The sequence below is a fragment of the Chelon labrosus genome (genome assembly GCF_963514085.1).
Source record: "Chelon labrosus genome assembly, chromosome: 9".
Classification (NCBI taxonomy): domain Eukaryota; kingdom Metazoa; phylum Chordata; class Actinopteri; order Mugiliformes; family Mugilidae; genus Chelon; species Chelon labrosus.
The window spans coordinates 2,423,256-2,495,344 of record NC_140359.1 but is presented as its reverse complement, the minus strand read 5'-3'; the positions used below and the strand labels follow the sequence as shown (position 1 = coordinate 2,495,344).

The following is a 72,089-nucleotide window of genomic DNA, read 5'->3' as shown; positions in this document are numbered from 1 at the left end:
TGAGGGAGATTACATCAACAGGAAATCCTTCCACAGCATCAATGTTCAGGTAAGAGTGATTTGTGGTTATGGCCTACAAAAATTAATTCTGTGCATTTAATGACCTTAATACGTTACAACTTAACATTTCAGATGATCTGTGATGCTGACTGCCTTGTGAGCAATTTAGAGGCAAAGTGGCCTGGCTCAGTACACGACTCCAGAGTCTTTCGGGCTAGTCCAAATTATGAGCCGCTTTCACAAGGTAAGCCACACATTTTTTTTTATTTGTACTGTAAGCACCTTGGACATTGTGTGTGTAACTCTGCTGTGTTTTCTAAATGATATCTTGTATTGTCAGGCGAATTCTCTGGTGTGCTGCTGGGAGACAAAGGATACGCCTGCGAGTCATTCCTCTTGACTCCCCTTGCAGACCCCCAAACCCCACCACAGTAGGCCTACAACCATGCACACAATAAAACAAGGGCTCGAATTGAGATGACATTCGGCCTTCTGAAATCTCGGTTTCAGTGCCTGCACTACCTGAGGGTTCCCCCGGACACGGCCTGTGACGTTATGGCTGCATGTGTAGTACTGCATAACATTGCAGCCCCCCCCCCCCCCCCCGAGTGGCTGTTGATGTTGACTGGGAAAATGCTCCCATCTTCCCAGACAACACTAATGGCAGATTCGTGAGGGAGCAATATATTGCAAGTTTTTTCACTTAATTTTTGGATTTAGCCTCTCTTCAGTTAATAAAAGATCTTAAATGTCACTTTTTGTTGTGTGCATTTTGCTTAGCATTGGTGGCTCCTACTTTACATTCATGAAAGAGGGAGGACACCACAATGTTTTCTAGTTTTTCAAAAAAAAATAAAAAATTATTGATTGATTTATTGATTTGATTGTGTTCCATGTGCAGTAGTGCTACAATATGTACCTTGTATGAAGCGGACAGCTTCTGTGGCTGGGACAGAGTCGGTTACTGTCCCTCCCTGATCCCCTCCATCACTGGCCTCCCTTTATTTAAAGTCACTTACCAGCCTGCAAAATGTTCTTATATTTAATTTAAACTTGCTGCCAGGCCCTTTTATGGCCAGACAAGTTTGTTCTTTATTAAAGATAGAAAGATAAAATAGATAAAAACGTAACATGAGAAAAATAGATTAAACACACACATTGTGGATACTTGTTTGCACTTAATCATACTCTACATTTCCTGAGTAACTTGAAAAGTAACTCCTTTAGTCCTTTTTAATTGTAGCCTAATTATGACGGTTCCAATGGAGCACTGTTTATTAATTGTACAGTTTTGGACTACTTACGCATTAAGCCGGTCCGCTATTGTCTGCCAGGCTTTCTCGCGTTGTTTAATTATGGCAATAGTATTGCCTTTTTTCATATTGAATCTTTCACCTCTTCGTAAAACTGCATCAGGAGCTGTTGTTCCGCGGCCGTGAAATATGACGCGCGACTTTTATCTATGTTCTCATCAGTGATTCTGTGAACGATCGCGAGGTCTGTTTAAGTATCCCGTGAACGCGCATTTATCCCAGCTATCTTCATCTGGTTTAACATAGCCGCGCCTTTTAATCCTGGCTCGGCAAACGTGCAACCAAATAAGCCAGGATGTGCCGAGCAGGCTAAGTCAAGCCGCGCTTGCTCAATTATCCTGGATTTCTTTATTCTAGTTTTGTGCAATACCCCTCAGGTTTGCCCGGCAGGATAAGTTACCATGGTTACTTGGCTGGCATTCACATTAGCCACCTTGGTGGAACAGGGTTGAGGCTCAGATTGATGGAATGGAAACCTGAGCCACAGTTCTGGCTTAGCCATGGTTGAGGCTTAGCCGGAGTCATAGTTTCCATGGTTACTGAGTTGGGGCTAATCTCAGCCTCTTTGATGGAACCGAACTCTCACTCATATTAGCCAGACTTGGCCATTTAAGCTTGGCTTTGCCTTTAGCCTGCTTGATGGAATACCCCCCAGATTTCTATCCATTGTAGTGCCTCACAAACCAGTGCTCTCTGAACTGGCTTATATATGTTCCCTCACATCATTAGCCACAGGTGTGATCAGTTTTGAGTCGTTGTGTTCAACCGATGACACCAGTGTTTTAATTGTGTTTGACTTTTGCCACCTGTGCTCACCATTATGCAACACAGGTGCATCACAATGAAAATGTGTTGGCAAGTTGTGTCTAAACAGGTGAAAAGTGCTTATGGTTTTACCAAAGGAGTGACTGATTCAATCAGTGGGTTCAGGCAACTGAGCATTTGGTTCAGACAATAGGGTTTAGTGTTTTAGCAATTGAGAAAAACTGTAATGTAGTTTGGAGAGGGTAGCTCATACCTTGGCTCCAGAAAACCTGTGTTCTCTACTCCAGAAATGTTCTGGTCATCCAACACCATAAACTCCCTAACCCTCTCTGGAATATTTTTCTACCTTGATGTTGTCACCAGGCAACCTTTCTTTTAAAACCTTTTTTTCAAAAACTTTTTGTAGGTTTTGAATCAAGCTGATAATACTGAATGACAATCTAAGAAGAAGTTTTGATGCTACAGGGATGTGGTTTTGGCTTATGGCTGACTTAAAACAAATAACTACAACAGACTGGACTTAGCTGAAGCCTGATCTGATCATTTTAAAAATGCCTGGATTGGCCCCAATACCAATTTGAGGACCACACTGATATCGGTAGCATTAGTAATCTTACTTGTTATGTCTAATTTAACTTAATTTTGTTGGAATAGGTTTACATTACTACACTTAGACCCTAGTTAACCACTATTATCCTAATAGTTAATACGTCATTATGCACTGGGGTGAATAAAAATGTATTTAACAACATACTGGAGCTCAGATGATCCAGATTGCCTTCTTTAAAGGGTATATTTATGTTTAAGACAAAATATAACAGAGGAAATGAGCAAATCAACATGTTTGACAACCTGCAAGCACTTGTTACTTAATATATTACTTATTATGACGCATGTTGATAATATTATCAGATAAAGTAAATATACATTATGGCTTTGCTGAAATCCAAACTCTTTTGAAACAAGGTGCATATCCATAAAAGTATTATTTTAAACATAAGTTTTAAAAAAAATTGAATAGAATAGAATATCACTTTACAAACAAGTGAACAGATTTTCATTTATTACCTCATGTTCATTTCTCAATACACATCTGATAAATAAGCGTTTGAACATCAGAGAACTCAACAGTGAGTTTTGCTTTCATGCCAACAGACACCTCATTTGTCAGCTCTCACGTTGGAAATGATGGTGTGTGGTTTGAAGTGAGCCGAGCTGGACGGTTCCAAGCTAAATACATAAAGTCTCAGCCAACTCTCCACTCCCTTCTGCTCTCAGTCGCAGTCCAAATTTGGCACTGATGCCTCTGTGAAAGAAAGGTCATTTCCTCTTGGGGATAACTCCTGACTGTGGTCCGAGTCCAACGGCATCACAATTTTCCCACAGGAAAATAAAAACATAAGCTCTGACATAACATGTTTGTGAATCAGGGGATCAAAGCTATGAGAAGGGAGGCTTTCGTGGGATCTATGCACACCAGAAACCCTACGTGAAGGGGGAAATGGCCTCCAGCAGTTTTTGGAAACTTCTTAGAAATACAATCAACCTCACGGCTTAAAGTCAGAGAAATATCGGACTGTTGATTCTTCACTAGTCAACCAGGGGGGTATTCCATCAAGCAGGCTAAAGGCAAAGTCAAGCTTAAATGGCCAAGTCTGGCTAATATGAGTGAGAGTTCGGTTCCATCAAAGAGGCTGAGATTAGCCCCAACTCAGTAACCATGGAAACTATGACTCCGGCTAAGCCTCAACCATGGCTAAACCAGAACTGTGGCTCAGGATTCCGTTCCATCAATCTGAGCCTCAACCCTGTTCCACCAAGGTGGCTAATGTGAATGCCAGCCAAGTAACCATGGTAACTTATCCTGCCGGGCAAACCTGGTCTGTAGCAGGCTAAAAGTGAAGCTTAGTACCATCTATGATCAAAGAATGTCCAATAGACAGAAACAGAGACACACAACTGTCATGGAATGATAAAATAATATGTAAAACATAAAATATATAATAAAATGTATTAAAGAAATTATTTATACTAATAATTATATATATATTATCTATAAGTACATTAAAGAACATTATCATGAAAATAAAATATAAAAAATAAGACACAAATAAATTAATTAATAAAATTAAACTAATTAGCCAAAAAATATAATAAAAGGAAACTGAGGCATTGAAAATAAAAGACTGAATATGTACACCAAACCACAATTAGATGTAAATGTGTAAAACCACCACCAGCACCAAGGGTCTTCCAGGACAGGACCAACCCGTTGACCCACACAGATGCGTACCTGTGGGAGAGGTACCGCCGGTTCAGCAGGCAAAGCACTGTGTATTTATGCAGTTTGCTTGAACCACACATTATGAGGGTCACTCGCCGCAGCCAGTCTCTGACCACTGTGCAGTCAGTCTGTATTGCACTGCGGTTCTTTGCCAGTGGTACATTTCTCTACAGTGTTGGTGATGCTGAGAAGTTAAGCAAGGCAACTGTTTGCAGAGAGGTAATAATTATATGTCCTCTATTCATTTGTGATTATTTCCAGCATCGCCACATATTATGCAAAGGAGTTGAGATGATCACATGGGGGTGTCCATGATGTCATATTGTCATAGGCCATGACTAATTGGAAGCAGAGACAGACGGCAATGAAGTAATATATTTATTTGAATAAAGGAATTTCCATAGTTATCTTTCATATTTATACATTAAACATGACACAGAGCAAACACATTACAGGTAAGAGCAGTCTACCTGGCCCTGAAGCAGTTCCTTAATATCTACATCACCTTCCCTGGCCATCATGACCCACAGCGGATCAAGGAGACATTCTATGCAATTGCAGGTTTGTGACAGTCATGTAAAATACTTTGATTAAATGTAGCCTATCATTATCAAAAATGTAGGCAAGGCAACTTTATATAGCACATTTTAGCACAAGGTGATTCAAAGTGCTTTACATAAAATAAAATGAAAATACAACAATTCAACATATAGCATCTGGGACAAAATACAGAAGTAGCACAAATACAGCATCTAAAAATGACAGGCTTAAATGAAAATGATATAAATTCTATACAATTAAACAGAGCAATTGGCCATGCAGGAAATAAATTAAAGCTATCCCATCGATTTGCATAACAATCAGTTGATAAATGTGATGAATATCACTTTCTAACATTACTACTAGGGCTGCCAAATGATAAAATAAGGGCTGTCTTTTTGTTCTTTAGGGATTTTCCTTTTAATTTTAGGGATTTGGTTGCATTAATAGGTCCACATAATTGATTAGTTTAAAACAAAAACCATCAAGAAATCAATTGGTAGATTATTGTCTACATATATTTTGTCCCTTTGATGGGGGATTTATATAACATGATGATGCTGAAATACTTAATTTTCTTTGTCACTTACGCATTCAGCCTGTCGGCAATATTCTGCCACGCCACATCCCTCGCTTTATTGATTGCCGCGGTATTGCCCTTCTTTCGGATTAAGTGGCTGTAATCCTCATATACCTCCATGAGGAGGGTTTGCTCCGCTGCAGAGAATATTCCTGCGCGCTTTCCCTTGCTTTTCGGCATTTTTGACAGTGTTCGGCACTCGACTATAATGGGCTTTTTAGTTTCCCTGTGGGCGTGCACAAGTTGAGACTTAACAGGTGAGGCTTGACTAAGCGTCAGGTGGAGCTAGCTGATTTCACTTGATGGAACGACTTGGAGCTAGATTGGGAAGTGGAGCTTAGTCAAGCTTCAAGTTTACACCTAAGTCTGGCAATTCTTAGCTACGTTGATGGAATACCCCCCAGGTGCTCAAGTAACAAGACAATCAATAACATCTAAAAAGCAAAGTGCAGACAAAGCTAGCTGGACTTGCAGTAGTTTTCTTGAAGATGTGTCATCCAAGTCCTCAGTTCTACATGACTGTTGAGGAGTTGAGGTTTTTATTAGGAACATCTTTTGGTAGTGGACTCCTGACTCTCACCTGACTAGGGTCTGGTAACGCCCTAATAATCTATATTCAGAGGCGGATTTAGCCATGGTTGCAACATGGCAGCACTTTGTGGATTGAAGTGGGCACCCTCCAACTTTCTAATGAGTAGATAGCTGACCAGAAGATCTCAGTCGCAGACATGGGAGATGCGGACGGGGCCAGGTTGATGTCAGGTCGCCCCAGTGGAGTTGGGGAGCAGAGGAACCCATCCAATAATTCATAATTTCACAGACAGCTAGTGTTGTATAATTACTTTAATATAAAAGCCATGTTGACACCATGGTTAAGTCCTGGCTCTTGACTCCATGAATGCTTCCAATTCTTTTGATTAGGTCCTGAGTTCATTAAACTAACTCATAAGATGCATACATTACACACATATTTAGTATCTTTTGTGACACACTGAACATTTTGGGAGTGTCTTAGCATTAGCCACTAGCCCAGGAAGTTGTAAATATTAAATATTTTATATTTATATACTGTTCTTGTTCCCAGACCCAGACTAATTCCATCTCATGCCAACAAAAACTCTGGTGTGTATAAACATACGAGGAAATGGATCTGATTCTGCTTCAGAAAGTTTGATAATGTGCACAATGACACACACATATCTATCTATCTATCTATCTATCTATCTATCTCTATATATATCTATATATATAAATGTACAAAAATGCAGTCTGTACTTCATAGTCAAATTTGTCAATTCCAAACTACCAGTTACACATGTCTAAATTCATGTACTTGGTACTGATAAACATCCTTTGAGTTTGGCGCTGCTGGCTATTGATAGGTCGTTAGGGTACAGCCTGAACTCCCCATCTGTCATTTAGGACTGAAGAATCTACTTGGATTAAACATCTTCAGAAAAACTAAAAGTGCTGATATGAGAAAGTCTTCACATTTGAGTGGGAATACAGTGGCAGATAATGAAGATCAGTAAGGCTACAATGGTTTAATCAAATAGTGCAGCTAATGTACTGTAATAACAATATCATATATCAATATTCTAACAGTGAATAATTGCATTTGGTCTAGCCTGATGTAACACGCCATTTGGATTTTATTATGGGGCGTCTTTCAGCCTAAACATAAAAACATACCTCTACATCAATTGGACCGTCTTCCAACCAATCAGAGCCACTTGGTTGTAAATAAGCTTTAAAATATTACCCCCTTCAGCTTTGGAGTTCTCCTCTGTGGCGTTCCTCAGGGATTTATCCTGGGGCCTGTTTAATTCTCTATTACTTTCTCTATTGCTTCCTTCAGGGCTTTTCATTTATCAGTCTGGCCTGTTGATTGCACTTAAAGTTGGACATAACATCTCCATGGAAGTGGAGCCACAATATGGTCATCTTGTTCCGATGACATCATTAACAACCATAGTGTGTGCAACTGCTAGCAACTCCACGGCACTGATGACATGACTACATCACTATTACTCCTCTGCCCATCACCACATACAACTTGCCCAAATTACCTCCTCCATTTTATTGACCCAGCAGATCTTTGCTGGAGCATGATTGGTTCCCAACAGAGAGACTCTATGTATCCTTAAAGCATTAATGTAGTTAATTTTTATTATCAAATGTCCTAAATTAAGACAGTTACACAAATTACACCCATTTGCCAAAACATTAGGTACACTCCTGAAAATGTATTACTATCTGATACCATTTCAGTGAATCAAGAGTTCTGAATAAAAACCTTTTTGAAGTTAAAATCTCCTGGTACCTCCAGACATTTTGTTGTTTTCTATGAAGGACAACAACAGCCCTGTTTTGTTACTTTATTCAACCATTGTGACAGAATTATTCCAGGAGGTAGCAACACAATATAAATTCTAGACAAAACAAATATCAAGCTGAAATGGTTTTACACTCACTTGCCAGTTCATTAGTTACACTCATTAAAATATTCCAATATTAACAGTCCTACACTAAATCTTATCTCCATGAAGTATCCGGTATTCAGCTTTAGTTTCAAACAACTGAGCGAGCTGTTGATTCATTTTCATCTGTTGAAATGTGTTGTACCAACACATGTTCCTTTTATTTTGACATTGTAGTCAGTGGCTAAATAACAGAAACACTTTTTCTTCAATCCAGTTTAACAGCACCACAACTACATCCTCCAAAATGATTATACATTTGAATTACCACTTTTCTGACTTCAACATAAACTTGACATTAGAAAAGTCATGAAGCTAAGATTAACTGCAGGGCTGTTATATTAGAATGCATTTGTTTTGTATTTGTAATGTACAAAACGAAGTGGCAGGTCATTGTATAAATCCACAGTAAAGAAACTGCAACCCAACTCAGCCCAAAAATATTACAGTACTGGCTCTTTGAAAGGGTCACTGAACAAACCAGAGTTGTTTTCTTTAAAGTTTGCTCCAACACAAATCAACATTTTTCCACAATTTGCAAAATTTCCCAATTTGCGTGATGTCCACTGTACTCTCTCCTGATCAATAACTTTCATGTGAGCCTAATCAGGTACATTGAACATAAACAGTGGCATTATGTGAGAGCAACAGGGATGGTCACTTGGCTTTGCAACAGAACAGTCATGTGAGACAAACAGAGCCAGAGGACTGTCTACTGAGGAGTTACACAGTGGACAAATTCAAGTCATGATTTTACAAAAAAAAAAAAAACGTCTGGATCATACGACCAATCACACGGCAGCATTAAAAACTTGTTGGTTGCCATAAAAATCATCCAAGATAAAGCAAATTTGAAGTAATGTACAGTTATATTACAAATTATATTACACACACACACACACACACACTAAAACACAGGAAAATGCCACAATAGCCAGTTCCGAGTTACTCAACTAATTGCCCAACATGGGAAACCAATACCAGATGGTAACTTCACAAAAAGTGTCTCACCAAAGTCGCAGGATTAATGTGCCTGTAAAAAAAGGCATCCATTCAATAACCTCAGCACTACCAGAAACACAGTTGATGCAAATTGAAGACTTGACGATTGTATGTGATGACGATTGTAATAACTAGTTTCATGATGCATTGTGAGGTTTTGTGGTATCAAATCAATCCAAAACACAGTAAACAGAAACATTTCATTTTAATCAGACAGGTGTACCTCTCTATATACAGTAATGTAGAGCAAAGATTCAGAGTTCATATCACATGCTGTATAGCAAACTGCTCAGCTAGAGTTATAATAATAAAAGCCCTTTATTTTAGGTCATTGTTGTAGTTTGAGGGAAAGATATATATATATATATTGCCATGTTGTGATTTATTGCACCAGTGCCCGCAGTTGATGAGCTCAAGGAAAAATAAGATAACAAAACTCCAAGGTCATCCATGTTTATACAGATTTGCATGATAATGTTCCGACAACATCAGGAGGAGCTGATCGTTTTCCTGGCATAAACCCTAGCAGGAACCCTCATAAAAATAAAAATAAAAATGGTAAACCATCTGAGCTACAGTAGTAGGATACTAAAACCAGGAAGTACAGTCAATAAACTGCTCTCAATAGCATCTTGAAATAGACAGACACAGTGAATCAAAACGTGTAAAAATTTAGCAGGAAATTACATTTTCATAGCCGATTCTGTATACGTAACACATACCGTCACATAGACGTGAGGTTTGATCATCCATGTCTGAACTGTAACGTAGTGAAAATGCACGTGTTGTATGCGTTCCAATAGGGAAACCAAAAATATAACAGTTCCTTACAACAACTTTTCAAGTCACAACTAAATAAAAACTACATATGTAACCAATCAAATTGTATACACTGTGTGAGCATATTTTGCTAAATAATACTAAACTGAGCAAACGTCTAAAGCATAAAGATTAAATGTCTGGATGTTTTCATGCCTTTTTAAACTTTAAATTACGCCGAACAAACAAGCAAATATAAATTACCAGCAACCTTTTCATTCAGTGGTTCTTCTTTATTGTTATTATTTCAATTCAGCTGCTGTACTAATCCATATTAAGGCAAGAACTACTCAACTAAGTAAAGAAAGTAAAGTAAAGAAATCTTTACTTTAAAACATGAAGGTTAATCAATCTGAAAGACCACATAAATGTTTCACAGAGTTCCAGTTGCAGACACATCTTAACATCAAATGTCCAAGGGAGAGCGCATTAACTGCTGCAAAGAATCTGTTACAGAGCAAGAACAACAAGAAGGGAAACCCAAGGATTGGAACTTAGACAAGTGGAAATTTGGACTGTGGTCTGAAGAGATCTTTGGTTCCACCCGCCACGTCTTTGTGAGAAAAGGTGAGTGGATGGTTTCTAAATGTGAGGTTTCCACTGTGAAGCATGGTGAATGAAGTCCTAGGAGGAGGAGGTGTGATCTTTAGGTGTGCTTTGCTGGTTGGTGATTAATTTAAAATTCACTCATTTAAAAGGCACTCTTAACCAGAATGGCTACCACAGCATTCTGCAGAGACATGCCGTCCCATCTGGTCTGAGCTTAGTGGGGCCTTCAGTTGTTTTTCATCAGGACAATGACCCCAAACACACCTCCAGGTTATATAAGGGCCATTTAATCAAGAAGGAGAGTGATGGAGTGCTGCGTCAGATAACGTGGCCTCCACAATCAACCTAACCTAGACCCAAATGAGATTGTTTGGGATAAGATGGACCACAGAGTGAAGACAAAGTAACCAACAAGTGCTCAACATCTTCAGGAACTCCTTTAGGAAAACCATTCCAGGTGGCTACCTCATAAGGCTAATTGAAACAACACCAATAGTGTGCAAAGATATCAAAGAATCTAAAATCTAAGCTATATTATGGTTTGTTCAACACTTTTTTGTTTACTACATAATTCCATATGTGTTGCTTCATAGATTCGATATTTTTTAGTATAATGAATGTTTTCTATTGCAATGAAGAAAATAATACAAATAAAGAAAAACCATTGACTGAGGAGGTGTAATTTTGACTGGTATTGTACGTCCTCCTTTAGCTTTTAATTCTCTATTCAAACCAACTCAATAAAATAACGTACTTTTTAAATACAATTTTAACACATCTAAAAGAGTCATTTGAAAGTAGCTTGACCACAACAAACCAAGCATAGCTAGGTGCGCCAACTAGCCTACTAGCAGATGTCACTTATTCTTCATCAATGCTAAATTTAGCCACTGACTCTGTTATGTTATAAATATATTATTATAAATACCATTTTAATACATTTAGTCGCATTGAGTCATTTGAAAGTAGCTTGACCATAATAACTCCAGCAGTGCTTGCTAGGTGCGTGAACTAGCCTAACCTAGCTCAAGATGTCACTATTCTTTTTCACAGTTTAATTTTACCACTGACTTTTTTATGCAAGACAACAAAGTAATATAATCAAGAATTGTCTGAATTATTAAAGGAAGGTTTATTTAGCTAAAAAGTGTAGCTTTTGCCAAGGCTAACTGAAGCTAGCTTGTCTGAGCGCTCTTTTGCGTAGCAGCTTCTATAGCCTTGTGGTTAATTCTGGCCCATTCACAGCACATTCAAGTTAATTAATGGGAACTTTCCCTGTTATATATAATAAATAAAACAAACAGTTCATTGGACTGGACTTTAGTTTTTGCATGCTGTTTTTATGGAAAATACACATTTCTATGCCATAATGTCTTGAAATATTTAAATGAATTATACAAAATTCAGATTTTTACCAAATATCATTGTATGTTTTTGCATTAAAATGAACACCAGATCAGTAGTAGTTGCTGTTTTTTCTCTGTACATGGTTTATTTTTCAGGAGCAAGACGCTCTCAGAGATGCAATTTCATTGTGACTTTAAAACCAAACTCTCAAATTGACACTTCTTTAACAACTGGAAATAAACAGTCTTGGAGGCAGCTCATTTGTTTTTTTAGAAATCTACTATAAATTGGGGCTGCCAAAAATCCCCCAAAGGGCCCAGTCTGCCAATGCTAAATTATTAATACTTTAAGTGTATTTACATGAAGCCAAAAAGCCACATGCTCTCATTGGCTCTTCAACTCTTGAGGCTAGGCTTGTGAAGCACGGCCATAACCCTTCTTTAAAGAAGAAACCAGTTGCTAGAGGCATTAAAGGATAATTAATCTGCTGTCTGCCAGGATCAACGTTTACTACACTACTAGTCATGAGTTGTTTATCTTGCGTTGCGCTGCGTAGCTTGTGATTCAGGAGCGGAGGACTGTTTCAGCTGAGATCAAAGGCAAATAGCCCAGAGGCTTAACAAAGAACTGCTGATAAACCTGAGGACAAAGCACAAGAATAACTTTCTGCAAATAAATACAACTTACTGTCTCTCTGACAAGAACACACCACTGTCTGCTTGCAGACGAAGAATCCCAGGTCAGTGACCATCTTATAAAATAGAACTAATTCTTAAATCAACATTTTCGCGTAGAACCCAAGACTGTGTAAACATAGTTGGAGGCTCTGACTTAACGCCCAACTTCAAAGGAGAGGAATCAGTCTTTCAATAAAACACACAAGCTTCCAAATAAACCCACATCTTCTCTTTGGGAAATGAGCTTCAAGTGAATTTTTACATTACAGTTTCTTGGCAAATCATTAGGTGTTTTGTATTTGTTTTGTAACACACAATTCTACCCTGCAGATTTTTCAGTCAGGCTTCAAAATACTTTTTTGCATCTCAGTTGATCGAATAGCACAGGTTGCGCTGTGCTTCTTTTTTTGCATCTGGGAGTTCTTAAAATAAGTGTTCATGTGAAATCCTCCAAACCAACACTAAAGGGTCTGCTTTTTTCACAGTCCATACTCTTCATCTACTCCGAGTCGTCAGCCATGAAAGAGCAGCATCACACGTGAGCATTCAAGAAGGTCCCAAAAGGAACTTCCTCCTTTTCCCACAAAATCGGCCGTTTGAAACAACCGACCGGTATCTGCACGGGCACCTCTCCGTGCTCCGTGCAGGGGGATCCATGCTATGCAGCTGAGCGCAAAGCACACACAGAGTGCAGATGCCTCCAAAAAAGATTGAGACTGAATCCACCCAATGAGTTCTCACACTTGGCATCGAGGATCTGGAGCCTTTTTGCCGTCTGTGCAGCCGAGACAGGAAGGAAACAATGGGCTAAAGAGGCGGCCGAGACCTTTCCGGAAGACACTGTTAGAGAGGCTGTAGATGAGACAGTTGCAGAAACTGTTGCTGATTGCCAGCCATGTTGTGAGGAAGGATGCCACCTTGTGGTCATACAGCCTGGCGCTCTCCAGGAGGAAGTAGAGGATGTACGGCATCCACAGCACGTAGAAGACACTGGTGATGCGGAACAGCACCATTGCATAGCGTTTGTCGGGGCAGCCCTCGCCGCGCTCACTGCGCTCGCCTTTATCGCCCTCCATCTGTGAGCTGAAGCGAGCGTGGCGCTGGGTGATCTCCTTCGTGTGTTGCCGACAGATTCTGAATATACTCCCATAGGTGAAGCAGACTATGAGCGCAGCCGGTGCATAGAGCATCACCACAATGAAGGTGCTGAACCTCGGGTTGGTTTTCCAGGAGTATGCACACCACTTAAATATGTCCCCGTGATAGCCAGGCTTCCCCCAGCCGAAAAAGGACGGCAGAAAAATCAAAGCAGAATAAACCCAGATGAGGACGATGCATACCCTCAGCCGGCACGGTGTTACTAGCGTGGCGTAGGACAGTGGCCGGGTGATGGCGATGTAGCGGTCCACGCTGATGCACGCCAGCGAGGCCATTGAGACGCTCTTCAGGACAGAAACCATGTAGCCGAACACCTTGCAGGTAAGCTCCTCGTTCAAGCCTCGGAGGTAGTGGAGGAGGGACAGTGAGGGCATCAGGCAGGTGACGCCCACGAGCAGATCGGCGTAGGCCATGGTCTGGATAAAGTGGCTGGTGGTGTGGTGGTGCAGCAGTGGGGCACAGTGGAAAACAAAGATTACCACCAGGTTGCCGGCTATGATGAGCACAGTGAGGAAGAGAATGACGACCACCTCCAGTACGCAGGTATCCAGGCTGTGGGAGTAACCCATGGCGCAGAAAGGGGCAGAGATGCTTTGGTTAGCATCATAGGAATTGTTCATGTTTGGACTCGAGGGGGAGGAATGGGAGGAAAAGGGGACGGAGTTCAGGTCGACGCAGCTGTCATCCGGGCACCAAAGTCTCTTTTATTTATTTTTTAATTAATCCTGAAGTTTCTACTTTTTAAAACACAAAGCTTACCCCTGTGTTCTTCCTATATCAGCATCTTATCTCCCTCAGTGGGAGTCGGTACTTAAAGTAGCGATTATCCATTGATGCGTGAAAAAAAAATGCTGCTAGGCTCTGCTGCTTCTGCTTCTGGCTGGTGAAAATGTGTATGTGGGCAACCTCGAGAGGCAACATAGAACAAGAGAAGCCAGCCTGATGCTGCAGTGCAACCCGTTCTCTCCTCTTGCAGCTGTTTATCACACACACCCCTCTTCACATCCCCACCCCAACACCACGAGTACAAATCCTGAGGCAAGCAAAACAGCAATCCACTTGTTCTGCTCTTCAAGCCTGAAAAGGAAAAAAGGAAAAAAGTAGGGAAAAACCAAAGGTTTTCTCTATGCTGGTATCTGCCTCAGCAAATTAAGTCCAATCTGGAAGTAGCCAACGGCCTGCTCAGAGAAATGCAAACAGTCCTGTAGACAGATGTGTTGATGGATAATGAAACCAGAATCTCTTCTCTACTTGTGAGGCGGCTGTTCGACTTCCAGTGTGTCAGATGTGAGAGATCAGGGAGATGGACGGTGAACTGCCTCTCCTCTCCTGCTGTAGTGGCAGTATTGTGATAATGCAGCGCTGCCACTGCTGCTTTCCTCTCCTCCCCCTGCTTGCTCTCTCACTTTTTCTCTCTCTCTCTCTGTCTCACACTAGAGCTCCTCCTCCTCTTCCTCCTCCTTTTTTAATCTACTTCTTCTACCTTCCATTTCCCCCATTTTTACTCTACCACCATCGCACAACTGTTAAATTTAGATAAGGCTATTAAATATCAATTTATTTATATTTCGAATATATAAATATTATATATAAATATTATAATATCTAATTAATTGTGATTAATCGCAATCACTTTTTTTAAAAGTGTGCTTTAAATGTACCTTAAAGGGATATTTTTCACTGCAGCTTTCTCTCAATTATTGTAGAAAAAAATAAATCTGTGTTAATCTAGGTAAGCAACTCTATTAAAAGAAATTCGTATGAACAACTTAATTTTGACATTTTTCTTAGTTATGAAAGAGGTTTTCACGTTATTGACAATGTCGTTGGTTCCAAACATGGTATGTGGCGTTTCCACAATAATCTCATTCTTTCATATGGTTTTGCTTCTGCGCAAAATCAGTCTTGTGACACCACGGCAAGATTTCTAAGGAGAGAATGTAGAAATGGCGTGTATTTAACAGAAATAAACAAATATCTGATTAATAAATTGATATCAGATCTTCCAAATATTTTTTTTTTCTTTTAACCCAGGCCTCTTATATACACTCACATTAGCAACAACACTACTGAAACTAATTTACATGTAAAAGTTCCGCACTTAATCCCCCTTCATGATTGTTCTAATGTTAACTATGTTTTATGTTATAAATATATCAAAAACTAAAGAAAAGGATAAATGTCAAAATTTCTGTTCAGGAAAACACTTACCGTAACATCATCAGACCAGCTGATGTCTCATAAAATACCTGAAACCATTGCGTTTGTCTGTCCTTACACACTTTTAAACACAGCATTTAAAGACACTGAAGACAAGATTTTGTTGATGCCCAAGGGAAAAACAAAATACAAGTTAGATAAAACATAAATAAGCTAAGGTAACTCTCGAACTACAGTTTGCTGAAAAACAAACTAAAGTATTGCTCTTAAGAAAACAAATATCACACAGAAATGACATGATAAATAAATAACGTCATAAGATGTTCACACATCCAAGTTCTGAAAGTAGACAAAGAGAACACAAACAAATAAAACATAAATATTATTGTGTATTTGTTTATTCTGGAACATGAGCCAATATTACATATCTGTGAGTCTGCTTCACTTTACTCTCCATCCTCCATCTCCATGGGCCCATGGACAATAAGGCTGTCCCATTTTCCACATCTGTTGGCCAATAAATAGCTTGCAGCTTTCCATCTCCATGGACACCATTCACGCCCGCCCACACGCACACCAGACATATGAACTGCTGTACCCGTGCAAAAGCAAAGATAGGACAACATCCAACACGTGTTCAGACACAGTAGGGAGTGATCATAATTGCATACATATATATAAATATATATACATGAAACACGGAGTGAGGCAATTCATTTGATGAGGAAAGGAGGATCTCTGCAGCTACCGATGACTAATTAAATGAGAGACGGGTAAAGGGATGGAGGGGAAGATAAATGATGGAAGAAAGGGCAAGATGGATTGAATGAGCAAATACGTATCAAAAAATATTTTTACAATGTTTTTTTAACTCAGTGCAGTAACAAAATTAATTTTAAGGCTACTGACAAACACTGTCTTCTAATTTGTGATTATGTGAAACATCAAACCAACAAAGGACCACTGCAAACGCTACAGCTGACGGTCAGCTGGCACATACACTTGCCCAAACAATAGGTTCACTTGTGAATGCTGATATTAGTTTATGTCGAACTACAGCCTGTGGTCCACTTTCAATTGACCCGCTGCAAATTGTAAACATATAATATACTGTAATATAGCCCACATATGGAACTTGCACTTGACTATATTGTAGTATTTAGTTTTATCGGTAGGTCGCACTAGTGACTTGAACACTGCAGCGTCTCCACAAAACAGGGTTAATCAGAAAATACTTTCGTCACAGGTAACCAATAATCGCAGATTCAAAGAAACCCAAGACAGCTAGGGAGTGCAGAAAATTTCAGACACGTGGAAAATGAATTAATATTTATTCACAGAAAACTAGGGGAAGTGTGTCTGTGTTTTCAGTGTTTCATATGCAATGAAACTGTTGCTGTGATGAAAAAGTGTAATATACTAGGAAACCAAACTTCACACTGGTGCTGAACAAGACTAAATGAATGAACAGAAGTTAAGTAAACTTATGTTCCACAATTGTTTTTCCTATGCTAATGCATATACAGGTGTTTTGTATGAGCTACGTACAAATTGGTTGCACTGCTACAGGACACAGGCACTCTCACAAATGTCACAACAACAAATTTCCAGTTTGTTGTGTGTGCATCATGACTTGGGGACATGACACAGGTTTTGGAACAAGCTGTGAAGTCTCTCTCCATAAACACACTATAAACACACCCTGACTCTCCACCCTGACATTAGTTATTTTTGAGGTTGAGCTCCGATTAGAACTGAACCCTGAAAACATCCATACACGTCATAATTTTACCGCTGTTCTGTTTGAAACCATTACAGAAAAATCACCAGCGATGAAAATAAAGACACCGTGATCAATCCTGACCAATAATTAATCACATGCCAATACTCTGAATTGGCAGAATCACACACAGTGTACAAAAAAAACCAAAAATTAAATAAAGTGTGATAAAGAGTTTTCTCCTCTCCTCTTCCACAAATTACCCATGTTGATTAGGTGATCTTTAATGTGACCCAGGACTTATCGCGTGTTCACACAACCAAAGGAACGAGGTCACATGCAAACCAGACCTCCTCTAATTGTAGTCTGAGATCGGATCAGTCAAATGCATCCTGGGTGTGTTCACACCGGTACTTAAAGCTGAGGACTGCCCAGGCTGCTGGTGAAGAACAAAGACGCAATTGAGACACAATTTGTTTTTGGTTACCATATGGAGAGCACTGAGGTGGGTAGCATAGCCATTCACTGCCAAGTTAACATCTATTGCTTTTATTCTCCAGGTCAGGGTTCAGAAGTGTCACATCTGGTAGACTTATGAGGTGAACAAGCACTCAGTTGTCTGACAAGACAACTAAGACATGAGCACCATCAACACCTCCACCGTTCACAGTCAGGCTGATGGGGAAAGTCAATATGTGACTGAATATTTGAAAGGACTTGGGATAAATTTGGAATATCTGAAGACCTGAGGGGATTGTCTGCAAGAAAAAAGCCAAAAAAGCCAGGAATCTCCATTCTTCTTCTAATTATGTTGTTGTGGGACAATTAAGATAAGACTTTATGAGAACGTTACGAGACATTAAAGACTTATTTGCACTATTAAACATGATTCATAGCTTGAGAATTACCTTTTTCAAGAAACACAGCACCCGCTCTGTTGTGTTGCCCAAAAAAACAGGACTTCTTAAACAACAGCAGAACCACCTCAATCATATTTTCTCTGTTACTTTCTCTGTTAAGGAGAACATACAGTATTATGTTCCAAAATGGCATCCATTGATTCCAAAGTTACTCACTTGACATGTATGCAAACCTACCACAAACAATCCTGTTATCTGACCCTTTGTCTTCAGGTAAACATTTGAGGAACTGTTTGTATCTTATGGAAATATTTGTTCTTCCTATGGTGTTAAGAAACGTCATCAGGTGCTTAACCAAGTACTGTTCTAATTCAAAGTACGCATCAAACCAGGTGCAGTGCTGTTATAAAAAGATGTCCTCTTGCTCAGCGAAATTTAAGTGAGGACGCATTGGGAGGTAACGGTGGAATTGGGACATCTAGCTATCACAGAAGGCTTTTCGTGGGCATCATCCAATTACAGAATGGCTACTTTACAGTTGAACGTGTCAAGTCCAAATCTACCAAGTATTCATGTCCAAAGTTTGCGTACTATAGTAATAATAAATGCCCATGTATCTATCATCTGCAGTAGTTGCTTCAATTATATCTCCTCAAAGTTGAGATTAGTTTAACTTGGTACCAAGTTCTTCAAGCTTGAAGAAGAAGATTACCACTACTTCTACTACTACTTTTCTTTTCTTTGGTGTCAAAGCTGCCAAAAATTGAAGAAGACGGACCAAATTGTGTGACTAAACATATCTGCTGTGTGGAAAAACTTTACTCTAGAAACAGAATCCATGGAGTCTACTCAGACAAGGGCTGCACCGAAACAACAACAAACACTGAACGGTGCATTTCAAAGAAGAGAAAAGTTTCCAGGAGACAGCGTCAAGGAGAAAAATATTCCAGAGAGGGTTAGGGAGTGTATGGTGTTGGATGACCAAAACTGGAGCAGAGAACACAGGTTTTCTGGAGCCAAGTAACGAGCAACCCTCTCCACACTACATTAACTTTGACACCTATATTTATTGGACTGAACACACAGTGCACTCATGATCTAGGAGAATACAAGGAAGAGAAGAAAAGACTTTAGGAATCTTCTGGGAAAAACTGCACTTTATTTAAGATCGGACTTGGATAAACCGAAACTCAACATTAAATGATTCGTATCAGATCAGGGCTAAAAAAAACTTGATCAGGACATCCCTACTTCCTGTTACTTTCCACTAATGTGATTAATGTGTTGTAGCTTGCTGCACAACATCAAAAGAAAAAAGGATGTTTTAGTAAAAAAAGAACATACAAATACAAATTGCAACCAAACATGGATCATCCAGCAAAAACAAAACCCTTAGCAGATCAATCCTTCTGAATGTTAAATGTTAAGGTCTGTAAACTATAAACACCTTTCTACATTCATTGGGAAGTCAGTTGTTTTACCATTTAATCTGCATCAACTAAATATGGTTTACTGTCAAAGTGAAATGACTCTTCATAGCAGCCCACTGAACTGTCCTTCATTGCTTTCTGGTTTTTGAGTCTTATTAGTGGACAGTCTAACTGCTGTTAATGTCATCCTCACACATACCCAAACAGTGTGTGGAGGGTGATTAGGTCAACCTACAAGTTGCTCCAGATGTGGTAGATGTCCATACAGTTAGCCATACTGAACATTCCAGGAGGTTATTTTCAGATAACTGACTTGAAATGGTTCATGTAAAAACAATGACTATTTGGAAAACTATTCAAACTGGCCGCAGTATACAGTGTGTTTTGTTTTCCTCAGATCACCATAGTGCTACTGTCATCTGGGAGGCTAGGAGGCTAAGAGGAGCTACTATTAGCTGAGAGACTAGAAAGGTAAGAGCTGGGAGGGTAGTGTAATGGAATTTTCATTTAGATGCTGCTTTAAACTGTAAGTTTATTGAGGTACAGTCATGGACGAAAGTATTGGCACCCCTGGAACTTTTCCAGAAAATGCACCATTTCTCCCAGAAAAGTGTTGAAATTACAAATGTTTTGGTATACACGTTTATTTCCTTTAAGTGCATTGGGACAACACAAAAAAGCAGAAGAAAAAAGCCAAATTTGACATAATTTTACACAAAACTCAAAAATTGACTGGACAAAATCATTGGCACCCTCAACTTAATATTTGGTTGCACACCCTTTGGACAAAATAACTGAAACCAATCGCTTCCTATAACCATCAACAAGTTTCTTACACCTCTCAACTGGAATTTTGGACCACTCTTCTTTTGCAAACTGTTCCAGGTCTCTCAGATTTGAAGGGTGCCTTCTCGCAACAGCAATTTTTAGATCTTTCCATAGGTGTTCTATGGGATTTAGATCCGGACTCATTGCTGGCCACTTCAGAATTCTCCAGCGCTTTGTCTCCAACCATTTCTGGGTGCTTTGTGAGGTGTGTTTTGGATCATTGTCCTGCTGGAACACCCATGACCTCTGATGCAGACCCAGCTTTCTGACACTAGGCCCTACATTACGGGCCAGAATGTTTTGATAGTCTCCAGATTTCATGATTCCTTGCACACAATCAATGCACCCAGTCCCAGAGGCAGCAAAACAACCCCAAAACATCTTTGAACCCCCACCGTATTTGACTGTAGGTACCGTGTTCTTTTCTTTGTAGGCCTCATTCGGTTTTCTGTAAACAGTAGAATGACGTGCTTTGCTAAAAAGCTCTACCTTAGTCTCATCTGTCCACAAAACATTGTCCCAGAAGGATTGAGGCTTACTCAGGTATGTTCTTGCAAACTGCAGTCTTGCTTTTTTATGCCTCCGTGTCAGAAGTGGGGTTCTCCTCGGTCTCCTGCCATAGCGCTTCATCTCATTCAGACGACGACGTATTGTTCGAGCTGACACCGTTGCACCCTGAGTCTGCAAGACAGCCTGAATTTGTGTGGAAGTTGACTGAGGTTGTTTATCCACCATTCGAACAATCCTGCGTTGCATTCTTGCATCAATTTTTCTCTTTCGTCCACGTCCAGGGAGATTTGCCACAGTTCCATGGGTTAAAAACTTCTTGATTATATTGCGCACAGTTGACAAAGGAACTTTAAGATCTCTGGAGATTGACTTGTAACCTTGAGATTGTTGATATTTTTCCACAATTTTGCTTCTTAAGTCCTCAGACAATTCTCGCCTCTTCTTTCTCTTCTCCATGCTTGGTGTGGCATACACAGGCAAACAACACAAAGGTTGAGTCAACTTTTATACATTCCAACTGGCTTCAGTTTTGATTTCTATATTGCCAGCACCTGTTACTTGCCACAGGTGAGTTTAAATGAGGATCACATGCTTGAAATGAAATTCTTTACCCACAGTTTTAATAGGGTGCCAATGATTTTGTCCAGTTAATTTTTGAGTTTTGTGTAAAATTATGTCAAATTTGGCTTTTTTCTTCTGCTTTTTTGTGTTGTCCCAATGCACTTAAAGGAAATAAACGTGTATACCAAAACATTTGTAATTTCAACACTTTTCTGGGAGAAATGGTGCATTTTCTGGAAAAGTTCCAGGGGTGCCAATACTTTCGTCCATGACTGTATATGTTATATGTTCTATACTATAAAACATATTACATATACTACTGTATAGAATCTATAGTGTCATTGTGTTCTTTCGCTGCCTGTGCCTGGGAGCTAGACAGATAGTTGAAAGGATTTAACGAAGTGACACTTTAAGAGATTCTAAAACAGATCTACACTGTGTATACGTTACTCGTTAGCCATTCTTAATGCTTGGTGCATTGTTAATTCACCATCTGAAGATGATGAATTAAACACACATAAATACCTGGTTTAGTTTTCTGGTTTCTTATTTTCCAAAAGAAATTTCCACCACACTAGGAAGCTATGAGGGGCTACTTTTACCTGGCTGGCTTGAAAGCCAGGAAGGGAGCTAGGAAGAGCTACTATTAGCTGGAAAGCAATGGGAGGTAAGGAAGAGCTATTTATACCTATTTATAACAGTGTCTCTAAGCAGACTATTTAGATATCTGTCAGATTAGATCAGATATAGTTAAATATTGTTAATAGCTAAATTACAGAGAATTGTTCATTTCATTTCTGTAGCGCAAGTCTGAATCCAGCCAAGTCATTATCTCATTGTAAAAAGTCATTGTAAAAAGACACAGACCTGTGTTTCTCGCATCAGCTTAAATTAAGGTTATGGGGAGGTGTTGTACAAGGGTGGACTAAGGTGAACTTATTTTTCTAGTGGTGTTGCGCATCAAGCACAGACTGAAATGTCAGCCCAGTAGCAGGGACTTATGGCCCAAAAATGTACAATTAAAAAGGTTCAAACTATTCTTTTATCAGTAAATATTCTCTGGTTAAAACAGAGACAAAAAACATCCATTGCAAGCAGTAATGGAAAAACATACTGAATATCGGTCGACTCCACTCTACACTGTTCACGACCCAAAGAGTTCATATATAATTCATCCGCTTATACATCATTCATGTGTTCATAAATTCACTCGCGGGTATTTTTTTCCTCTATTGCCGGCCAGCCCCTTTTTCTTCCCCAGGAATTTTTTTTTTTTAATGAAATAATAAAAAAAGCACTATGACCTACAAGAGTTCCAGTCCAAATTGAGTTAACCTCAGGAACATGGTTCATTAGGGGAAAGCCTGTCTGGTGCCACAGCAAATTAGTCTTTTACAGTGCGAGTCTGCACGGCTAATGTTGTGTTCCCACTGTCAAATGACGCACAAATTCAAGGTCGCACAACAAGCCACGACTTGAGGATGAAGCCTAGTGTCAGTAAACGTCACGTTAACAGATGACGCTGTTGCATGTCATTTAAATCCTGCAGCATACGATGGAAAAAAGCTTTACTAATGACCATATGCTGTAAAGACGGACTTCAAATTTTACTGAATTCTTTCCTGAGTTGATTTCATTACAAGTCACAAGATTTATTTTGAGATATTTCAGTTAGAAACTATTTTGTTGAGTTATGAAAGAGATTTTCACAGAACTAATGTTGTCATTGGGTTTACAGATTTGGTTGTAGTTCCACAATATTTTACCTCAGTTTAACCACATTTAACATCGTTTAACATCTTGAGAAATTCCAGAAAATGATATTATTGTTTTAGAAGCTTCTGATTTGCTGATTGACATCGTTTCAGTTAATTAGATGGGTAATTGTGTATGTGGAGTTCTTACTTTTTGTACAAATGTACTCTAATAAAAACTAAAAGTGTTTTGTTAACATCTGAAAAAAAATAAAAATATGAAATAGAAAAACATAATCCCTGAAGCATGGCAATGGCAGCATCACGTTGGGACGTTTAGGACAACAAAGTTGGGGTCAAAGCCCTGACCTCAGTCCCTCAGAGAATTATTTTGTGAGCGGGGAGGCCTACAAACTTGACTTGGTTCCACCAGTTCTGTCAGGAGGAATGACCTACAATTCCTGCTATTTGTTGTAAGGAGCTTGTGTAAGGCTACCAGAAACATTTGACTCAGGTTAAACAATTTAAAGGCAACGATACCAAATACTAAGTGCATGTAAACTTCTGACTAGGGATGTCAGATTTAACAATAACAGAACACTCGTGTTAATTGCATGTTAAAAAAAATGAATGATGTTTAAAAGAAGTTATGTTAACATGTAGTATTGAATATGACTACAGATTTCCTGAATTTGATTCAGTATCAGTTCATTTAGAGATATTTCAAAACTAGTTTACTTAAAACTAAAGCTAAGAGATTTGTAGTATTTTCCCTCTAGTTTCACATCTTGCATTTGGCTTTGCTTTCGTTTGGCTTTTCTCTGTCGTCATACCTTTTAAATCCAAAACACTGCCCCACATCAGCTTTCAGGCCTTTACTTATTTTCTACCTTCCATTTACCCCCATTTTTTACTCCATCACCACTACACAACCTCTGTATATAGGAACTCAATTATTAAGTATTGAATTAATACATTAGGGCTAGGTATCACTACAGATTTCCTGATTTCCTGATTCACGACTTATTTAGATTAGAACTGTAAGTGGCTGTCAACATGTTTAATCGAGTTTATTCAGGTAAAGCAAATAAATACCAATTTAATTCTGTTCTAAATGTCAACGCACTATATTTCTGACCCACCGGGAATGTGATGTAAGATATTAAAATCTAAAATAAACCTCTACTATTATTCTGACATTTCACATTATTAACACAAAAATTAAAAAAGTAGTCATCTGGGGAATGTTTACAAGAAACAGTTTAAACTGAGTTTAAATGTATTTGGCTAAGGTGTAATAAACATATATGATAAAAATAATCAACTTTAAATTTCCAACATGGTGTATAAATGACAAATTAAAAGAAATAGAGATAATGAATAAACAAAGAGCACATAAATAAACAGAGGAAAGAGCAAAAAGGCAAGCAAAAAATAGCAGGTTTTCTCCAGTTTCAAATGATGTGTAAGGTCTTTAATCCACATAAGGTTGGAGGAGGTTTTTCTTTCCAGGCGTGTAAAGACATGAAAAGAAAAGAAATGGCTCAAGCGTGTATCTTGTGGGGCTACTCCAAATATTGCTGTTAAAGCTGAGGGATGTATAGGTACTTGCAAGACATCTGATATGGTTTTAAATATTGACTTCCAGAAGGGACCTAGCTTTGAACAAAACCAGAACATGAGTGAATGCGTGGCTGGTGCTTGCCTACATCGACCACACAACGGGTCTGCATTAGGGATGAATTTGGTTAGTCTTACTTTTGACCAGTGAAGGTGATGGACTACCTTGAACTGACTATGTGTCTCAGAGTGTCATCCCCAAGTCCTCCTCCCATTGAATCTGTAGGTCAAGGACTCCAATATATCAAGATTCAGCAATGAATAGATCCTTAAAATACACAGTTTTGATCATGGATTGAGTTTCAAAAAGGAGTCCAAGAAAGAGCTCTGTAGTTGCAATGGAAAAGAATTAAAGAAGGCTGATACAAAGCTCCGAAGTTGAAAAATTTGAAGAAATGAGACCGAGGGATATTGAACTTTGACACTAGCTGATCGAAGAATACAAAAATATTATCAACAGATAGAGCTCGTATTAAAGTGATCCCTCTTCTGACCCAAGCAGTAAAAGCTCGAACTTTTATTGAAGGTGTAAATAGGGTGATTTTTCACTATTGGAGCTAGACAGAAAGTTTGGTTAGTGAAAACAATCTCCTTAATTATGACCAGATTTTAAAAGATTGTTTTAAGATCGAGTTTTGGGTATACTTGGATATAGGTTCAGATAGAGGAATTTTAGAACAAGAAAGACGCATAGGGAGGTGGACATACAAGGTAAGTTCTCCATCTGTAACCACTTAGGAGCTGTGTCCTGGGATAGAGGTTCCTTCCAGTGTAACATAATCCTTTTATGTGTATAGAATTGAAAGTTAGGGAGGGATAATCCACCATGTTTACAGTGCCTCTGTAGTATGCCTGTTTACTTATTCTGTGATTTTTCTAATTCCAAATAAAACTAGGTATTAATTTGTCTATGGATTTGGTTAGAAAGACAGGAATACACTGAAATACATACAGAACTTTGGCCAGTACATTAATTTTTATTGTATTAATTCTTCTGCCTAATGATAAGGGTAGTAAACTCCAGTGTTCCAGATCATGTTTCAGATGAGATACCAAAAGAGGGAAATTAGCTTCAAATAGGTCTTTAAACTTTTGGGTAATCCAGATTTCTAAGTACCTAAATTGGCACATACTTACTTTAAGGGGAAATGGATTAAGTGCAATCGATTTGGCTATTGCGTTCACTGGCATACACTTTTTTTGTAAATTAACTTTATATCCTGATATCTTGCCAAAGTCTTCCAGCAGCCTAAGAGTCTCCTGTAGGCTGGCCAAAGCGTCAGATAGATATAAAAGCATATCATCAGCATAAAGGGAGACTTTATGCTCCAGGCCGCTTCGCTTTATCCGCCTTGATACTGGCTTCGTTACATAGTGCCACGATGGAGTGGAAAACAGGGAGACAGAGTATTATTGTCTCCCTGTTTCATTGCTGACAGTTTCATCGTCAACTGTCAGCATATCTAATCCCCCCCCCCCCCCAAAAAAAAAAAGACTCAAACTGAGAGTCTTTACCCAAAGATTCTGAAGTGTACAACTGCGAGTAGAACTCATGAAAACACAAGTTAGTCTCTGAATGTTCAATGTGCTTGGTGCCCAATTCATCATTTATCTGGACTATCATCTGATCTGCAGTTTTCTGATGGAGCTGATGAGCGAAAAGATTCCCAGGTTTTCCCCAAACTCACATGTCCTACTCTGTGTTTTATTCATTAGATTTTCGATGTGTCCTGTTGACAAAAGGTTGAATTCAGTTTACAGAGTTAGTCATTGCTTGAATTAATCATCGGATGGGGTGAGAGCTAGCGTTGTGTCCACATGTAAGATGACATTTGCTATTTGTTCAAGTCTCAAATCTAGTGAGATTTTCTAATATGATATGAAAGGATTTTCCCCCTGAGATATGCCTTTATCAATTCCCATACTACTGAGGAAGATATTCCTGGAGTCTGATTATGCTTAAGGAAGAAGGTCACTTCACTAGGGATAAATTTAACAAAATCTTTATCAGGTAACAACAATGAATTGAGACGCCAGGGACGATAATTAGTGTGGGATAAAGTCATAATTAGCGGGGCTTGGTCTGAAATAACTATCGCCTGATATTCACATTTAGCTATTGATGAAAGGAGCCTGTTACTAGAAGTAGTCTATGCAGGAGTTGTGCAAAGAAGTTAAAATAAGTTGTCACCCTAATTCAGTGTATAAACATTAGCCAAGATGATTGGTGTGTTATATAGACTACCCACTACAATCCCATAGCAACCTGAGGAATCTGTTTCAACCTTTGACAAAACAAATGGGATGTATATTATTGATAAGGGCTGATGTTCCTCTATTTAGAGTGAAAATTGGAGTGATACAATTGGCCAACCCTTCGTCCCTTTATACGAATATAATTGAACAGTGGCTTAGAAAAAATAAATTCATGAATAAAACACAAACACTGACAACACCATCAATAACAAATGCAAATGCATGTAGAATATTGCCCATGGATGTTAGAACGTAAAAATAGTTACGAACTGTAAACCATTACACAAAGAAATGTAAGGATTTTCCTCCAGGATCTTCTTCATCACCAAGACTGCCAGGCATAACATAGGCACCTCTATAGATTCAACAATCATGTGTTCACAGAATGTTTGACTCATATTGCAGCAATGACGCAATAACAGTTTTAAACTGGTGGATTTTCATTTATTATTAAGTGACCATTTTGGCTGTTCTTGGGGAAAAAAAAACAATAGCTTAGTAAATAAAAACAACTGCAGCACTTTGAGTCTTTGAGGCAGTTTGAGTCTCTGTGAAACATTAAATAAGAAAGCATCAACTGAATGCACTTAATTAAATTCTGACTTGGAGTTTTTGGTCCACCACAGCTGCTCATCGAACCGTCCATAATAACTTAATAATCAGAAATGCATTCCATTGTTGAAAAGTAGAGCAGCAGATTAGACGGCTTCCTGTGGTTTAAGATAATGGCTCTCTGGTAAGATTTTCAAATCAGATCAATCCATAGCACACCAAAAAACTCACATGTGAGCATTTAATTAAATCCACCGCCTCCTGAATTCATCTCAGGGTTGTGATAAAGAGACTGGAGTAAAGTGTAGCTTTACAGCTCAGTGTGCTGACAGATAGCGGATCAGAAACACCTCAGCCATTTTCCCCCACATGACTAATTTTTGTCAACTGAAAGAGCTGAGGCGTGCAGTCAGGGGAAGGAAGAGAGATGTATGTGCATTTATATAAATGATAGCAAGCCTGTGTGAATAATGGGTTTAAGTGACTTTTTGAGACATTAATCACTGTATGCATGAATGTACGATGGGTTTGCATGCAAGAGTGTGTGTCTTTGTATTTCTTAAAAGTCTGGATCCTGGGAGTGGGATATTTGCTTTAAACCATACTGTTGAAGTCTGGTCCAGTCACACATCATATTTACCAGGTTAGATGTGATTTACAGACTGCTCTCCACATGATTTTTGCTTCTATAGTGCAGACTTTCAAAAGCAGGACTTAATCAAATTGTTGAAATCACATTTCAACAATCTAAAACATTTGATGTGGTTTTGGATCATGGTATGGTGACTAATCCCATAACTGTCCTGCTCACGTTGGCACGTAAGCCATGTTGCAGACCATGTCCACCCATTCATTGAACCAGTATTCCCTGGTTCAGAAATTGTTTGACAACAACAAGTTCAAGGTGTTGACTTGGCCTCCTTATTCCCCACATCACAATTTAATCCAGCATCTGTGGGATGTTCTGGACAGACAAGTCCAAACTTTAAAGGATCTGCTGTTAAGATCTTGGTGTCAGACATTATGCTAGCTAGCCTGATTGTGTCTTTATACCAACCTAACCTGGTTAATTACCTTGGTCATGCAGCTCTGCTTAACATGCCTATTTTGTCACATCTTTAGAAACCTCAAATATTCAACTATAAATAAATATAATAACATTAGTTTACATTCCTGTGCGACTCAAAGTGTTTCTGTACAAGAAAGACAATGTAAAATCTAATTTTAAAACCCCTAAATACATCAAATACAATTTATAATTGCTTGAGAAAAAAAATCAAAAATCTACATAATGCAACAATCCACAACACTTTGCTTTACCCAGAATTTACTTTTTTTTTTTTTAGCACACAAATGTATGACGATTTGTGTCCTGTATACTGCAAAACAATTTTGAAAAAAAGGGTAATTTATTAAATTATCAGGTGCCATTGTGTCAACAGAACAGATGGTTTCATTTTCCAGTTGTCCAATAATCATTTATACTTTAGACACAAAATATCAGAAGTCCAGGGAGTCCCTAACCCCACTGTCCCCATATGCCTGTGCCAGATCACATACAGGGGTTGAGGTCATGTCAAGTGATGTATCATAATTTATGACATTTACAGATGTACAGCTGGGTGTACTGCCAAAAATAATAATAATAATAATAATAATAATGTACATGTAAATAAATTATTGCCTGTAAAAAATGTATGAAATGCAGTGCTAAATGCTAAAAGCAGCTCACTAACATGTTAACAATTATTAAAACATCATTTCTACATTTGTATTGGTAGGATACAAGGAGGTTTAGTCGTAAAATGACATGGCTTGGTCATAAAATGTTTTGTAAAAGGATAGTTTATTAAATGTAAACATTTTCATAATGTAGAGGAAAGCTTTAGATCAAATTGGGCTGTATGTGGCCCTTGAATTAAAATGTTCAATGTCTGACATTAAACCCCGCTCTACACCTTTCCTCACATAGGTTACTTTTTTGTCATACAGACTGGGATTATTGGTTGGTGCCACTGATGTATTTTTGATTACACCTTTTGTAGACATGATAGTTAGGCCTTTTGTTTGTTGTTTGTTGCTCAATTCGCAGAAGTTTGTTAGTCAGGTCTTGTTTTGTTATTTTGCGTTTGTTTATTAGGTTAGGAAAGTTTATTAGGTTAAGAAAGTTTGCCTAGATCTGGATTTGCAAAACCAAAATTCACTCCCCGCATTTACATTTCTTAACGTTTTAATTTTTTGTTGTTGTGGACTCGTCTCTGCATCCATCCATTTCCATTCATCTGTAAACCCATCTATTCATTATAATGTGTTTCTGTGTGCATCAGATAATGCTTCCACTTCAACTTCACTCCATGCATTCATCCAGGTCAGCTCAGCACATAGAATCAGAAAACATTTATATTTAGATTCTATGAGAACACACTGTCAGCAGCACATGTAAGGAAAATAAAACATGCTTCTTCGTGCAGAAACTAGGCTAATCTCATTTACTGGAAACCAAGCACTAATTCCTCATGCCAGGCCATTTTGAAAATAAAGTTAAAAAGACACACGCTAACGGATTTGCAGTAAAGGCGTCTCCAGTAAACAAAAGCAGTAGCGAGGAGATAGACGGATGAGTAATAGGAGGAAAACGGGGATGTCTGCAGCCGAAACCAGGAGCTATTTCAGGTCCTGAGTTGTTTAACTAAGAGTCCTTATTTCGTTCAAATGGCCCATTTATTAAAAATAATGGTTGAGATCTAGTGCCGATGTTTGGAAGTGAAGGGCTGAGAGTGGTGTTGTAAATGTCAACTAGGTCACTTAAAGTGGCCTAGTTGACATTGTGTGCCAACAGCTAATATTACTCCAGATATTATTGTACTATATCAGAGGAAGTGTTGGACTGTGCAAATTCTGAAGGATTGAGATATATTTTAAAACCATGGATTTTCATGTGAGATATAGATAACTTTTGTGAATAACTTCAAGGGTGGAGCTGAAGGAAAATCAACCGACGCACCAACTAGCTCCAAATTTGATCACATTTACAAACATTAGTGTTTGTTTTTGAAGGACTGAATGTTTTTTTTTTTTAAGCTACATTTCATAAGTCAGGATGGAAAAAGTAATTGCTACGTCACTAGATAATTAGATTAGCCTGAAAGCCAGACCAACTTTTTCGCCCGTACATTTTTTTGTGGCACAAAGCTGGTTTGGAGTCTCTCGTTTGGGAAGTGATAATGGTCCAGCAAAGATCTGCCGGGCCAACCAAAGTGGGCAGACTTTATGTGGTGATGGAAGACAAATAGTGACATAATCATACACGTCATCTAAGCCCTGTGGAGTTGAATTTGTTTACAAGTAAATGACTCTGATTGGTTGTAGGACTAGCCAAATGCATGCAGAGGGTTTTTATTTTCTCTATACTGGTTAAAACTAGGGGTGAGACTTTAACGCGTTAATTACGATTAATTAATTGCAAAAGAATAACGCATTAAAAAAAAAACGCATATAATTGCAGTTTGCATTCAACGCAAACAACGGGAACTTTTGTCAGTGCACGATTTCCTGGTACACCGATTACACTGATGCACATGTCAGAGCTCGGCCAACCGCTACCAAAATGGAGGAATCGGATGAAAGCACGTTGCTAGGACTGATGGAAGGCAGATTTTATTTTAAAAAAACTACTTGAAAAACTACCTTGCATTTAAACTACCATCTAAATGCAAAGCATGTTGCAGTGAGAACAGAAACCGTCGGAGCTGTTAGCGCTAGCAGTCCCAGTCATCCCAAGGCATGTCGGCAGCCCAAACTGAAAAAGTACTTAAGTTTACAATATTCATGTCTGTGTCTATTATTTGATTTAGTCGTCCAGTAAAATCCATTTGAATTAAAAAATGCTGCTTTTTGGGGCAAATGTTGTTATGCGATAGTTAAAACATGTCTCATAATGAAACCCAGATGGAATGATACCGGACTTTTATTCTGATAAGGATTGCGGCTACACCAGGGTAAAACTAGACAACTAGCAGTTGCACAAACTCTGGTTGTAAATGACATCACCAGAACAAATTGGCCGCACCCATTTCAGCTACGTATACTGTGGCTCCACCTCTAAGGAGCTTTGCTGTCCTGATCTTTAAATACAATCTATGGATAAATCAGGATAAATCCTTGGGGAGCTTCACAGATCATTCTCAAACTAGCTGTAGATATGATCAAATTTCCCAATAGATTTGTTTGTTTTTGGGGAACTTGTACTGAATCTGAATCAGTTAACCGGTGCACAAACTCTGATAAATGACATAACCAGAACAAAATGGTCATGTCTGTTTTTACTATATCTGAGGAGTTGTACTGTCCATCTTTAAATGCAATGTTTGGACCAGACTAATAAATAAAAAGCCCCAAAGGGAGCATGTAACAGAGAATTAAACTGGGCCCAGGATAAATACTTGAGGTACTCCACAGATCAGAGTAGAAAATTTAGACTTTTTGTATTAAGGAAGTGTCAGACTGTGTGAAAGCTGAGTAGGGCAATATTTTAAAACGGAACTAGATTTTGATTGCATTACCAAATATTTGTGTTTTATTTTATTTTTTTAAAGGAACTGAATCTGGGTACTTTATGCTACATTCTCACTTCTTTAACTGCTCTAACAAAATGTCACAAAGTTGGGCATTGAAAGCAACATGGATACCAACAACTATGATTTTGTTCATGAGGAGAATGGCCTATGAGCTGTGAAGCCAGTTAATCCAAAGTTTGCCAATAAAACTTTACTTTCAACACATTTAGATAATTCTATGTATAACTCTAAGACAAATGTGGACCTTTTCATATAGAGCAGGGATTATGGTTGATGTATGACCAGCCCCCTTGTCCTATCCAACTGAAACTATATCCTCATATGACAAATGAAGCTTCTTATCTATGCCTGGAGATGTATGTACTTATTTTGGACCATTAGAGCCGTTTTCCAAGCCAGAGCAGCTGCTCGATCTCCTTGACTCCAAATTCTGATGTACAACCCCAGTTTCACAACCGTTCAGAGGTGTCAATGTTCCTTTCCATTCCTCGACTATTAGAAACAAATAAACAGTGTGCACATGACATGATGGGAAAAGACAGTGACTCAAGCAGACCCACCATAAACACTGAAATATATGTATACTCTTTTCTTGCAAAGAGTGAAATGGGAAAATTAGTATCAACATTGTGCCTGTGCATCAAAGAACAGTTCAACATTTCAAAGATACCTATTTGTTTGCTGATATTAGACAACAGCAGCCAATTATCTTAGCTTAACAGAGAGGCCTGAAACAGAGGACTCAGCTGGCTTGACTTGGTCCAAAAGAAACTACTACGCAGCTCATTAATTATAACCACTGACAGGTCAAGTGTGGCCCCATTCAATCGTTGTATTGGCATTCATCCTGGGGGCAATCACAAGCGACCACTTTAAGTATGGGTGTGATCACACCCAAGACACACTGAGGATGCATTTGAGAGATCTGATCCCAGACCACATTTGAAGATGGTTTGGGACACATTTGACCATTGATTTGGTAGTGTGAACATATAATGAGTCCTGGTCAAATCAAAGACCTATTCAACTGGGTTGATTCGTAAAAGAGGACTTAAACTTATTCATTCAGAAAAAAACAACCACCATTATAAAGAATTACCTGAAAAGGAAAAAGCACAGTTAATGATGCTTGTTCATTTGTTATAAGATCCTTTTTAAATATTCTGTCTGTGTAGCTGTTAACTAACTAAATAATAAATAAATTGAAACAAGAAGGATAGAGATCAGTGAATAAATGATAACTTAATGTGTGTGCTTTCAGTGAGTGAGAGAGACTTTACAGCTTGCTCAAAAATATGTATCAAAATATTGAGACAGCAGCTGTTATAATAAAAAAAAAAAAGAGAGCAGGAGAACAAGATAAACATCTGACTAAAGCGTCCATGTAGAATCTAATCGTAATACAAATACAGGATATAGCTGATGATGTTACATGACAGTTTGATAATAAATATAAATAAAGCTGTTAGTGGCTGCAGTAGTTCTATTACTGGTGAGTTAGCTGCTATAACTGAATATGAGAGGTATCATGGGCAGGTTGGAGAATGATGCATTCAGGTAGGAGAGGATAACTGTAGGCCATAATAACAGGGCATGTTGATGAGACCAGGACTACAGATGAATAGTATGGAGCTTTGTTGTACAACTTTAGTTGTACTTAAGTGTTTTAGTTTGGCACAAGTCCCATCCACCTCTAAACTAACAGCTATTCGTTAGTGTCTCCGAATGTAACAACATTATGGTATCAAACCTGGCAAGCCACATAGAGCACCATTTAGTCAGCTTTAGATGTGTTGATGGGAAAATCATGGGTTAAAAAAGTCTGTCCCACACTTGAACAAAACTCTTCATCTTTCCACATGATATGACAGATGTGAACACATTCTTGGCCGGAGAAATCTTTTGTCTGAGCCTGACTGAAGTTATTTCTGCCCTATAAAGGCAGAAGATTGCTCAGAGGGAGTGAAACTGAGAGAAGCGAGCAGCCCAATGACTTGACAGATGCTGTGATTTATTGACTTGTGAGATTTTTCTTTACCCATTTATCGCCTTCTGACCAAACACAAAGCTGACAAAAACTGAATAATTTTCATTTTCTGCTCAGCTGAGTAAAAGTTTAACATAAAACGCTGTTAGTAGATCAGTCAGTGAGGGTTTCCCTGTTCTGGAAACATCACAACTCTCCATTAGCGCAGGCCTGCATGGACGCCATTTTGACAGGTCTGAAGCCGCTGTACTGTCCATCAGGGCTCGGATACTCCGACCTGATTCTCCAAACACAGCAACTGGGGATGATGGGAAAGGTGTCATCAGGTGGAATCCCAAACCTCCAGCTGATATACTGTCCGTAGGCACAGTGACGCAAGGCGTCGGTCTGGACACAATCTGGAGACAAGGGGTCCCAATACAACAGGACAGCCTCTAGTAGGGGGCGACGCAGCACCAGCTGTTCAAACAGAGGAGATGAAGAGATGCAGACACCGTTGTTCTGTCTACAGCACAGCTCCTCCTGGTGGAGAGTGGAAGGAGCACAGCAGTCACACTTGCACCAAACTGGGCGACGGGGTTTCAAGTTGACTTTTTGGTCGGGTGGAGGCTGAGCGCTGTGGTCAGCACCGACATCCGGCTGTAGGAGACAGAGAACAGCTCTCAGGTGTCCTGGGTCCTTCTGTTGGGGCACAAGAACATAAATTCAGTACATTTGGGAGGGAATTTCATAGAAGTGAAAAAGCACTTTTATCCCATGAGCCTGTATTTGTTCGTATTTTTTCAAATTGACACATGCCACGTTACTGTTCCTAGGCTGGTCGAACATAGCCAAACCTGTAGACTTAGTTAGCATCAAAAGCTTCAAAAAACATGAAGCCAGCAAGAAAGGGTATGGCGGAGGAAATGACCATCCATTAAAACTGGAGAAAGAACAGTCATTTTAACAATGTCTGATAATGTAAGACATGTTGTTTGCTAAGGTACACTGAGCAATTCACTTTCGATAGCGTGGAGGCAAGGCAGTTAGTGAGAGTGTCTTGTACACAAGATACTGACAGCAAGTTGCTTAGATCACATTGGCAAACAAGCAACTTACTGTTGGTAAAATGCAGGTGAGGCATTAGCGAGCCAGCTAATGTTAGCAGTTTTGCTTTCACATTACCAACATTAAGTTGCTTGTTTACTAATACAAGCTAAGCAACTTACTCTTGGTGGCACGGAGGCGAGGCGTTAGTGAGAGTGTCTTGCCTCCACATTAACATTAAGTTGTTTGCTGATGTAAGCAAAGCAACTAACTTTGAGTACCACACTCTCGCATTTGTTTTTTTGTTTTTTGTCATTATGTTAGCAAACAACATGTCCTACAATACCTTTTTAACCAGGTAAGGCACCTGTTTCTGCCACATCCAAAGGATCAGGATGAGGCTAAGTTGGTAACATGGAGGCTCTTGATCTTAAAGAGAATGGAGTTACCGTAATGCTGAAGAAAACCTTGATTGTCCTCTCTGCAGTAGGTTTACCTTGCGAGGCTGAACAGACATCGGTTTGATGTCTTGTAAACTTTTCTTTTGCGACCTCCTCACCAGCCGAATGTTGTTCTCATCGACGTAGGACACGCAGAAGATGAGCTGCAACACATCAACCAAAACACAATGAAGGATTTCCACTGGACAGGTTGATACCAAGTCCACAATTTGAGTACAATAATGTCAACACTGAACCGAAAATCACCTTCCGTTTGTCTTGGACCGACTCTACTTTCCTCTTGGAGTAGTTTTGTCCGATGTCTGCAGAGTAACAGCTGGTTCCAATCAACCAGTCAATGAACACAGTCGTCTGGAGAAAGAGACTCAACTTTTACAACAAAACTCATTTTATTTTTCAGTTTTAAACTTGGACTATACTCTAAGTTTATACTCTAAATATTTATTTCAATTTTAACTCACCAAATTAATAAAACTAACAAGAGGGTAAAATAGATCAAAAGTCCAAACTAATGTGATAAAAGCTCATATTCCTAACTTTGCTAAAATTTTAACTTTATAACTTTTTATTTATGTGTTTGTAAGATAATTTTTCATCTCATTAACATTTTTACTTAACATAAATATTGTGATAATATGTGATTTTTAAATCGTGATTTGTTTTGTTTTTTAAGTAAAAATCTCAACACTCAGTTTGGACTTTGTATAAATATATTCTTCACATCTTTTGTTATGATTAGTACCGACAGCACCGACAGTCACCAGTAAGTTGAATTGACATGTTTACATTAACATATTAATAACTAGTATTTTCATAGTTGGTAAGATTTCTGAATTTTATCTATTTGACACTTTCATTTAACAACATTTTTAATTTTAATTATTATTATTATTGTTATTATTATTAGTAGTAGTATTATTGACAAAGCCAGAATTCTGAGAGAGAGCAATGCATAATTGGAACAACAAATGTATTTTGGAAATCAAGACTTATCAGGACTAATTTCCATTCTTTATTATTTTTCTTTTAATGGCATTAATGAACTTCCGTGGCGAAGTCTCTCACCAGAGCGTAGTATGACAGCGTTGAACCGATGTAGATGATGAGCTGAATGAAGCTGAACTTTCCTGCCTGGAAAACAAATCAAACAAATTTGACTTTTAGCCACAAATGTAAAAATATTGAGGTCATGCGCTCCTCAGGGCAAATAAGACACAAATTAAGTTACTGATAACTACGTAATTGATTTTACTTTACTTTGTGTCTATTTTTAACAAAAAGAATAAGAAACAGTTCTGAAGACCTAAATTTATAAGGCCATTTTTTTAAGTCAAATTGAGATGACATTTGTCCTTTTTCTTTGTAAAAGCAACAGCCCAACATTTTGTTGTATCACCAGAACATCTTCCATCATTTGCAAACATTAGCTAAGAACACCCACCTCACACGAGTCCTAAAGGTAAACTGTCATTACACTAGGACCACTAATTTTAATTTTAAATATTTTCAAGTTTTTATTGCAGCATACACTGCCTGGCCAAAAAAGTCACTACCTGGATTTAACTAAGCAAACAGATACGGGCCTTCTATTGGATAATGAGTAGCTTCTCATTTCTTAAATAACCATGTCTAAAGACACATCCCGTGGCGATGGAAAAGATGTTAGTCTGTTTGAGAAGGGTCAAATCATTGGCATGCATCAAGCAGAGAAAACGTCTAAGGAGATTGGAGAAACTACTATAATTGGGTAAAGAACTGTCCAACGTATCATTAAAAACTGGAAGGATAGTGGGGAAACATCGTCTTTGAGGAAGAAATGTGGTCGGAAAAAAATCCTGATTGATGGTGATCGGTGATCACGTTTGGTGAAATCAAATCGAAGAAAAACAACAGTAGAACTCAGGGCTATGTTTAATAGTGAAAGTAAGAGAATTTCCACACGTACAATGAGAAGGGAACTCAAGGGATTGGGACTGAACAGCTGTGTAGCCTTAAGAAAACCACTAATCAGTGAGGCTAACTGGGAAAAAAGGCTTCAATTTGCATAAAGATTGGACTCTGGAGCAATGGAAGAAGATCATGTGGTCTGATGAGTCCAGATTTACCCTGTTCCAGAGTGATGGGGGCATCAGGGTAAGAAGAGAGGCAGATGAAGTGATGCACCCATCATGTCTAGTGCCTACTGTACAAGCCTGTGGGGACAGTGCTATGATCTGGGGTTGCTGCAGTTGGTCAGGTCTAGGTTCAGCAAAGAATGAGGTCAGCTGACTACCTGAATATACTGAATGACCAGGTTATTCCATCAATGGATGTTTTCTTCCCTGATGGCATGGGCATATTTCAAGATGACAATGCCAGGATTCATGGGGCTCAAATTGTGAAAGAGTGGTTCAGGGAGCATGAGACATCATTTTCACACATGGATTGGCCACCACAGAGTCCAGACCTTAACCCCATTGAGAATGTTTGGGATGTGCTGGAGAAGGCCTTAACCCTCTAAATGTGTTTTGCCTGGGATTTTGGCACAAGGGATTGTAACATCTAATCCTGTGTATTAATGAATGTGGAATTTCTTGCCTTCTTAATGGGGCTTGGACCATCAGTTGTGTTGTACAGAAGTCAGGTTGGTACACAAATGACAGCCCTGTTTGACATCTGTTAACTGATTGGTTTTTGCCATAATATGAATTCTAAGCAAAGAGAAACGACAGTCCATCATTACTTTAAGAACTGAAGGTCAGTCAGTCTGTAAAAGTAAAAGTGCAGTTGCAAAAACCAAGCGCTACTATGAAACTGGCTCACATGAGGACCGCCCCAGGAAAGGAAGATTAAGAGTCACCTCTGCTGCTGAGGATAAGTTCATCGGAGTCACCAGCCTCAGAAATCACATGTTAACAGCACCTCAGATTAGAGCCCAGATCAATGCCACACAGAGTTCTACTAGCAGACACATCTCTACATCAACTGTTCAGAGGAGACTGCGCCAATCAGGCCTTTATGGCTGCTAGAAAACCACTACTAAGGAGAAGCAACAAGCAGAAGAGATTTGTTTGGGCCAAGAAACACAAGGAATGGACATTAGACCAGTGGAAATCTGTGTTTTGGTCTGAGTACAAATTTGAGATTTTTGGTTCCAACCGCTGTGTCTTTGTGCGACGCAGAAAAGGTGAACGGATGGTCTCTACATGCATGGTTCCAACCGTGAGGCATGGAGGAGGAGGTGGGATGGTGTGGGTGTGACACTTTTGGGGAATTATTCAAAATTGAAGGCATAGCATGGCTACCACAGCATCCTGCAGTGACATGCTATCCCATCCGGTTTGTGTTTAGTTGGACCATCATTTATTTTTTCAACAGGACAATGACCCCAAACACACCTCCAGGCTGTGTAAGGGCTATCTGACCAAGAAGGAGAGTGATGGAGTGCTGCACCAGATGACCTGACCTCCACAGTCACCTGACCTAAACCCAATCGAGGTGGTTTGGGATGAGATGGACTGCAGAGTGAAGGCAAAAGAGCCAACAAGTGCTCAGCATCTCTGGGAACTCCTTCAAGACTGTTGGAAAACCATTTCAGGTGACTACTTCATGAAGCTCATCGAGAGAATGCCAAGAGTGTGCAAAGCAGTAATCAAAGCAAAGCGTGGCTATTTTGAAGTTATTTCACTCTTTTTTGGTTTACTTCAAAATTCCACACGGGTTGATTCATAGTTTTGATGCATTCAGTGAGAATCTACAATGCAAATAATCATGAAAATAAAGAAAAAACATTAAATGAGTGTCCAAACTTTTGACTGGTAGTGTATATTTGGGCTTTGTGAATGAATGAATTAAAGGAGGGGTGGGTGTCACCAAGTCACCAACATGAGGTGAACAACAAACAGACAGTTTCTAATAAGACTGAATCAATAGTCAACCTTTCATCAACACTCTAGAGCTGCATTAACTTTCCTCTAACTTGAACACTTCCAAACGTCGCGCCCATCTACCTGTCCGAACACCATGATGTCAAATCTGATCCCGAAGGCTTTGTACAGTGTCCGCTCCTCCACTCCGTTCACAGTATTGTACTTTGCATACCTGAACACAATACAGCAGACAAGAACAATAATAAGTTCTTCAACAGAGGCATGCTTGTGTTTATTCTGATTATAATGGCCCCGTTCAGACCTTGCATAAACATCTGATCTAATCAGAAGTGTAAATGCGTCTCCACATGTGTCCCCAACTGGCACTTGACATCTGATCTCAATATTTATTGATCTACGTCCTGACATTAGTCATTTTAGAGACAAAGTTCAGATTATAAATGAACTCTGAAAACTTCCATACACACTGTAATCGCTCCACAGTGCTGTTTCAAGCAGTGACAGAGTTAGGGCGTTTACGGTGTTAGATGACCAGAACATTTCTGGTCTAGAGTTTTCTGGAGCCAGTGTAGGAGCTACCCTCTCCACAACCTTGACACCTCTATTTACTGGACTGAATCCAGTCACACGGTGTACACGTGATCAAGGAGAGTGCAAAGACAAGAAAAGACGCAATGAATCTCGAGGGGAGGACATTGTTTTTCTTTTTTAAGGTTGGATTGGTCGTTAGTTCAGCAACTAATATTAAATTACTGGTATCACATCAAAATATTTATATATTATATTTATGGGGACATTCCTACAGTGTACTAATATTAAATAATTTAATTTATTAATTCTTGTTTAGATTTATTTATTATTTAATTAGTTAACAGCTATAATAAATGGGACCTAGGACTCATTGTGTCATCACACGGAAGGAATGAGCTCAAATGTCTCCCAGCCACTTGTGATCAGATCGCTGAGGACGGATGTTAATTCGAGGTCTGAACGAGGCCAACGGTCAGAAAACGTGACCACCTTTCACTCACCTGAAGTTGAGGCCGGGGTAGAGCGTCTTGTTGCTCTCTTTCTCGTCCAGCCGCCTGAAGGAGTATCTGGGGAGGCAGTGCTGCATGAGCCGGTCCAGGTTGCAGTCCCATTTGATCAGAATGCCGATAACGCCTCCCTGTGGTCAACAGCGGAACAGCAAAATCTAGATAATCACCATTTTACTTGTGGTGTGTATTTTATTTTACATTTATTTAACTATTCAAGGTCCAATTCTAAGCATGTTAGTTCATATAGACATATTGTCCTCAAAGGTATGTTTTCAGCATGAATTTTGTGATGGTTAGTCTATGATTTATGTCCTGTAGCGGCACTAAAATCAAGAATGAAACCTTATTTTTACAATGTATTAGAGTAAATAAATATAAATAAATAAATAAATATTCTTTCAGCATTTCTTTCACATATTTTAAAAGTATAATACTTTAAGGATTAACAGTAAAAAACGCATTTGTTCATCTAAAATAATTGAGGGAATTCTTCTTGGGAAACGAGTATCTTGTATTTTTCCTTTTAATGCAACTCACATTCTGTCTTTTTATTTCAGAATTTTTTAATGTTTTTATTATTTCACATTTGAAAATACACTTTATCAAAATTGTGACATTTTACCGCATATTTTTCTCTTCTTTGATTTTGTGTTTTATCCTAAGTACATACTAAGTTCATTCATTCATTCATTCATCTTCTGTAACCGCTTGTCCTGTGAAGGGCAAAGCGGGGTACACCCTGGACGGGTCTCCAGTCTATCGCAGGGCTAACACAGAGAGACCTATGGCCAATTAAGAATCACCAATGAACCTAACCAGCATGTCTTTGGACGGTGGGAGGAAGCTGGAGTACCTGGAGAGAACCCACGCAGACACAGGGAGAACATGCAAACTCCACACAGAAAGGCCCAGTTGGCCCATGGATTCAAACCGGGAACCTTCTTGCCGTGAGGCATCAGTGCTAACCACGTCACCACTGCCGCCCGTTTAACTAAGTTATATGAGCTTAAATAAAAAAATATTAGAAAAGGTTAAAAATATATATATACATTTTGACTCAATTGTGAGACAAAGTCATAAGTCATTTTGAGGTAAAACTATGAGCAAACACAATTAAAAGTTTAATATTTTGATGTTTTATCCCATAATTTTAACTTTACAAGTAAAAAAAAAAGTTGATAAAGTAGAAAGACATTTTTCTAAATCATGATTAATTTCACTTTTTTTTAGCATTGATGGACTCCCATAGATCTTTCAGGACGCTGTATTCCGAACTAAAGGAGGATGTATACTTGAATATGGACACTGGTTTTAATTTGTCCATAAGTCGTCATGGAATTAGTCAGTAGAGTAACTTTTAACAGGCTGCAGATAAAATAGAACTAACAGGCTTCACATGAAAACTCACCTCTACTGCCATCTCAGAGAACTTTTCCCCAGCCTCATGAACAACATCTCCCAGTCGGAAGATGGGACACAGCGAGTCATTTCCTCTGTGACAGCTCCTCAGGTAGGCGTCTTTCATCCATGGGAGGATGTTCCTCCTGGGATAAACCCAGAGCATCAGCAAAACTGTCCTTGTTTTCACATTCAACCGTGCCAAAAACTTAAAAATTCACCGGATGAAGTTGAACGCAGGGAATCGGATGTTGTTTTTGATGAGGACAGTGAAGTTCTCAGCAGCTTCCAGCAGAGCAGGTCTGCATCAAAGACAACAAAACATATCTGATCTCCTAATAACCATGTACACACCTGATCTGCTGGTTTCTCTCTGGCTGGATTAAATTCATTCTTTCTGAGAATGATTGCTCCATGGAGTAAATGCCAGTTTCCAGGAGCAACAGAAACATGGAAGTAGCAAAAAAAACACTTGTTTTCTTCTTCTTTTCCTCCTCCTTCTTCTTCTTTTCTGCTTTTCTTACTCTACTCTTTCGTTCTGTTTCTATTTCTTCTTCCTCTTTTAGTCCTCCTAGCCCTCCCTCATTCTCTTTATTTTCCTCCTTCTTCCTGTCCTTCTTCTCCACCTCCTTTTTCTTCTGCTCCCTCTCATCCTCCTTCATCTTGTCCTTCTTCATCTCTTCCTACTCCTCTCTCATTTTTCTACCTGTCCTCCATTCCTTCTTCTGCTTTTCCTTGTTTTTCTCCTACCTCTTATTGTCCTCCCCACACTCCCCCAAATCCTCCTCTATCTCCACCTCCTTTTCTCCTGGTCCCCCTTCTAGTTCCTCCTCCTTCTTCATTACTTTCTTCTCATCCTCTCTCCTTCTTTTCCATCTTGTCATTCTAACCCTCCCCCTCATTCTCCTTTCCTTCTTCTTCCTCTTCTTCGTTTCCTTTGCCCTTTTCTCGTCCTCCTACTTCTCTTTCTTCTTCTTTTAGTCCTCCTACCCCTCCCTCATCTGCCTATTTTTTCTCATCTTTCTTCTCCTCTTCCTCCTCTTTTTTATTCTCATCCTTCTTTCCTCCTTCTTCTTGTCCTTCTCCTCCAACTCCTTGTTTTTCTCCTACATTTCTTTGCCCTCCTCACCATATCTGCCCCTTGTTCTTCTCCTTTTTTTCTCTTCTCCTCCTCCACTAACTTCTTCTCTTCCTCCTGTGGTTCCATCACAGAGGGTTCATCTATCTTCACACAGACCCTAACCTCATAAGGTAATGATCGAACAATAAAAGATCAAGGTTAAAAAGTCTGATCTAACCTTGGAGGGGTCGTCTTGGTTTCTACTGGACACCATGCAGAAACCTCGCAGGTCTTCCTTAACACATCAAACTTCACACAAGATCCCGTTTGAATCCCTGCAGAAGATGAAGACGTCGTAAAGTCCACCACTAATTTTTTTCAGAGTCAGCATTTTGATTCCTGCAGCAGCTGAACTGAAGCCAAACCTTCAGTTTAGCAGACAGCTGCAAACAGAGTTACACAATGATGATAAATTCCTCTTCTTCTTGTGCAAAACGGTGTGAGTTCCCCTTTTTGTTTCCCCTAAAGTAGCTTTAAGTTAGAATCGTCTTCCTTGGATTTAAAGATTATATATTTATTTAAAAAAATGTTTTATGTATTTATATTTTTAAGTGTTTGTATTTTTAAATATATTAGCTATATATCATATAGTTTTGTTTTTTGAATATCCGACTTGTTTATTATATTACACACACAGACAGACAGACAGACAGACAGATAGACAGATAGATAGATAGAAAGGACAGACTGATTCACCGTGGCTCTGCTGGTCCCAGGCTCCTGGTTTACAGTCTTTATTAGAGCGACAGAATCGGCCTTGAAGAGGAACCTGGAATAGAGAGGCTGCTCCTTTTACCGTTATACGTTTAATATATGAACTATAAAATAACAGCTAATAATGAAGAAAGCACACCTCTGGGCATTTTCCCTGCTTCTGATTCTTTGTCACAATGACGTTGGTCACAACAAAGAAGGAGTTTTTGTCCTAAAGAGAGACAGAGAGTCTTTAAATTCATATCTCTGATAACAGTCCAAAGCTGACAGGTGGGCAGAGTTCCTACCTGTGACGGCCCGCTGTAGTCCACCACATCCCAGACAACGTCTCCCTCCCCAGACAGGTTGGCCTGAGCGACACCCTTCACCTTGGTGGTGACGGAGCTCACCACCAGGTCAAACTCCTGGTACTTCCTGTTCCACAGCATCATGACACTGTGAAAACCAAGAAACACAGAAAAAAAGGAGACATCTTTTAATATTTGACATGAAAACATAAATCTACTGTGATGCTGTAGTTAACATTTTGAAACACTGGTTAATCTGCAATTAAATGGGTCATTTTAGGTCGATAAAATATCAGAAAATGTCACATTTACCGTTGTTGATGTCTTCAGATGTCAGATGTTGTTTTGTCTGAATTTTATGCAAGGATTTAAAGTTGATTTTGCATCAGTCAAGTTGTTTAATCTCGCCTTTTACAATGGTTTTATCTTGTTTGCATCATTCTTCTCTCGAGCTCATGAAGTTTTTCTCTAGTTTTTGAGAGATAGTATTTTATGGAAATCTGAAAACTGAGATTGTTTCTAATAAGGTTTTCATATATTTATATTTGTAATGATTGTATATATATTTTTATCCATTTTTAGATACGCAACCTTTTATTTTTCTATGTTTTGTTTATATATTTTATACAATTTTAAAAACACTCTTAAGAATATATAATTTATATTAATAGATGTCACCGTTTGAGCAGTAAAGTTATTTAGCAGCAGCTCACCACAGCACCCCCACACCCACCCTCCCCTCCGCGTTCTTACTCTTCCTCCCCCTCTTCTTCCTCCTCCTCCTCCTTCTTCTCCAGCATTTACACACACTTATTCAACTTCTCACCAGATGAGGAGCAGTATGGCCGTGTTCAGGCTCCACTTCAGAGAACCGAGCCGGACGCTCTGGATCCGGACTAGTTTGTTGGTCTCGTACTGACACAGACCGAGCAGGGATCCACAACCCGACATGCTGGAGAAGACGCTCCGGTTCTGATCCGATCAGCGCGGAGAGGGACTGTGAGTCAGTGCTTCCTGTGAGGACGGTCACATGATGGAGTCCTGCAGCTGCTCTCATTTCACCATCAGCTGCAGCCACCCACTGCCGTTTCTATCTTTGTGAGGACTCCATAAACTTAAACCCAAATCTACTAAGTAAGTCTAGATCTCCTGGAATCTGTGGGACGTTCTGGACAAAGATAAACATATCAAAAACCGAACATTATTCTAGATATTGAGGCCCGTATAAACCAAGGAATCCTGTCTTGACATGTTTAGGTTGTTTTTCTTTCTTGCAGATAAAGAGTTTCTTGTCTCCAGCAAGACAAATGATGCATTGCTGCGTAGGACACTGACCAGATTGTCCCATGAGGAAACAATGATGCTGTCTCAGGCAGAGCAGGAATGTAGCTGAGAATATTTATTCCAGTCATGGTTTCTTTAGTGATTACAAAATCAAATTTAAGTCTTTTAAAAAACTTTTATGTATTTATTTTTTTATGCTACACACAAATCCAGTTTCCAACCTAAAAAGTCCAAATAAGCCCCACATTTATTACTTGTCTCACAACACATTTTCAAAGATTTGGAAATGTACTGTATTTGGTGTATTTGGAAATACATTTCCACCACTGTGAGGGAGCTGTACTCACTCCCTCACCTGTCAGGTCAGCCCTTTCTTTATTTGAATATTTACTTTTATTTAGTATCTTTTTATTTAGTTAATATTTGTTAACTAAATGTGGAGCTGTTTAGTTTAATACATTGACTTGTTTAATATATTTTCTCCAGGGTTTATTTCATTGGTGTTTTGATTTTAACCTTTTTCTCTTTTGGAGGTGTTCCGGTCAAGGTGGTGTTCAAGAAGCGCACTTGAACGCCACATAGCTTCCAATACAGACCGGACCATGTAGGATTTGGAGGGGGAGAAAATGGGATTGCTTTCTTTTGTATTTTCTTTTTGTTAAGTCGAATATTAAGATTAAAATATTTGTTTTGAAGTTAATGTATTTTAAAAGGGTTTCATTTAAAAACGTGTTTACATTTGTAGTTTCTAGGTTTGGTTGTTTTCATTTCTACCTTTGTTCCTTTAAAGATGGTTTAGTCTACACTTAAGAGGATGTGTTAAGTTAGCCGGGGTCTGTTTTCTTCTGGGGCTGGGCTTGGAACCAGATGGCTTCTGCTGCCAGGTTATATTTTTTTGGTTGTTAATAAAGTGATCAGAGCTCTGAGTTCTGTGGCTTGGTCATCATTTCTGGAACACTTTATGCTTCTTCTGAAGGCTGCTCTCATTCTGGGTGGGGGGTGAAAACATCAATCCCTAACAACCACATCCAATACATCTCCAGAACAAGATGGCTTCTCCTCATTCAGCAGAATAATGCACCCTGGTTCAGGAATGGTTTAAGATGTTGACTTGATCCCGGATCTCAAACCAGTCCAGTTCTGGATGTTCTGGACAAACAAGTCCGATTCATTGAGGCCTCCACCTCTTAATTTGCAGGAGTTAAAGGGTCTACTGCTAAAGTCTTGATGCCAGATACCACAGCACACCCTCAAACGTCCAGACGGGTCAGGGCTGTTTTGGTGGAAAAAGAATAAACTATATACCATATTAGGCAGGTGTCTGGTGACAGGATGCTGTCCACTGTCAGAGCCCATGATGACTGCACATTTAAAAGATGTGGTCCAAAACATTTCAATGTGTGTACGAGAAGAAAATTTTTTAAATTTAATTTATTTATTACAAACTTGCAACTGCAGTGGTGTTGCCACTGTCGGAATGTTAAGAGCAACCTGGAGCTAAAGTCTATGAGGATAAATGTTCTAAATGAGGACAATGACAAGAAAAATAAGTAAAACACTCTAAATGGGATATTCTGCAAAAATAACAATGAATGCAGGTCTTGTATTTGGCATAAAATGCTTTTTATTTGATTACATCCTGTACGAGTTGTCCATTAAAGAATGAATGTGTCTATACAATGAATGTTTCTTTACTGGACATGTTTTTAATAAATGTAGCAAAATCAAAGTTACACAGTTTGTGTTTTGTGAGATGAAGGATATTTTATTGCATGCAAATCAAGATTATATGTGGTGGTTGTTTAAAGGTTTAATGGTGAGAAAATGTGAAGAGATTTCTTTCAAACAAACTTCTTCAGCGGAAATACTTCTGCATCATGGGTTTGTGCGCATCCAGCTCGCCGGTGCTCTGCATCTTCTTCATCCTGCTGCTCACGTTCATGATCTTCTCGTGAGCTTCGTCGAACAGTGCCTCACCGAGTTCCTTCTTCACCCGCTCTCTCCAGGCCTTCAGCTTTGGTCGCCCTTCAAATACATCCAGTCCAGCTCCAACAGGCTATAAAAACAGATAATACTGCACTTACAGAACATTTACAGTTACATGTGTGAACAACAGCCATATGGAGGAAATATCAACATCTGTATGGATTCTGTAATGTGCACAATAGTAGAATTTTATGAAGTTAAGACTAAATATAATGGCCAAAGATTTAATTGTGTGTGGTACACTTTCGGTACTTTGGTTCTCCAAATGGCCAAATGGAGAGTCTGCCTGGTGCCATTTTTACTAAAGCCTTTGTAGAACGTGTGCTTTGTGGTATTTCTACAAACTCTTAGTACAGTATTAAAGTAGTAGTCAAGGGGCTGCTGAATGAGTTCAGTGGCAATGTGATATCATTGCTATCAGGATGGTTTCTACCTATCTAATCTAGAAGTTAATTTAGGATAAAAGGATAAAGGATAAAAATGTAAATTTCTCCTATGTCTGATTAATTTCTCCAAATGTCTGACTGATTTGGAGAAATGAATCACAATATTACTAACACTGGGAAGCCATTCTCTGAAGTCGTACACATATGGACCTGATAGTATTGCAGCTATTCCTGATTTCTCTATTTGGGTGAGCTTCACCGTCCAGCACCCTAGGTCTGAAGATGTTGAAATACAGGAGGCTCTACACACTTTCCACCACAGAACTTTGTCATAAACTATAATTAAACACTAAATCTGTTTTGTTTTTGGAGTCAGTTTTACACCAAGTTAAATTACTACAGCTAGATTTAGAATTGTGTAACAGTTTAGTGACAAACTGAGGAAATGCCTGAGTAGCAATAAAGATGAAAGTGGATGTTTGCTAAAATGCAGAACACAAGTACCAGTTTTATTACCTGCATGATCTCCACTATAGCCACCAGATCAGCCAGAGAGATTTTGGAATCAACAATGAAAGGTTTGTCCTGCAGGAATTTCTCTTCCAGCAGGTTGAGTGACTGCGTCAGGTCCTCAGTGGCGTCATCCACCTTCTCCTGTGGGGGCTCAGAGCCCATGACGACAGGAAACAGAGCCTGGTCACAGGAAAACACAAAGAGATAGTCTGATAGCACATTTTGAAGATATAGTCTCAAATGTTTCAATGTGGATTCAAGAAGAAAAAGAAAACAGAACATGCTAAAGACTTTTTAGATGCAGAAAATATTTCTGGACATCTCTAAAGAGCAATGAGACTTGCTTTTTAAGAATGCAAAGAAAAAGGAAGTGGATTTCCTGAAAAGTCCTGAAAATTCAAGACAAAGAGAACCAAATCAAACCAATCAAAATGAAACAGAAATATTATAGTTGTGTATTCATTTATTCAAGAAAATGAATCATTTGTGTAAGTGAGTTGCATAATAATGTGAACCATTGTTTTCAGTATCTGATGGTACTAGTCGTCTTAAATGTGTCTCCATTTGTTCATAATCAGTCTGACTGTGGATTTGAGGTGGTTCTGTAACCTTTTCCAGCCTAATGATCAACAGCAACTATTTAAAGGAACCGTATGTAGGATTGTGGCCAAAACTGGTACTGCAATCACTTTCAAAATACTGTAGAACGGAGGATCCCCTCCCCCTCCCCCCTGACTCGAGGTTGCCAGCTAAGCTGCAGGATCCGGCAGGAACGTAGGCTGCTACAAGGAGCTTCCAATGGCAAGTGACGAGTCCTACACAGTAAGTTTTTGTTTTCTGTTAATAAAGTTTATGCTTCATGAGAGATGTTTTGCGAAGTACTTATGTATCGCAAAAATTTACTAATGGCGATTAGCCAAATATTTCGTAAAGATGTACTGTAATACTAGCCTGGCTGACGCGACTGCACATCTCAATGAGATGCTGGTCTGGAAACTACGTGTTCATTTTCTCGTATTTGAGGCGTGGTTTTACAAATGCCTAGAGCCATTTATTGGGCGCTACGAATGTCTATCAAATGCGCCTGGTAATTCCCATGCTGCCTTGCGCGCGATTCATAGCCAATCGTATCATTTATACCAGATGACGTATGTAGAGCGCCAGAAATTCGACGAGGAAGAAGAAGAAGCTCTACTGTTTCTATGTTTACTGTCCATGAGAAGACGATGGCGTTTAATGATTATTGCCGTTTGAGCAAAGTCAATATGAGGGTAGAAGGCATATACGGTCACTCTGCAGACCTATTGTATCAAAAAAACCACAGAGTCTATCTCGCTAAGCCCCATAGCCTTAGCCACCAACGGGGCTAGCTGGTAAATAAGGCTTTTGCCGAAGCCTGTTGGTAGCAGAGCAAACACATCCTTCTTGGCAATGAAGTCTTTCAACGCCAAACGTTGCTCTTTTTTTTAAAATAAACTTGCGTTCTAAGCTACTTAATACACTGTCTAAGGCTGCATCGAACGGTAACGTTAGGTCCGCTTACAAGCTTCGGTGTCGGGCATAGACGTCGTCATCGTCTTGCTGCCCCCCCGTTCTGTGATTGGTTCCCTATCTCAGGGGAAAATATGGGCGATGGTTTCCAGACTGCTTTTGCAGCGAGAATGAAATCGCGCGCAAAGCAGTATGGGAACACCCAGGCTACTGTAATACCACATTTCAGTTGGAACATAGATTGTTTTCATACCCTGCTAGTGGTGCGATATAAAGCTTTTTATGAACGCATTTAGCACGGGCGACCATGGAAAATCCACTGTCTATATGTATGGAAGCACGGGGCTTTTAGCCTATACCAACAAACATGGTAGAATATAGCATCCAAAAGTCGAGGGTCAATTCCATGCCATTCCGGACTTTGTCACGACGTATTTCGGATTCATAACGAGGTCTTTTAGGTTTAGTAACGTTATACATGTTTTATCCGACACGTTCGTAGCTGCAGCTGTGGTAACTAGAGCAGAGCTGGCAACCCGGAAGACGAAACTCTACTGACTTCGTGATTAGTAGATAGCTTGAGGGTGGCGCCTCAGGCCAAAACACAACATGACAACATCAACATCAGTTGAGGGCTGCAACTTTCACTTTTAAATGACAATATCCTGGCCGGACCACTGTTGTCATATAAGTAGTGATATAAGTATTTGAAATGAACATGATTTCTTCATGTCTAGTGACATATCAGGGCCATTTTATTATTAATTGAAATACATTTCTTACATACGGTTCCTTTAAGAAAAACCTTTATTTGTCCCACAATGGGGAAAAGTGCCATCATACACTTCTACAAATGTGTTGTGAAGATCACGTTTTCTAAACAAACAAGAGTCACACTTCTGAACAGATGGACTCTAATTTTGTCCTTGAAATTAACTTGTAATCCTAAAGATGCACTTATTTTTGCACCTCACATATATATGTAATATTAGCAAATTTTCCTGAATAAACAAAGACACAAGTGTAATACTTAATATTTCTGTTTGGATTGTTTGATTGGATTTGCTTTGTCTACCTTCAGGACTTGTGAAGAATTCCACTGATGTTTTGATTCACTTTTACACTGAAATGAAGAGGGGTTAAAAAAAAAAATTGAAATGTGCAGAGCTGGGATACGAACCCTGACCATGAAGACCTTTGAACCGTGAGCTCTGAGGTTCATGTGCTGCCAGGAGAGGAATTCATCAACACGAGTTCGCTGCTGCAGGTCAGCTGGATACCAGTGATCTGCCACTGATGCCGAATATTTCCGCATCATGTACATCAGGATGGCAATACTGCAACACAAGGTGAAGAACATCCATTCATTCATTCATTTTCTGTAACCGCTTGTCCTCTGGAGGGTCATGGGGTCATGGGGGGTTGGAGCCTATCCCAGCTCATCATGGGGTTAGAGACAGACAACCATTTACCCTCACAGGCACCCCTACGGCCAATTTAGAATCACCAATTAACCTAATGAGCATGTCTTTGGACGGTGGGAGGAAGCTGGAGTACCCGGAGAGAACCCACGCAGAAACAGGGAGAACATGCTCCACACAGAAAGGCCCAATCGACCGATGGATTCGAACCCAGAACCTTCTTGCTGTGAGGCCATGCCACTGTTCCGCCCGACGAAGAGCATACGAGGCACAAAGGTCCTGACCACGCGAAAACATGACAAGAGTGAAAAATGTGTGTCCTAGCAGATAAATGCGAGCTTTTGTTTTGTCATGAAATCCAAAAATATTCTGTTTCCAGCTACAGAAGACAAAGACAAGCGGGAAGTTGATTTATCATCCTATAAATTAACCGACTAGTCTTTACTGATATACAGTTTACAGATTCAGACAGAAATCTCAGATATGAACAGAATCTGCACAACTAACTCTATATGTGGGTAAGTGGGAGAATATTTTTGTTTGTAATTTGGGTAATCTAAGCAAGCTTCAATGTCCAGGCCTGACAAACAACGCCTGCAGTTCCTCAAATGACCACCAAAGGCTCCAACAGCGAGTCAGACCTCCATGTTAAAAACTCTACAGCAGAAATAAACATGTTTAGGTGTCCATAGTTTATGCGTAAGCTAAGTAAGGCTAACTATCTCCTCACTGCAGTAGTTTTCGATTAGGTTCCAAAACTGCAGTTCCTCTAATGCCCACTAGAGGCGAGTCAATCCCAATAGATCTCCTGGCTCATAAAACACTTGAAAACACCTGAGCTGGAGTTAATCCAGTCTGTACCTTTCTGTCAGGACAAAGCTTCCATCCTTCATGACAGGGACCTTCTTCACGATGCTGAGTTTTTTAAACTCCTCGCTGTGCTGCTGCCCTGAGACAAACACACAAATGAAATTCACAGCTTTGTTAAAACTAAGACAAAAATGTCTATTGTCCCCAGTTGTACATAGAAAAAGGGATACAAACACATAACTGAGATAAGATGTTTTGGAAACAAACTCATTTAACTCTCCCTCCTCTTTGTATCTCTTTTGCAATGCGACTCTTTCCTTTGTTTTCTTTCCCCTGCATGTCTTTGCTGCACTCAATCACTTTGTGGGCGGAGGAATGTTTTGTCAGGATACTTTGACCCTGTGAAATCACCACTGCTGGACAATGTTGGTTACCGAGGAGTTAACATATCCCTCCTCCCTTCCCTGGCTGGGACTGTCAGCTCTTTGGGTGAAATGTTAAATGTAAACTGATAGCCCTCAGAGGTATGTCCTAGATTATTACAAAACAAGCTCAAAGTCTGCAGGACGTTGTAAAATGTGTTTGCAGACTCACAAATTAAAGAAGAAAGTATATGTAGTTAGGCAGATTCCTGGAGCTCCAAAGTTTGCAGGAACTCAGTCTGGAAAACATCTGGTAACTTCCTGCTCAAGTATTGTTTTACTGCTGAACGTGAGCTGAAATCATTAAAGAGGCATAAACAAGAACTCAGAAAATCCCCTCCCTTGTCTTTGTGATTACCTGCAGAGAGCTCGATGGATTTAAACTCAAAGGGTATCCCATGCATTTTGGCAAATATGAAGACGGAGCGGCAGGGCTGAGAGAAAAGGTCCAGATAGAGCTCCATCATGTCAAGAGTGCAATGGCTGCAGGCGCTTCGCTCTGTGTGTTCAGTTCTGTCCCGTGGAGCCTGTTATCCTCCGTCTGCTCAGAACTCCGCCTCCTCTCGCTGCAAGACTTGCCTGATTTTTAAACGGGGGCGACAGTTCAAAGTGAGCGGGCCGTTGCAGTTCAGCAGGCGGACCTTTGGCCTCGGCTTAGAACAACATTTTGTAAACACTGCCAAAATGATCAGATTTTTATCTGTGATTCACTGTCCCCTTTATGTCCTGTTTTTACAGAAGCAATCAGACGCTGGTCCCCTGTGAAGAGCCTATCCTCACTTGATTTGTTTTCCACACAGTAAATTAAGTGTTTTTGCGTTTTTTTGGACAAACCAAGACATTTAAGAAGTTTGGGTTCTGAGCACTTCTGATATGGATATGAAAAAATCTGCTGTGTTGTACTAAATATTTACAAATGTACAGATATGCATGTCAAGGTTCTGAGTCACCCAGGTCATGGTATATTCAAAAAGCAAAGCTGAAACAAGGGCAACTGGACTTAGATGTAGAGTTTCCTGAAGATGTTTCATCCAAGTCTGTCATTCCAAGTGACTGGTGGGGAGTTGAGATTTAACTATGAACATCTGTGGGTGATGTCCATCTGAAAATCACATGACTAGTGTCTGTTGAGATACTCACCTGCAGTTGCAGGAAAATATTTAATCCTCTTTTCCTTCACCAATAAATAATAATAATAGCAATAATAATAATCATCTTTATTTGTATAGCACTTTTCAAATCAATAAACAATAAAACAATAAAACACAACACCATACAGTCAAGAACATAATTAAAACTCAAGTAAAACCAGGAAATGCTTGTTGATAAAAGTTTAAGTAGCGATTTAAAAGAGTTCACTGAGTCATCTGACATGATTTCCTCAGGCAGATCATTCCTCAGCCCTTCACTGTGAACGGCCTGACACCTTTTGTTTTCAGCCGGGCCCCTGGAACGGGCTGGAGACCTCTGCCCGAGGATCTCATGGTACGCGCTGGCCTGTATGGTGCTAAACGGTCAACGATATAGTCCAGGACACAGCCATGAAGAGCTTTGAAAATAATCAAGGCTAAAAATCGATTCTAAAACATACTGTCAGCCAGTGGAGATCTGCTAAAACTGGAGTATTGTGATACCCTTATCTGGTTCTGGTTAAAAGACTGCCAGCTGAATTTTGGACTGTTGTTTACCATCTGAGGAACACTAAAGCAATTGTGTTCCTCAGATGGTAAACTGTCTTGAACTGTCTGAACTTAGGTCAGAATCAATCCAGACACCAAGGTTTTTCACAACAGTACTGGTGTAGTTGCAGAGGGAGCAACAGTTGCAGAGCACATGCTTTGGCAGCTGTTGAGATCCAATAATAATCACTTCCATTTATTCTGAGTTGAACTGCAGGAAGTTATTCATTCATTCATCCAGTTTTTGATGTCATGTAGGCAGTTGTGTAATGAACTCAGGGTTTCCATGTCTGATGTGTTAAAAGGCAAGTAGATCTGGGTATCATCATGAAAGTAGAAGGAGACACCATGCCTGCGAATGATGTCTCCCAAACAAAGCATTTACAAAGAAAATAAAACTGGTCTTAAAACGACCCCTGAGGAACACCATATTTCATATTACACACAGATGATTTAAAATGATTCACAGTAACATAAAACCTTCTGTCTAATAAATATGAGGAGAACCAGTCAAGGGCTGTCCCTGATATTCCCACCCAGTACCTCAGCCTGTTTAAAAGAATGCCATGATATCAAAGGCAGCACTCAGGTCTAGGAGTACCAGGACTGAGCTCATACCATTGTCAGATGCCATTAAAAGGTCATTTTTGACTCCAAGCAAAGCAGTCATTGTGCTGTAGTGCTTCCTAAAACCAGATGGAAAACATTCAACTATTTTGAAAGATTCAAGCACAAATAGTAGCTGCTTGGACACCATTTTTTCTAAATTTTTTTGAAATAAAAGGTAGCTTGGAAATGAGTCTGTAGTTTTGAGCTCGCGAGTCATCCTGTCCTGGTGTTTTTAGCAAAGGGTTCACACATGCAGTTTAAAAATAATCAGGGACACAGCCAGTACATAGAGAACTGTTAAAAACTGACACCAAGGAGGGCCCAACAGAATTTCTGACCTTGTATAAAAATGTTGGAGGTGTCACATCTAGAGGGTTGGATATCACTCTCATATGTGACACTGTTTCTAAAAGTTCAATAATAGTGATGGGGATCCTTCAGCTACTGAAGACAGCGAAGCATTTCTGATGAAAATAAAATGGAAAAATATGTAAAGTCCATTATAAATCTAGTTGGTTGTGCTTTTGAACAACCAACACAATGGCACCACTACGAGTGGAAGAAGTGGTGGAGCCGGTGGTTTGGGGAGAAGAAATTACTACTGAAATAGTAATGAAAAATGCAATGTGCATAAATATTATTCATCCTCCTGTAGCTGTTGTTTATTTAGTTTATTTATTTATTTATTTTGATTTGCTGGTGTTATTGATATGTTGGTCATGCATTTATTCGGAGGTTGCCTCGGTAGCGTCAGCCCTGGCTGAGTGATCAGTGTCAGGATTGATGTGAGTTTTATGTGAATACTTTCAGGCCCAAGTGTTTATAATGGTTGTGCTTGCTTTTTAATTTATGACTGTCATTTGGCTGCTGTATTTTCTAGCCAAGCTGCCATCCAATGACTATATTGCAACAGTAATACTTAGGCTACATGTGTTTGTCTGCTGGGTTGGGCATTAGGCAACAGGTGTTCATATGCTTCTGTTTGGAAGGGCATACTCATAAGATAAGATAAGATAAGATGATAAGGAAAAGCATGCAGAAATGACAGAGATATAATAAATAATAGATATATTGCACATATTAGGAGTGCTCGTTGTGGAGCCTAACAGCAGCAGGAGGGAAAGACCTTCTGTATCTTTCCTTCACACATCGAGGGTGAAGCAGTCTGTCACTGAAGCTGCTCCTCAGTCCTGTCAGGTCACCATGCAGGGGGTGGGACTCATTGTCCAGCATGGAGGACAGTTTAGCCAGAACTCTCCTGTCACCCACCTCCCTCACTGAGTCCAAGGGGCAGCCCAGGTCAGAGCTGGACTTCCTGATGATCTTATCCAGCTTCTTCCTCTCCCTCTCTGTGATGCCACTGCTCCAGCAGACCACTCCATACAAGATCGCTGATGCCACTACAGAGTCATGTATAGGTCTTCAGGAGTGCCCCTTTCACTCCATGTGGAAATTTATTGCAGTCAATGATGAAGTATTGGACAGGCAATGAAGACAGGTCTTTTCCAGAATTGTCTATCACTGGAGTGCAACAAGTTAGTTTAGTTAGTTTCTTATAATGAAGTTACCAAAGTTGCCAGTTGTTGCTACCTGACTTCCTCAGTTTATCCCTACAAGAAATTGTGCTTTTTCTTTTCCTCTGTATGAACAAAATTAATGAATGGTATGAGAACCCTCCTAATGCATTTGTTTTATGTTTTATTCTATTTTTTACTTTTATAACAGGAGGTGGTTTTTAGTTTTTTCCGTCTATTGGTGTCTGTAGAAAATAAATGAAAAAAGCTAGTCTTATACAAGTGTGAGTTTTTTCTGCTTTTTTCCCGTTGTACCGAACCCGTACCGAACCGTGACCCTGACACAGAGGTACGTACTGAACCCATACCAAACTGTGACTTGTGTGCACCGTTACACCCCTAATCAGGGGCAGGTACTGTTTTCTCAGACTGCCTTTCGGAATAAAGTCAGCACCTGAAGTATTTCACAGGGCAATGGAGATCATCGAGGGCTTGGAGGGAGTTCAAGTTTACATTGATGACGTCATCACATGGGGAATGACGGTCCGGAACACAACGAGAGGCTGAACCAAGTGTTGGACCACATACAAAGATATGGTCTGAAACTCAACAGGAGCACATGTGACTTTGGAGTTCAGGAAATCCTATTCCTCGGAGACAAGCTCTTAGTTCAGGGAGTACAGCCCGACCAAGACAAAATAATTACATACAAAACATGCCAAGACCCACAGATAAAACAGGTGTGTTACGCATTATGGGAATGGGTAACTTTGTGGGCAAATTCATTCCCAATTTGAACTCTTACACAAGGACAGTGAATTCGAATGGACAGTCAAACATGAGCAGGAGTGTCAAAAGCTGAGGAAAACGCTGACCTCTGCACCTGTGTTAACGTGTTATGACCACACAAAGAGGATAAAAGTGTCAACTGATGCCTCTAAAGATTATACTGGCGCAGTGCTACTATAGGCTGATAGTGAGCACTGGAAGCCAGTGGCCTACGCATCTAGAGCCATGACAAAAGCTGAAGGCCGCTATGTCCAAATCAAGAAGGAATGCCTGGGACTAACTTATGGGTTAGAATGGTTAAACAGCTATGTATATGGACTTCCATTTTTCACTGTAGGCTGCTTGTCACTATCATCAAGAAGTACCTGAACAAGATGTCTCCACAGATTCAGCGGATGATGATGAAGTTACAGAGGTACGATTTTGAACTGGTTTACACACCAGGAAAGCACGTGGTACTCGCTGACGCCCTCTCCAGAGCACCTACAGGCAACGGTGTGAGTGCAACAGATGAGGACATTCAATGCCATGTGAACATGGTGGCTGCTGCGCTGCCTGTGTCAGACACACAGTTGAGGCAGATAGCAGAGGCCACAGCGGATGACACAGAGCTGCAGTGTGTTATTCAAAACATAGATGAGGGATGGCCGGTGGGCACTTGCCAGTTTTATCATGTCAAAAGTGAACTTAGTGTGAACTTAGGCCCGAGACGCTTTTGGTTTAAACGCAGATGTCTTGCATCGTTTTGGCCAATCGTCCACACGAATCCTGTAAACGCATTGCCTTAAAACGCACTTTTCTGAAACCTGGTCCCAGGGTGAAAAAATTCGCAAACGCAGCTCTTGAGTTTTCGTGTGGACGGCGAAAACGGGTAAATGCGTTTCGATGATGTCATCTCCACACCCCTCGAGCAGCCTTCCACCTCCTGCGAGACGTCTCATAACAACATCAACAACAATGGTGGACTACATGCTCGTGTTCCTGCTGGAGAAGATATTGAGCCTATTAGCGTTACTAGGGCAAAATATCATTTCTCCTTGAGTTTGGTTTCTTCTAAAGCCGATTTGTAAACAGCGCTCAAGCTTTATGCGCATGCTCCGCCTCTTCCTCTACGTTTTTGGTGAATTTCTGAAACTGAAACAGCGCCACCTATAGGCCTGGAATATGAAGTAGCGTTTTGAGTCATGTTGAGATGGATCCGTGTGTACGCAAATATTCTTGAAATGATGCCAGGGAAAACGGAGGGGGAAAAGATCGTTTTGGTACGTGTGGACAGGGCCTTAGTGTTGTGGATGGACTGTTCTTAAAAAAGGGCAGAATTGTCATCCCACAGGCTTTGAAAATGGACATGTTGCACCAGATACATGAAGGCCACCTCGGCATTGAAAAGTGCAAAAGGAGGACAAGGGAGACAGTCTTCTGGCCTGGAATTAATAAAGACATTGAAACAATGGTAAGCAAATGTGACACATGCCAGAGACACAGAAACAAACAAAGCAAAGAGCCTAAGGTGATAGCTGATGTGCCAACAGTACCCTGGCACAAAGTGGGCATGGGCTTGTTTCACCTCAGAGGTAAAGACTATTTAGTGGTGACCAGCACTTTCCTGAAATGGCACTACTAGCAAATATGTCATCAACCTGTGTCATAACACATGTAAAGTCAGTGTTTGCAAGGCGTAGCATACCACACATCGTGGTGAGTGACAATGGTCCATGTTTTAGAAGCAGAGAATGGCAGACATTTTCGCAGCAGTACGATTTCCAGCATGTGACGTCAAGACCACATTATGTAAATGGCCAAGTGGAAAAAGGAGTTCACATTCTTAAATAACTACTAAAGAAAGCAGCTGACAGTGATTCTGACCCATATCTGACTCTATTAAGCTACAGAGCATCACCTCTCCAGTGTGGCCTGTCACCTGCTGAGCTGCTGCTGAAAGCTTCGCACCACTCTGCCAAGTCACTAAAACTCAAAATTAAGACAAAAGAAAACATCAAAGCTGGAACACAAGCTTCAGCAGCAGACAATGAGGCAAAAGCCATTCTATGACAAAACAGCCAAGCATCTTCCTCCACTGTCCAGCAATGACAAAGTCAGGATTGAGGATGCTGATGGATGGAAGACAAAAAGCAACCGTTCTGCAAGAGGTTACTCCAAGGTCATTCACTGTGAGAACTGAGGAGGGACAAATCCTCAGACGCAATTGTCGCAGCCTGTTAAAGGTTTCACCAGACACTGTTTGTAAGCTCAGTGAAGGCAGTTCATCTCCACACCCTCTATGGATTGTAACACTGATACTAACTCAGACAATCCAGGTGAACCTGCTGTGAGAATGTCCAGATGAGGAATCAGATAGCCTGATAGCCTCAATCTATGAACAAAAGAAAAGAAATGAAAGAGAGAAAATGTAAAAGAAATGTAAAGAATTATATTTGTGTTGGATAATGATATATATGAACAGAACGCAATAAGAGATGAGACTAGCCAATTATTACTGTGAATGTTTGCATATTTGTCAGTGTTAATATGAAGGTTCGCACACTGGTACAGGATGGAAATATGTTCTTGCAGATTTTGGTGTTGGCCCAGATTTATGTTAATGCAGGTAAATTCATGCTACGTATTCTGCCTATGTGTGTTGAGTTTATGGTAATCCCTCCTGAGGGGCATCCCTCAGGAAACCCAGAAGACACGAGGAGAGCTATCCAGCTCCACCGACCCCTTCTTTCATCCCTTCAGCCAACATTAAAATAAAGGTTTTAGTCACTTTAATCCTGCTTTGGTTGGTTTCAGGCCGGGTTTCAGACCAGATTTTGTATGTCTTGTCTCGTCTTGTCGTGAGACAATTTGTATTGTTATTGATGCTACACATATAAAATTGAATCGAATTGAATTGAATTGCACCCAGCATACTCATAGGGCCAGGTGAACATCCAACTTATGCAATTGGCTAGCTTTTTGTCTGATCACAGCAGCCTGCTGCAGCCAAAAACGACACTATGAGAGCGATGAACACCCAAGGTTTATACCTGGAAAAAAACATGAAATGATAAAAAAAGACGTTGGCATATAACTAGTTTATATTTGACACACAAGTAGAGATTCTTATTCAGTGAGGGTAGCTCTGTTGTTTGACTTTCATGAGACCATGTAGCAGCTGAGAGGAAACAGCTGCAGTGTGCTCTGTTTTTTTAAACAAGAAATCAAGCAGCTGTGCTCATTCCACTGTCGCACAACTTTCATCCAGAGGAGAGTGATTCCAGTACCCAGCTGGTTTGGAGAGTGGTGGTCCTCCATCGGTCTTCTTTGCTGGGTCTCTGAGGTTGGACCCTGTTCCCTTTGGTGCGGCGCTCTCCAGGATGTCCAGCAGCCTCTCCATCTTCAGCTGAGCCCCAGCCTCATCCTCTGTGTCCTGCAGAAACACCATTATGTTTGAAAGACATAAGATTCTGCTTCCATATTTTACTAATCTATATTTAGTGACATTTTAAATGTTCTAAAGCCAATAAGGACACATTTAATTCTCAAACATCTTTTCATGAAATCCTGTGTGGCTTTCCTTGTGCCTTCGATTTAGATATTAGGTAATATTCCAGCTCTATACTACTTGCTTGACAGCAGTGAAGTGGTAGTTGCTTGATTACTCATGTGGTTTGCAGATAAAGACCAATTAATGAGCTAAGAGTTGAATGCTGGGAGTTTTACTTGTTGAGTATTGCACAAGAGCTTTGCTGAAGTATTTGAATATTTGCTGGGTGTTTGTCTGGTGAGGGGGGACTTCCCTGGATTAAATCCATTTTAAACCAGATGTCTTCCTACCGACAGGATGTATCTGAGAATGATAACTGCTTCCCGCTTCACTCCCTGCAGCTCCCTGATCCTTCTCCTCTCCTTTTCTAGCTCGGCCTGAAGTAAACCTAACTTGTCCATTGCTTGGTGGCACTGCTCAGATGCCAAGGCTAAGGGCTGGCTAAAAACACAACAAATGCAAACACTGTGTAACACCGATCAGGCCATAGGGGCGTATTTTGGAGTAATGCTTCGACATATCGCAATAACTGATACATGGCAATAAATGTGATCTGATGCTCAGGTACGGACAGTAAAAGAGATGAAACGTCTACCTGGGAGAGTCATTCCTGGTTAGTGAGAGCACCTCAATGTTGCTTGAGTCCTTAATCTCCTTGTGCACCGGGCAGCACGCTTTCCTGAGCTGCTCCACCCTCTGAACAAAGGAAGATTATGGGTGATTTTTATTTTAACTACAAAAAAGGAAGACATTATATTATGTTCCCTCTTTTCATCTTGCTCTTTGTTTAAATACATTTTACAAAATCTCATCAACTTAGCAGCTGGAAAATGCTGCTTATTGCATTATCAAAACCAGCTGAAAAACTCATGAAAACTGAGTGTTATCATGTTGTACTCCTGCTGTTTGTAGAAACCATGAGAACAGGTGATATGCCCATACTATACAACTCCTCATGTGAGACAGAGGGGGCAAGGTTCAAGGTTCTTTATTTGGCCATTTGTGCATAAACCAACAGTCCAGGCACATTGGAAATCTTGTGGGCAATATTGTTGACAGAGTAATAAGTAATAATAAATAGATAAACTGGTTAGACTTGTTCTAGGAATGTGAGGTGGGGGGAGGGGGGGAGCAGGAGAGAGAGCGAGAGCAGGAGAGAGGGAGAGAGAGAGTATTGGGAATATTGCACTGATGGACTATTGCACATTTATCGGAGAACAACAGAACAAATTGCACATTGTACAGAGATAATATTAAGTCAACTATTGCACATGTAATTAAAGTGAGGTAGTGTTTGGTTATTTTTTGCACAAGTTCAGTAGTTTTGTTTTGCCATCAGTCTGACTGTGGCAGGGAAGAAGCTGTTGAAAAAGCGGGTTCTATGTGTGATGATACTGTCTGTCTGCTGTGTCTCAGGTTGTACGTGCAGTGTTTGTGTCTGAGCAGAGAGTGAGCTGGGTGGAGTGAGTCTCTGATGATTCCCTCTGCTCGTTTCCTACAGCGCTGCACGTACATACAGTCCATGGAAGGAAGTTTTGTCCCTATAATCCTCTCCGCTGTCTTTATGACTCTTTGCAGAGCCTTCCTCTCTGTCTGTGTGGTGTTGCCATACCAGACAGTGATGCCTGCGGTGAGAATGCTCTCTATCAGCCCTCTGTAGGCCTGGGTGAGAGGGCGATGGTTCAGACCAGCTTTCCTGAGCAGCCTGATGAAATACAGCCTTTGCTGGGCTTTTTTCACTGTGGCTGTGGTGTTGAGAGTCCAGCTCAGGTCAGATATGACCTGCAGTCCCAGGAATCTGTAGCTGTCTGCCTTCTCTGTCCACTGGTCTGTGATATAAATGTAATTTCTGTATGATTCCAGTCATTTCGATCATTTTTACAGTCAAAATCGCTGAATGTATGTATTTCCTGTGTAAATACAGGAAATGACCATAGGGAGCGACCATAGGGAACGACCATACGGAGCGACCATAGGGAACGACCATAGGGAACGACCATAGGGAACGTTGTGAGCTCAGGTAGCAGCGAGCTTAGCCTCACCTCGGATTGCGCAATTTCCCACAAACTGGGTTAGGCTCGAGTCCTTGGTGCGTGCTTGTGGCTACCTCAAGTCTTGTTGGATCCTAGACATCCCTAAAATTTCTCACTTGATGAACCACTTCTAGTTTACTGCAATAACCCACTTGGACCCTGACCTGTCTTCTCGGAGGCGTGTTGTTACAGTCACATGATCGGCAACTAGTCAACTTCCTGCTTAAAGCGTCATGGCACTGCAGTAAAGTTGGCTAGTTGGTACAACTCCTATCCCAGAATACATTTCGTGTGTATCCTAAAGAAGGTTGCTATTCCAAATCACCAAATTTCCATGTTCTGTCCTCCAGAGTCTGAACTTCAGAGTCAAACTTGTCAGTTTGAACTAACAAGTATACAGATAGTTTGAGTACAAAGTTTGAAAATGCAACAGAGACACTGGTGGGACAACACTGACATTTTACTGCAAGCCAGGAGGTTTATGGTTCAAATCTGAATTTCATTTAGTTTTGAGTTATGTACTTCCTCTGCAGATGCTAGGAAGTGTGGTCCTCTTACCTTCTTGAGGATGGATCTCTGCTGTTCACGCTCTCTGAACTCATTCTCCAGGCCATCCCACTCAGTGCTAACTTCACTGGCTTTCTCCCGCAAGTTATGTCTTTCTGTCTGCCGAAGCTCAAACTCATTCCGCAGGAATGGGAGACCCTCCAACAACTGTCTGCACAGGGCCCTCTCTTTATGAAGAATTTTGGAGGCCTCCATCTTTACACGGGTCGCTACTGAGTTTTGCAACTCATTGACGCTCCTGTTGTGGGAGGACAGACAACAGTAAGGTTGTTTGTTTGTTTTTAAAGCTGGAGGTACGAAACTTTGTATAGCAACTCCCCAAACCAGTCAGCAATGGAAATTACATTTCTGCAAGAGCCACACATTAAAAGGAGGATAAACTGAGTCTATTGACCTTTTGATGGCATTGTGATTGGTTTGCTGACCACCAATCAGACTTCTGCCCTTAGTCATATCCCGTCTTCCTATGTTACTACTGCTAAGTTTAACAAACAATAGTCATGCAGAGGTCCGTTCCAATAAAAACATGTTGAAAACCTGTAATAATGTAGTCTAGGTTAGGTAGAGGCGAATCAGCTAACATTAGCAACCATGCTTACAGTGGCTATTGGAAATATTACTAGTCTTTCTAACAGTTTAATGTATGGTTATTTCCTCCACCGTAAAAACACTTGTCTACTGCATGACCGTTGTTTACTAAGTCTACAGGTTTTCACCCCTACAATGCAAAAGTAACGAATTAGCAAAATGACAAAGGGCCTTCTGATTGGCAGCCAGCAAAAATCAATTGACTTGCACAGCAACAGCTATTGAGCACTTTATCTGTTTGGCAGGATGATCCAAGGGAAGGAGGTTACACAAGGACAGTGGCAGACAGTTTTTCAGAGTTCTTCAGTGTGTGTGGTCAAGGTAGCATATTGTCTTCAGCGGTCTAAATCCGCTAACTAAGGTTGTGGTTTACATCAGCACCATTAGGTCATCTATTCTGGAGTCGTCAGAGGATATCACATTATCAAAGAATCATTTTTATGACTTTCTGAAACAGAAAACTGTAGCAACGCACTCAAACCTAATGAATGAGAGAAACAAACATGAGAAAATCCCATAGTTAAAAGTCAGGTTAACTCAGTACTTTTCCAGTTTCAATACGGCTTCTGTGTCCAGTTTGTGGACGGCAGCTTTGTGCTCTTCTTCCAGGCTGATATGCTGCTTCATCCAAGACTCCTTTTCAGACAACTGCTGCCTCAGTTTCGTCAGCTGCTCCTCCTGGTCCTCCAATTGAGCCACTGAAAGGAGAAAGAAGAGGATACATTTCTCAGGAACAACATTTTAAACCTCCCAGCTTTGTCATTTCAAACTATAGGTGTGAACACACCCAGTACACACTGTGGACATATTATATTTGACTGATCTGATCTCAGATTACATTTGGAGGTAGTCTGGGACACATGTGACCTCATTCCTTTGGTAGTGGGAACACACAAATAGTCCTGGGTCACATTAAAGACCACCTACTCAACAGGGTGATCTGTGGAAGAGGAGTTTAACTCATTCACCTGAAAAGGAAAACGCACCATAAGTGATATTTGTTTATTAGTAATGAGAGCCTTTTAAAATATTCTGTCTTTGTAGCTGTTAATTAAATACATAAGAAATCAATATAAACAAGAATTAACATATGGAATTATTGAATGAGTACACTGCGCGTGATTCTGCCATTAAAACATTTATCAGCATGTAGTTAATTATTAATGCGAGTGCGTTGATGTATCAGAAGCCATGTGGACTTTAGTTATGTATTTCCTCAATCTGTCTTTATGAACCTTTTTAAAAGAGATTTGGGAGATTACAGTGTGTATGGAACTTTTCGTAGCTTGAGTTATAATCTGATTTTTGTACAAAATTATCACTCCACAACAAATATTATAAAATGCAAAACAAATTATTTTTTTAAGTAGCATGTATGTTTAGGAAGTACAATACAATACAGAAATAAGACAACATTTCTCCTCCCCTTTAGTGTACTTCTTTTCTTCTTTTTGGGGTCTGTTGGGGCCAGGGGGCACGGGATTTTTCTTATCTCTCTGTTTCTGTACCTCTGTGTTTTCTTTTCCGTGATTTTTCATATGCTTATACAAATCTGTTGTGTTATCACTGTATCTTACAGCCTTTATACAAGTAGCACAACTTTCTGTCGTTTAATTTTCGGCCTTAAATTATTAGCGAACAGCCTTCCTCTTGTAATGCACTGCTGCTGGCCGGGCCTGGCTGGTAGCGGTGGGCGGTGCTTGGTTACCTGGTGCCACTGAGTCATGTGACAGTACAACAAACACACGGGGGGGAGGAGAAACAACGTGAGCCTGCTCTGCTCTGCGACATCAGCAGCATTTGACAAACACAGTCAGGCCACCTCTTTAATGAGACAAGAGAGAAAGTGTAACTAAAGTATCGATCTCACTACATTGGTATCGATTGATCCGCCCACCACTTATTGCGCCACTTCCTGCTTCTGCACCCCGTGGTGTTGCTGTTTGCAGACTGTTTTAGCTTCTTTGAAATTACAAAAACGTTCTGTGTAACGGTCTTACATAACTTATACTCAACCACTTGTCCTCCATAGCTCCTTTTGAATCTCACATAATCTCTCACTGAATAAACTTTGGTCTGTTAACTTTAGTGGTTAGCCATGGCTACTCTGTCTCCCTCTGCTTCTCGATGTCTCTCCTGCACATCCTATCACATGTTTAGTTACTCCTCTGCTTCCTTTAACAGTAATGGAACGTGTAATAAATGTAGTTTATTCGTAGCATTGGAGGCGAGGCTCTCTGAATTGGAAGCACAGCTCCGCACCATGGAAAACAAACCAGTAGCTAGCCAGGGCCCTGTAGCCGGTGCGGACCGACTGAGAGTAGCTCCTGTTAATGTAGCTCCTGTTAGCCGTCCCCTGAAATCAGGGCGGCTAAGTGATAGTACGAAGGAAGCATAGTCCTACCCGGCCCATGGATCACCACCCATGTTGGACTCTGTGTTTTTCTCGGACCCCTGCCCAGTCTGACCAATGATGACATGTTTAGTCGCATGTCATCATTTCATCGCTGGTTATCTAGGTGGTGTCCAGCAAACGACGTGGTCTTCATTGATAATTGGAACACTTTCTGGGCAAAGCCTGGTCTGATTAGGCGAGATGGCATCCACCCCACTTTAGCGGGTGCTCAAGGAATTTGGCATTCCTCTAATTCTGAAGAAACTCACATAGCCTGGAAAGATAGTTTAACAACTTGTAAAAAAGCTCTCCACAATATTAGATTAAGCTCCAAGCATGCCTTAAAGACATAAAGGCTAGGATGACCTGTAATTTTCTACTTTTAAACTCAGACAAAACAGAAGTCATTGTATTTGGCCCTAAACATTTTAGAGATTCTTTATCTAATCACCTGGTTTCTTTGGATGGCATCACCTTGCCCGACAGTACTACTATGAAAAACCTTGGTGTTATATTTGATGAGGATATGTCCTTTAATGTTGCACATAATTCAGGTAACCAGGACTGCCTTCTTTCACCTGCGTAATATCATCAAAATTAGGAACATCCTGTCTCAGAGTGATGCTGAAAAACTAGTCTGTGTCTTCCAGGTTGGATTACTATAATTCATCACTGTCTGGCTTTCCAAATAGCTCTTTAAAAAGCCTCCCATTGATTCAAAATGCCGCAGCAAGAGCATTGACAGGAATTAGCAAGAGAGATCATATTACTTCAGTTTTAGCTTCTCTTCATTGACTTCCTTTAAAATCTAGAATAGAATTTAAAATCCTCCTCCTTACATATAAGGCCCTTAAAGGCCTAGCTCCATCATATCTTAAAGACCTCATTGTACCATATTATCCTAACAGATCACTTCGATCTCAAAGTGCAGGCCTACTTGTGGTTACTAGAATTTCAAAAAGTAGAATGGGAGGCAGAGCTTTCAGCTATCAGGCTCCTCTCCTGTGGAACCAGCTCCCAATTTGGGTTCAGGAGGCAGACACCCTCTCTATTTTTAAGGTCAGGCTTAAAGGGGAACTACTGTTTTTTACAACCTGGACCTTATTATATATATATATATATATATATATACACATATATTGTTTACTCACCAATATCTTTTTCCTTTTTGATCAAGCTTATAATTAGGGCTGGACAGAACCATCCCTTAGTTATGCTGCTATAGGCCTAGGCTGCTGGAGGATGATGCACTGAGCACATGTCCTCTTCTCTCTTCTCTCTCGCACCAAGTTCCTATCCTCTCATTTCTTTTCTCTGGCACTGAGCTCCTGACCTCTAATTTCTTATCTAAGTTCCTCTTTATTACTAGTCATGCATTTCTGTGCTACTGTATAGCATGCTAACTGCTGTGTGTCCCTCTCCTCCCCCTGTTTATCTCGTTCCTCCAATCCTCTCTCTTTTCTCTATTTTCTGTCTGAACCCGGCTGGCCTTAGGCAGGTGTGTCCCTCCATATGAGCTGGGTTCTGCTCAAGGTTTCTTCCTGTTAAAAGAGAGTTTTTCCTTGCCACCGTCACCTTCAGGCTTGATCTGGGGGTTTCATGCCAGGTTTCAGACTGTATTTTGTAAAGCATCTTGAGACAATTTGTAATGTTATTGACGCTATATAAATAAAAGAATAAGAATAAGACTTTTGTGCCGTTCACTAGAATAACTAATCTCAGGGTGGAATTAAATACATATATATAAACAAATGGGTGAGACTTCAGTGAGAAAGACTTCCCAACTTATTTTGAAATATGTATCATCTCCCCTAGTCATGACACAGACACAACTAAGAGCTGGTCATGGTTCTGTGGTGACTAAAGATTAGAATTTCCAATATTTACAGAAAGAATCCTTTTTGATAATAGAAAAATAACTAAAACAATTACCAATGTAAAACACATGCTGATTTAACTTGAGCCAAACTAAGTACAACTTTGTAGTCTTGGGGCTCATGCATCAACCAATGTGAAGTACATAATCAGCTTTATCAGTTATTTGCTAAATTATTTGCTAAAGCTCGGCTGTTCATCAACAAATGCAAAAATAGTTGTCCTCTGTTCAGGAAACTGATTACAAACTCAAGCGTTGACCCATCCAGCTACTTCAAGCATTTATCTTCCTATTACTTGACTTTGCAGTACTGTTTGTTTCTATCTAGCACCACGACTGATATCCCAAATTGCACAATAATTAACCCCTTTCTCACATAAATATTTTTACTGTCTCACCCTGCATCATTTTCTCTGATTCGAGTTTGTCCTTTGTCTCCTCTAGCTCCTGCATCTTCTGGTTGTGTTGCAGCATCTGGGCCTCTCTGTCTTGTTTGACAGATTTCTTTTGATGCTCCAGCTCGTCAAACAACTCCTCCACCTTCTTCTGGTTATCAGCCAGGGAGCATTTCAGGAGCCCGGTGTTGTCTTCCTTCAGCAGCCTGTCATACTGAGAGACCAGATCCTTGTTCTCTTCCTCCAGCTTATCACATTCAAGCTGAACCCTGCAGAATGAAGAGGATGAATTATTTTATTTTTTTACTCAGTAACATCTCGAATGAGGTAAAAGTAAAGGTGTTTTGTACATTTATCTAATTAACTAAATGAGGCATAAAGGAAGACAATAATTGTAAATGACATTGACAGACTTAAAAAATGCAACAGAAGTTTTCAAAGTAGATGTGAAACAATTCCTCCATGAAATGATTCTTTAGCAGAACAGAGAACTAGTTCCTAATTACCCTGATACTTTTTCACGCAACAGTGCAAAACATTCCCTGGCTTTTGCTTCTATGAATTTTATCTCATTTAACTCATATCTGATAGGAAACTGAATGCCTGTCCTCGGACAACTTCAATAATTCCCACAAAGCTACAATCAGCATTTTTCACTATTTCAATACATTGTATAGACAAAAGATAGGCAAAGATTAAAAAAATTAAAAAAAAAACACACACACAATAATCATATTAATCCTGAAATGGTTCATAATTAGATGGAGAAAAAGTTATGGTTCTTCAAATGTACTTATGTACTGCAAGATCTGGAGACACCTTTGCGAGCTCTTTAGAAACCTTTGTGACATCCTAAGAAAAGTTTCCTAGATCCTGAGAAACTTTCGAAAAATCCCATAAAATTTTGTGAGATCACTAATACCTTTTGCAAGCTTTCGTGAAACCTTTGTGAGATCCAGAGAAACCTTTGATAGATCTTGAGAAATCTTTGAAAGACCTGGAGAAACCTATGCTAAGAAACATTTGCGAGAATTTGAGTAAGTTTTGTAAGATCTAAAGAGAGCTTTGTGAGATCTTGAGAAGCTTTTGCGAGATCCTGAATGTTTATTAGATTTTGGTAAACTTCCACAGAATCAAGAGAAACTTTTACAAGATCCCAAAAAGACTTTTGCAAGTTCTCGAGAAATCTTTGTGCAATCCCAAGAAACTTTTGCAAGATCCCAAAAACATTTGTGAGATTCTGAGAAACGTTTGTGAGCTTTTTCAATCTCTCAAGAAGCTTTAGCAAAATTTCAAAGGGGTTAGTTCTTGAGAAACTTCTGGAAGATCCTCTGAAGCTTGTTCTAGAGTTCAAGAAACTTTTGCAAGATCATGAAATCTCAAAACTATTGAGAAATATTTTCATGTTCCTGAGCCTTTTCTAAAAGATTTTCAAGGCAGATCACAAAACTCTTGTAAGATGCGAGGAAAACTTTTACATCCTGAAAAACGTTTAGTAGATAGAGAAACATCTGCATGATCATTAACAACTTTTGAGAGATCACAAAAAACGTTTGCAAGCTCTAGAGAAAATCCCCCAAAACTTCCAAGATCCTGAAAAACATTTTTGAAAGATTTCAAGAAATCCATAAACGAATGCATAAATGTGTACTATGTCTTAAGGAATTTTTGGAAGATCACAAACAACTTTTGCTGCTGTACGGTGAACCATTTATTTGTATTTTGTGCTATTTTGACTAAGTAATATATATTAATATATTTTAAAACATGTATTTTTTATCTAGTTATTTACACACTTTGATATTAAGCAAACTATTTCATGGTGCAAATGCTAACAGATAACCATCACTGGACTAATATTAAAGGGCTAGGTGAGCAAATAAAGAGGCACACACTACAAAAAGCCCAAAATAATGTTTACATTATAAAAGAGTAAAGCGTAATAATTAAGGATTTAGAGCAGCCTAACACTCTTTACCTCTCCAAATTCTCCTCCAGATACTGAATTTGCATCAAATATAAGAAACTTTCTTCATCCTCGTGACTAATTTCCGCTGCCATTGTTCGATATTTGTCTGTTTTCTCCGTTTTCTCTGTTTATGGTATTTATGGAAAATAAAACACAACAACAACAACAACAAAAACCCCAAAACAAATAAATGATGATAAAACTAGTTTCCGTTGGAACTTCGAGATAATGTCGTTGCCGTTAATGACGTTGCTAGGGAATGTCGCATTCAGGGACTGCTCGGAAAGCTGTACGGTCAAATAAAAGGAGTTACGTTACATTACGTACAGTATATGGTTATGTTCAGATTATGTTATGTTGTATTGCTTCCTTCAAGTTCACCAATTAAAGTTGTCTTTGAAATTTTTCTAGTTGTAGTTTAAACTGGAAAAACTGTTCAGTTTGTTATAGGCTACCAATCTCTTTTTGAGAAATCCTATTTTCATGGCCCTTTGTCATAGTTACATTTATCATTTCCATTGACCGGAGACGACCTAAAATAGAGGAAGATGTCTTTATTTTTCTTCTATATCATCATTACTTGCCTTGAAGACAGCACAAGTAAAAAATGTTACAATTAAGGTAACTTTACACACCCTGAAAATGTTGTTTATGTTGAAGGACAGTGGTTTTGATCCATGCAGTTTCAGTTCTTACTCACCACCAGCAGAGGTCAGTAAAGGCTTTGAGTTCACATCAGATCAACGTTTTTATGAGTGAAAAGGTGTGCAAAAGTTTGGAGGGGGTGTGAAGATAATAAATATTATACCAAGCTTTTCTTCAAACTTTTTATTTCATGAGACAGAAAAACGTTTTGTCTGGAACATCGTAGAAACTGGACGTCTGTTGGAAAGAAAGACAAAGCAAAAACCCCCCATATTACTCAGAACCAGCAGCAGACGTGAAGAGAAAGGGAAATGGAAGGGTTCAATACAAACAGGGACTGAAGTACAAAAAGTAGAAACACAGATATCAGCTGATTCTGGAGTTGGTCGAGAAAGAGAAGCTGAAAAGACTTCAATAATAAGACCAAAGCGGACCTTTAAAATCCACAATCCACTATTTCAGGAAGCCTGTGGTGCAACATTCTCTTTCAACCGAACCTGAACATCTCTGTCAAGATTTAGGAAATCTTAAATTTAAAGAAACAATTTTTGTAGTAGTAAAACTGTAATGAACCCTAACAACAGATGTATTATTTTTGATCTATGAGTTTCTGAGACCTCTGCTGCTGGCTACCACAATTAAATGATTACCATAACTTAATGTATTTACAAAATCAAAGAAGAAATTCAGAGGTGTACACATTTGTTTTTCGGTCCATCTTTGCCTGAACAAGGACACACTGTGTTTTTTGCAAACCTTTCTTAAGATAATTAAACCGATTATTTAAAATAATAAAATGTCATTGTAAAATATGACTTTTACTTTCGTATGAAAATATTATTTTATATCGTATTATTATCTGTACTAAAATTTAAAAAATGGTGGTTAGTAAAGTGCCATAAATACCCGATGTATCAAATATAATACAAAACAAAAAACACACAAGGAAACAGTTATTTATTTATTATTTTGTTTTATTTTGTTCATATAAACATAGGATT

At 39.6% G+C, this 72,089-nt stretch overlaps 4 protein-coding genes across 4 annotated transcripts; all 4 read right to left on the bottom strand.

Moving 5' to 3' along the window:
• Positions 1 to 12,794: 12,794 nt before the first annotated feature.
• On the bottom strand, positions 12,795 to 14,134 carry LOC311492452 (putative G-protein coupled receptor 21; the record flags this gene model as incomplete). The annotated part of the gene is made up of 1 exon (XM_084550741.1): positions 12,795 to 14,134. The coding sequence occupies one exon, from the start codon at positions 14,132 to 14,134 to the stop codon at positions 13,094 to 13,096; it is 1,041 nt and encodes a 346-aa protein (XP_084406867.1). The 3' UTR covers positions 12,795 to 13,093.
• Positions 14,135 to 34,272: 20,138 nt separating this feature from the next.
• On the bottom strand, positions 34,273 to 45,135 carry p2rx7 (purinergic receptor P2X, ligand-gated ion channel, 7; the record flags this gene model as incomplete). Its single annotated transcript, XM_084551922.1, has 13 exons — positions 34,273 to 34,950; positions 35,792 to 35,899; positions 36,003 to 36,107; positions 36,822 to 36,887; positions 39,746 to 39,836; positions 40,657 to 40,793; positions 42,074 to 42,209; positions 42,285 to 42,365; positions 43,362 to 43,458; positions 43,880 to 43,952; positions 44,037 to 44,108; positions 44,185 to 44,332; positions 45,011 to 45,135. 13 exons carry the CDS (start codon positions 45,133 to 45,135, stop codon positions 34,456 to 34,458), a joined length of 1,734 nt encoding a protein of 577 aa, XP_084408048.1. The 3' UTR covers positions 34,273 to 34,455.
• Positions 45,136 to 46,679: 1,544 nt separating this feature from the next.
• On the bottom strand, positions 46,680 to 53,189 carry gstt1a (glutathione S-transferase theta 1a). Its single transcript, XM_084551927.1, has 5 exons — positions 52,856 to 53,189; positions 52,127 to 52,214; positions 51,025 to 51,181; positions 48,357 to 48,533; positions 46,680 to 47,524 (listed from the first exon to the last, which is right to left on the bottom strand). The coding sequence occupies exons 1-5, from the start codon at positions 52,962 to 52,964 to the stop codon at positions 47,324 to 47,326; spliced, it is 732 nt and encodes a 243-aa protein (XP_084408053.1). The 5' UTR covers positions 52,965 to 53,189; the 3' UTR covers positions 46,680 to 47,323.
• Positions 53,190 to 60,218: 7,029 nt separating this feature from the next.
• On the bottom strand, positions 60,219 to 70,769 carry cfap157 (cilia and flagella associated protein 157). The gene is made up of 7 exons (XM_084551720.1): positions 70,453 to 70,769; positions 68,478 to 68,743; positions 64,353 to 64,506; positions 63,212 to 63,458; positions 61,216 to 61,316; positions 60,911 to 61,061; positions 60,219 to 60,503 (listed from the first exon to the last, which is right to left on the bottom strand). Exons 1-7 carry the CDS (start codon positions 70,533 to 70,535, stop codon positions 60,309 to 60,311), a joined length of 1,197 nt encoding a protein of 398 aa, XP_084407846.1. The 5' UTR covers positions 70,536 to 70,769; the 3' UTR covers positions 60,219 to 60,308.
• Positions 70,770 to 72,089: the final 1,320 nt, after the last annotated feature.

Coding starts and splice junctions, on each gene's coding strand:
- gstt1a (XM_084551927.1), bottom strand. CDS start 52,964: ATGATGGAGCTCTATCTGGACCTTTTCTCTCAGCCCTGCCGCTCCGTC. Junction 52,215..52,855: donor ATCCATCGAGCTCTCTGCAG/GTAATCACAAAG, acceptor TGTTTGTCTCAG/GGCAGCAGCACAGCGAGGAG. Junction 48,534..51,024: donor CAAAGGTCTTCATGGTCAGG/GTTCGTATCCCA, acceptor TCCTGTGACCAG/GCTCTGTTTCCTGTCGTCAT.
- cfap157 (XM_084551720.1), bottom strand. CDS start 70,535: ATGGCAGCGGAAATTAGTCACGAGGATGAAGAAAGTTTCTTATATTTG. Junction 64,507..68,477: donor ATCAGAGAAAATGATGCAGG/GTGAGACAGTAA, acceptor TTCTCCTTTCAG/TGGCTCAATTGGAGGACCAG. Junction 61,317..63,211: donor AGAGATCCATCCTCAAGAAG/GTAAGAGGACCA, acceptor TCCTTTGTTCAG/AGGGTGGAGCAGCTCAGGAA.